We start from the raw sequence: 70,687 nt of genomic DNA on the forward strand, positions 1-70,687 counted from the left end.
GAATAGAATAGAATAGAATAGAATAGAATAGAATAGGAGAGGGAGGAGGAGGGATGGAGGCCCGGGGGAGGATGCTGGGGAGAGGAAGATGAGGAGGAAGATGATGATACCGGGGGGAGGAGGATGAGTGAAGGATGCTGAGGATGAAGATGCAGAGCGCACCGAGGCTGCGGAGGGCGGGCTGTGCGCGGGGTCGCTGAGACGCGCAGGGTCGCGGGGCGGTGCGGGATCCAGGGGCGGTGCGGGGGGAGGAGTGTCGCTGCGCGGGGCGGTGCGGGGCGGTGCGGGGGGAGTGTCGCTGCGCGGGGCGGTGCGGGGGGAGTGTCGCTGCGCGGGGCGGTGCCGCCCTGCCCGGGGCCGCTGCCGGCGGCTCCGCGTGGGAGGCGGCGGCGCCGGGCGGAGGCTCCGCGGCCGCGGCGCGGCGGGGCCGGGCGGGCTGCGCGGGGGATGCGGAGCTGAGCGGGGCTGTGCGGACTGCGGGGTGTGAGGGGCTGCGCGGGGTGTTGGTGACTGCGCGGCTTTTGCCGGCCGCGCGGGTGCTGGGGACCGCGCGGGTTTTGCCGGCTGTGAGGTTGTCGGTGTCGGTGGCTGCGCGGGTTTTGCCGGCTGTGAGGTTGTCGGTGGCTGCGCGGGTTTTGCCGGCTGTGAGGTTGTCGGTGGCTGCGCGGGTTTTGCCGGCTGTGAGGTTGTCGGTGTCGGTGGCTGCGCGGGTTTTGCCGGCTGTGAGGTTGTCGGTGGCTGCGCGGGTTTTGCCGGCTGTCGGGGTGTCGGTGGCTGCGCGGGTTTTGCCGGCTGTCGGGGGCTGCGCGGCGCTGCGCGGGGCTGCGCGGAGCATGTCGGCGCTGCGGCGCAAGCTGGGCGATGAGTACCAGGTGGTGAGCACCTCGGCCAGCGGCGGAGGCCTCCCGCCCCCGCGCAGCGCCCCGCGCGGGAAGCGCCAGCGCTTCGTGGACAAGAACGGGCGCTGCAACGTGCAGCACGGCAACCTGGGCGGCGAGACCAGCCGCTACCTGTCCGACCTCTTCACCACGCTGGTGGACCTCAAGTGGCGCTGGAACCTGTTCATCTTCATCCTCACCTACACCGTGGCCTGGCTCTTCATGGCCTCCATGTGGTGGGTGATCGCCTACATGCGCGGGGACCTCAACAAGGCGCACGACGACAGCTACACCCCGTGCGTGGCCAACGTGTACAACTTCCCCTCCGCCTTCCTCTTCTTCATCGAGACCGAGGCCACCATCGGCTACGGCTACCGCTACATCACCGACAAGTGCCCCGAGGGCATCATCCTCTTCCTCTTCCAGTCCATCCTGGGCTCCATCGTGGACGCCTTCCTCATCGGCTGCATGTTCATCAAGATGTCCCAGCCCAAGAAGCGGGCGGAGACGCTGATGTTCAGCGAGCACGCCGCCATCTCCATGCGCGACGGGAAGCTCACGCTCATGTTCCGCGTGGGCAACCTCCGCAACAGCCACATGGTGTCCGCCCAGATCCGCTGCAAGCTGCTCAAGGTGCGTGCTCCGGGGGGAACACGGGGAAGTTCCCTCAAGGAAAGGCGCCCAGGGCAGTGGGGGAGTCCCCATCCCGCGTGGAGGTGGCACTTGGGGATGTGGGAGTCTTGGCAGTGCTGGGAATGGTTGGACTTGATGGCCTTGGGGGCTTTTCCAACCTCAGTAATTCCATGGGGGCCCTGGCAGTTCAGGGATAGTTGGACTGGATGGCCTTGGGGGGCTTTTCCAACCTCAGTAATTCTGTGAGGGTCTTGGCAGTGCTGGGGATGATTGGACTCCGTGGTCTTCAGGGGCTTTTCCAACCTCAGTAATTCCATGGGGATCCCAGCAGTGCTGGGAGTGGTTGGACTCGATGGCCTTGGGGGGCTTTTCTAACCTCAATAATTCCATGGGGGTCCCAGTAGTGTTGGGCATGGTTGGATTCCATGGTCCTGGTGGGCTTTTCCAACCTCAGTAATTCTGTGAGGGCCTTGGCAGTGCTGGGAATGGTTGGATTCCATGATCCTAGGTGGCTTTTCCAACCTCAGTAATTCCATGGAGAACTTGGCAGTTTGGGTATGGTTGTATTTCATGATCTTGAGGGGCTTTTCCAACCTCAGTAATTCCATGAGGGCCCTGGCAGTGCCCAGCCAACCCAGGGAATGGTTGGGATGGTTGGACTCCATGGCCTTAGGGGGCTTTTCCAACCTAAATTCTGGGGTTCTGTGGCAGAACCGTGTCCCAACTGCCGCTCCCCTGGGGACATCCCACCCCCTCTCCGTGTCCCTTGGATGTCCCTTGCTCCTGCCCGTGGCTGTCCCCTCGTCCCTGGGGCTCGGAGCAGTCCATGGAAGGTGGCCCTGCCCGTGGCCGGGGTCGGACTGGATGATCCCAGATCGTGTTTTGGGTCCTGCTGCCGTCCCAGCATCCCTGCCCTGCTTTCCTGGTGCAGGGAACGTCTCCAGGAGCCTCGGGCTGCGGGCTCAGCCATCAGCAGCGCATTCCCAGCCTCCTTGGAGATAATTCCTGCATTCAGCGCAGGATTGGGATGGATATTTATAGATTCCTATAAAATGCTCCATTTCCCTGACAAGGAAATCAAATCCTTTGTAGCTCCGAGCCTTCCTTCCGTGAGCCGGGAAGGAGAAAGCTCCGGGCATAATCCAGAGCTTTTTGGGCAGGCTGAACTTTGTAGATGTGAGCTCCGAGGAAAGTGGAGTGCTGGGGTTAGAGCTGGAGCATCCCCGGCCCTGGAGCATCCCCATCCCTGGAGCATCCCCATCCCTGGAGCATCCCTGCCCTGGAGCATCCCTGCCCCTGGAGCATCCCTGCCCTGGAGCATCCCCATCCCTGGAGCATCCCCGTCCCTGGAGCATCCCTGCCCTGGAGCATCCCTGCCCCTGGAGCATCCCTGCCCTGGAGCATCCCTGCCCTGGAGCATCCCCGTCCCTGGAGCATCCCTGCCCCTGGAGCATCCCCGGCCCTGGAGCATCCCCATCCCTGGAGCATCCCCGTCCCTGGAGCATCCCTGCCCCTGGAGCATCCCCGGCCCTGGAGCATCCCCATCCCTGGAGCATCCCCGTCCCTGGAGCATCCCTGCCCCTGGAGCATCCCCGGCCCTGGAGCATCCCCATCCCTGGAGCATCCCCATCCCTGGAGCATCCCTGCCCCTGGAGGGCTGGGGAGAGCCGGCCCTGGTCCGAGGCTCGCCCGCGGATCCTGAAGGGCTCGGGAATGGGGATGGGGAATGTGGAATCGGGGATGGGGCTGGAGCAGGTGGGAGGAAGGAGCCGGCTCGGGGGGCTTTTGATGCACACAGAGCGTCCCACAGGGACCCCCCGGGAATGGGGATACCCGCAGGGGGGTGTGGGCAGGGAATGGGGTGTCCTGTCCTTGGGATGGGTGTCCTGAAGGGAATGGGGTGTCCTGTCCTTGGGGGGAATGCCCTGCAGGGAATGGGGTGTCCTGTCCTTGGGATGGGTGTCCTGCAGGGAATGGGGTGTCCTGTCCTTAGGATGGGTGTCCTGAAGGGAATGGGGTGTCCTGTCCTTGGGATGGGTGTCCTGCAGGGAATGGGGGTGTCCTGTCCTTGGGATTGGAGTGCCCTTGGGATGAGTGTCCTGTCCTTGGGATGGGGTGTTGTGCAGGAAATGGGGGTGCTGTTTCCATTGGAAGGGTGTCCTGCAGGGATTGGTGGTGTCCTGGTGGGATCTGGGATGTCCTGTAGGGAATAGGGGTGTCCTGTCCTTGGGATGGGTGTGCTGGTGGGATTGGGGGTGTCCTGCAGAGAATGGGGCTGCTGATTCCATTGGAAGGGTGTCCTGCAGGGATTTAGGATATCCTGTAGGGATTGGGGGTGTCCTGCAGGGATTTAGGATAACCTGGCAGGATTGGGGGTGTCCTGCAGGGATTTAGGATATCCTGCAGGGATTGGGGGTGTCCTGCAGGGATTTAGGATATCCTGCAGGGATTGGGGGTGTCCTGCAGGGATTTAGGATAACCTGGCAGGAATGGGGCTGACCTGTCCTTGGGATGGGTGTATTGGAGGGTTGGGGGTGTCCTGTAGGGCCTGGGGGTGCCTGTCCCTCGGGATGTGGGTGCTGGGCAGGGCAGGGTCCCCATTCCCAGGACAGTTCCCTTGGGAATCTCCCCAGTTTTCCTCCCTGTTCCCCCACAGCCCCAGGGACGGAGCTCAGCCCATGGGAGGCTCCTGAGGTTGTCCTGTTCTCCCAAATTCCCCGTTTCCCGTGGGATTTCAGGATCAGGACTGGCCCGGTATTGGGGTCCCCTAAACCTTGAGGGAGTCTGTGCCTTAAAGAGGGAAAGAATTCCTAAAAATTTCCCAAAATAAACCTTTAATACCTTTAAAATGATGGAATATAATTTATAAATATTATAAATATTATTTATGAGGATAAATATACAAAATAGCATTAAAATGTAATACCATAGATTTATGTAATATGCAATTATAAATATTTATATTTACCAATATATAATTTATGCAGTTTGTTTTAAAGTATTTAATAATGTGAAAATATATATTTGCATTCTGTATCAATATATTTAAATAATTTCATATATTTCAAGCTATAAAAGATCAAAAATGAGTAATTTCCAGTGCAGCATTTGAAAATTGCTCTTTTTTTTTGGCTCTGGAAGTCCCAGAGGAGGAATTGTAAAAGATGGAGCTTCAAACTTAGTGTGGCTCCAAAAGAATTGCCAGGATCTGAATTATGGGAAAAGAAAGGTTTGTGCTTGGAAGGAAAGCAGTGCCAGGCCAGGCCTTCTGGGGAAAAAAAAGGGAAGGGGGAAAAAAAAAAGTGGAAAAAAGGGTAATTAGAAGGAAAAAATGAGGGAAGAGCAAAATAAAAGGGAAAAGTAAAATGAAAAAAGCAGGGCAAAGGAAAATAAGAGGAAAAACAAAATTTAAAAGGGGAAAAAGGAAAATAAAAGGAAAAATCAAAGAAAAAAGAAAACCAAAGGAAAGGGAAAATAAAAAGGGAAAAGGGTAAAAAAAAGACAAAACAAAGGAATAAAAGAAAAAGAGAAGAAGAGGAGAAAGGGAAAATGAAAGAAGGAACAAAGATAAAAGGAAGGAGGGAAAATAAAAGGGAGCCCCATTCCTGGGGGGATTGCAGAGCCTGGGATGGAGCCCCATTCCTGGGGGGATTGCAGAACCTGGGATGTGGCACTTGAGGACCCGAGTGCTGGGAATGGTTGGGAACCGATCTCAGAGGGCTTTTCCAACCCAAACTTTCTGGGATTCCACGATTTCCTTCCCCCCCGCCGAAGCTGCCCCCGTTTCCCTGGGCTGGCCGTGTCCCCAGACTCCCGATCGCCCCTGCTGAAATCCCCCAGTCCCGGGATGGTCAGGGAGGGCTCTCGGTGCCGTCCCTCGGGCAGGGATCTGCCGGCCCGGGCTGCTCCAGGCCCTCCCAGGCACCAGGAGCTGCAGTGTCCCCTCCTTGTGCCCCGCAGTCCCGGCAGACCCCGGAGGGAGAGTTCCTGCCCCTGGACCAGCTGGAGCTGGACGTGGGCTTCAGCACGGGGGCCGACCAGCTCTTCCTGGTGTCCCCGCTGACCATCTGCCACGTCATCGACTCCAAGAGCCCCTTCTACGACCTGTCCCAGCGCAGCATGCACACGGAGCAGTTCGAGATCGTCGTCATCCTCGAGGGCATCGTGGAGACCACGGGTGAGTGGGAACGGCCTGGTGGAGCTCCCTGCTGGACCCGCACAGCTCGGGGTTCCGCTGGCTCTGGGCAAGGCTGGGGAGCTGGGGGGCAGCTGGGGCTGGGGTTTGCTGCACAGGGGTTCTGGGACTCTCCAAGTCCCGAGACTTAGGGGTTTGGGCCTCTCCAAGGAGATGGATTTTGGTGCTCTATCCAAGGAGATGGATTTTGGTGCTCTCCAGGGGATGGATTTTGGTGCTCTATCCAAGGAGATGGATTTTGGTGCTCTCCAGGAGATGGATTTTGGTGCTCTATCCAAGGAGATGGATTTTGGTGCTCTCCAGGGGATGGATTTTGGTGCTCTCCAGGGGATGGATTTTGGTGCTCTATCCAAGGAGATGGATTTTGGTGCTCTATCCAAGGAGATGGATTTTGGTGCTCCCCAGGGGATGGATTTTTGTACTCTCTCCAGGGGATAGGTTTTGGTGCTGGGCTCTCTCCGGGGGATGGATTTTGGCACTGCTGCTCTCTTCAGGGGGATGAATTTTGGTGCTTTCTCCAAGGGGATGGATTTTTGTGCTCTCCAGGGGATGGATTTGGAGTCTCTCTCAAGAGGGATGGATTTTGGCACTGGGGTTCTCTCTAAGGAGATGAATTTTGGGGCTCTCTCCAGGGCATGGGTTAGGGTTAGGTTGGCACTGGGGCTCTCTCCAGGGCATGAATTTTGGTGCTGCTGCTCTCTCCAGGGGATGGATTTTGGGTCTCTCTCTAAGGGGATGGATTTTGGGTCTCCCTGGGTGATGAATTTTGGCACTTGTGCTCTGTCCAGGGGGATAGATTTTGGTTCTCTCTCCAGAGGGATGGATTTTTGTGCTGTCCAAGGAGATGGATTTTGGCACTGGGGCTCTCTTCAGGAGGATGGATTTTTGTGCTCTCTAGGGGGATGGATTTTGGCACTGGGGCTCTCTCCAGAGGATGGATTTCAGGGCTCTCTCCAGGGGATGGATTTTGGTGCTCTATCCAAGGGTGTGGATTTTGGCACTGCTGCTCTCTCCAGGGGATGGATTTTGGGGCTCTTTCCAGGGGATGGATTTCGGGGCTCTCTCCAGGAGATGGATTTCGGGGCTCTCTCCAGGGGATGGATTTTGGGACTCTCTCAAAGGAGATGGATTTTGGTGTTCCCGGGATATGGTGTTGGGAATGTGGAGCTCCTGGCTGGGATGTGGAGCTCCTGCATTTTCCAGTTGCTGCCAGGCACAGGGAGTGTTCAGGGTACCTTTGATGCATTTTGGGGCCATGTTGTGGGGTCCCAATATTCCTCCTGATTCCCCAGGCAGGAGAGCACAGCCCAGAGAAAGGAAGGTGAACCCTCTGTGTGCTTCCCTAAAAACTCCTTGATATTCCTCTAAAAACTCCCTGATATTTCCATAAAACCCCACAGATACTTCCCTAAAAACCCCTGATCTTTACCTGCAAGCCCCTTGATAGTTCCTTAAAATCTCCTTGGTATTCCGCTAAAAGTTAAAATCTCCTTGATATTCCTCTAAAAACTCCTTGGTATTGTCATAAAGATTCCCTGATACTTCCCTAAAAAACTCCTGATATTTCTCTAAAAAATTCCTGATATTTCTGTAAAACCCCCCTGATACTTCCCTAAAACCTCCCTGATATTTCCCCTGAACCTCCCTGATATTTCCCTAAAAATTTCCTGATACTTCCTTAAAAACCTTCTGGTGTTCCCCTAAAAACTCCTTGATATTCCCTAAAAAACCCCTTTTCATAAAGGCTTCCTGATATTTCCCCAGAACTCCTGGGGAAGTTCCCCCAGAACTTCCCTAAAAGCTCCCTGATATTTCCCTATAAACTCCCTGACATTTCCCTAAATCCCCCTGGCACTTCCTTGATATTTCCCTGTAAACTCCCTGATATTTCCCTAAATATTTTGTGGTATTTCCATTAAAAATTCCCTGGAAAACTTGCAGGCCTGACCTTGCAGGTTTCTTGTTTTTATTCCTCAAAAAATTAATTCCAAACAAAATGAGGGAAGAAAAGCTCTTTTGTAAATAACTCTTGGAATTTAAAACCCTGGCTTTGTTTTGGGAAATATTATTAACCTGGAAATTATACAGGGAATGGGCAAAAAAAAAAAAAAAAGGAAAAAAGGGAATTTCTGGGTCTTTAAAGCCTAACTGGGATAAGGTTCCAAATGTTGTGACCTACTTTTGGGAGCTGAGCTGAAAATTGGGCAAAACAGAGCAAAATGTGCTGGATCTGGATAACACAGGAAGGAATGAAAGGGCTGGGAAAATCTCCCAGTGGGAGCAAAGGGAGGAGGAGGAGAGGGCAGGGCTGGGTTTGAGGGAAGGGAGAGCTCATCCAGGGATGCTGAGGATTTTAGGGAAGAGGGGACACCTCTGTGGGTTTAAGCCCTGCAGGAATTCCAGATTCTCCTCTCAGTTCAGGCTTTTCCCAGCAAATGCTGCATTTCCCCTCCCATCCAAAGCTCTGGAAAAGCAGAGGTTTTCCCGTGGGAACGTGCAGTGATCCACCAGCAAACACTGGCAACATCCCTGGATATAAATGGCATTAAATATTGGGAATAATGGGATCCTATGGAAAAATGGGATTCATTCAGGGGGTTTGGAGGGGTTGAGTGTGGTACTGGGAATGTGACCCTGGAGTTGGGATGAAGGCCTGGAAGGCCTTCCTGACCCTTCCTGGCATTCCTGATCCTTCCTGAATTCCCTGGGAGCTCCTGATCCGTCCTGAATTCCTCCCTGCTTTAGGGAAGGGTCTCCTCTGGGAGGTTTTAGGAGGGGTCCCGGCCCAGGATTGTGGAGGCGATGCCTTGGGATGGTTTTTGACTAAAAGAGGGAATATTTAGATGGATGTTGGGAAAGAATTCCTGGCTGGGAGGGTGGGGAGGGCTGGGTTGGAATTCCCAGAGCAGCTGTGCGATCCAGGGAAAAGGAAAAGGAAAGGGAAAGAAAAAGGGGAAAGGGAAAGGAAAAAAGAGAAGGGGAAGGAGAAGGGAAGGGAAAGGAAAGGAAAGGAAAGGAAAGGAAAGGAAAGGAAAGGAAAGGAAAGGAAAGGAAAGGAAAGGAAAGGAAAGGAAAGGAAAGGAAAGGAAAGGAAAGGAAAGGAAAGGAAAGGAAAGGAAAGGAAAAGGAAAAGGAAAGGAAAAGGAAAGGAAAAGGAAAGGAAAAGGAAAGGAAAAGGAAAAGGAAAAGGAAGGGACTCACTGGGATCACCCATGGGAAAGGCAGAAGGGACCCTTGGATCCCTGGCAGTGCCCAGGGCCAGGCTGGAGCAGTCTGGGACAGTGGAAAGTGTTGGGGATGGGATGGGATTTAAGGTCTTTCCAACCCAAACCATTCCGTGGTTCCATGAGCTAAAATTCCTGCCTGGAAAGTGCTCTGAGTCCCTCCCAGTCCCCAGGAGTGGAGCAGCCCCACTCTGGCACTGGATTGTTCCCAGTTTTTGGGGCCTTTCCCAGTGGAGATGCTCCAATGGAGCTGGTGACGATTCCTGAGGGTCAATGCTGATCATTCTGGCTTATTCTGGATATCTCTTCCCCCCCTTATATTTTGGATATTTGGATACCTCTTCCCCTCCCCCATTATTAGGATAACCTGGAATTGGAAGAACATTCCAAGGGTTTATTTCCCAAACCTTTTGTCCTCCTTTCCCGTTGTTGGGATGGAGAAGTGGAAGCTCCTTTGCCAGCAGAGCTTCCTGGTGCTGTTCCTGTGCAGAATTTGACTTTCATCCTGGATTTGACTTTCATCCTGCTGGGATTTGCCTCTGGGTTTGTTTGGGATTATGTAACCCTTTATAATTTTGTGTTATCCTGCAATTTATTGATAAGCTGCTAGAATTCCTGAAAAAAAATCAGTCATTAATAGGAATCTGAAGCAAACAAAACCCTGCAGGAATGGTTTGTGCATCCGTTTTCCAAACTCATTAGATTTATTTTGGAAGCCTCTTCCCGTGATTTGCTGATTAAAGAACTCCAGAGCCTGCCAGGCTTTTTAATTAAAGAAATAGGGATGGCATCAAAGGCCTTTTCCTCTGGTTTTGCTTTTAAAAACATGAAAAAACTGGAATTCAGGAAGGGATCTCTGAGATCCATGGAGTGAGCTCAGAATCCAGAAGCTTGAGGGAACAAAGAGCTGGGACAGATCTGAAAATTACCAGGATTCTAATAATTCCAGTTAAAATGGGATTTTTTTGGACATTGTTCTGAGGGCCAGTGAGAAACCTCAATACAAATTCAGCAGCTTTAAAGGTGGAACATAAAATATGGGAATTGTGGAATGGTTTGGGTTGGAAGGGACCTTTAAAGGTCAAATTATTTGTGGGGGTTTTTTAATCTTTCCATTCAGATTTTGGATTTTTTTATGTGTTGAATGGGAGGGCAACAGGAAAAGAGGACTCAGCAGTTCACATATTGGCAGTAGCTTTGAAATTGCATTTATTTTATTTTAAACATTTTTAAGCAGAGCCTGAGCATGGTAAAATATTCCTTTAAAACTCTCAGAGCCGAACATCCCGCAGATCCTTTCCCAGTGCTGCCGTTATAGGAAATCTGTCAGTGGAAAATCCAATATTCTTTGGTCGTGTGGACAAACACGTTTGGCCCTGGCAGAGCTGGGATTTCCTGGCATTGGCACCTTCAGCTCCAGCTTCCTTTCCCGGGCTGGGAAAGGGGGAAAAAGGGATTTTTGAAGCTGAGGAAAAGCTGAAATGTGCTGGGAAATGCAGGGAAGTGTCTGGTGGGAGAGGAGAGTTTGGAACAACAAATCCCTGATGTCAGTATAGGACATGAAATAACACACCATGGACATGCTGCTCTTTTTAAGGTAAAAGGGACTTTTAAATTACTGACTCTGACCTTTATAGATTTCCAAAAGTGGCAGTGGATTGGAGGGTGACAGTGCCACCTCTCCAGTGACGCTGGACAAACCAACAGTCCATCACATTTCTCCTCCTCCATAAAAGAATGCAAAACAATAAGTTATCTACATAAAGTGTGTGAGAAAGTTCCTTATAAAAATATAAACACCAGAAGGCTTAGAAAATCCTAAAAAATAAAAACACACCCTGGAGGTGTCCTGGGACAGAGGGAGGTGTCCCTGCCATGGCAGGGCTGGGATTTAGGGTCTGTCCCAAGCCAGAGCAGCCTGGGATTCTGGGATCCATCCCTTACATAACTTTTATCTTGGATAACGCTCCCTCCTCCTGCCCGAGGCACCATTCCCCAGATCCCCATTCCCTGCATCAGGCCTTCCTGCCCCCTCCTCTTCTCCCTGAGATCTCTTTGGAGGCCCAGGAGAGAAAACTGGGAGTGATTTTGACCATGAGAGAGAACTGGGAGTGATTTTCACCTGGAGCTGGGCAGGAACTTCCCTTTTTTTTCCCCTTTTTTTTCCCCTTTTTTCCCTTTTTCCCCCCTTTTTTCCCCCTTTCCCCCCCTTTTCCCTTTTTTCCCTTTTTTCCCTTTTTTCCCGTTTTCCCCTTTTTTCCCGTTTTTCCCTTTTTTCCCTTTTTTCCCTTTTTCCCCTTTTCCCCTTTTCCCCTTACCTTTCCCCTTCCCCTTTTTCCTTTCCCTTTCCTTTTGCCTTTTTCCCTTTTGCCATTTTCCCTTTTGCCTTTTTTCCTTTTCCCCCTTTCCCCTTCCCTTCTCTTTCTCCCTTCCCTTTTTTCCCTTGCCTTTTTTTATCCCTTTCTTCCCCTCTCCCTTTTCCCCTCTCCCTTTTTCCCTCTCCCATAGCTGATCCCAGCGAGCAGGCACTGAGCTGAAATCGCTGAGATCTCTGCCAAAATTCCCTGCTCACGCCTGATCAGGCTGGATTCCTTCTGCTTGAGCAGATCCCTGTGCTGAGCTGCTGCTCCCACAGCCTCTGGAGCAGCAGGCTCCCCGTGGAGCCCCATTTTCCAGGCATTGCTGGGGCAGGCTGAGCTGCAATGAGGATTTTGAGCCCCATTTTCCAGGCATTGCTGGGGCAGGCTGAGCTGCAATGAGGATTTTGAGCCCCATTTTCCAGGGATTGCTGGGGCAGGCTGAGCTGCAATGATGATTTTGAGCCCCATTTTCCAGGCATTGCTGGGGCAGGCTGAGCTGCAATGATGATTTTGAGCCCCATTTTCCAGGCATTGCTGGGGCAGGCTGAGCTGCAATGATGATTTTGAGCCCCATTTTCCAGGCATTGCTGGGGCAGGCTGAGCTGCAATGATGATTTTGAGCCCCATTTTCCAGGCATTGCTGGGGCAGGCTGAGCTGCAATGATGATTTTGAGCCCCATTTTCCAGGCATTGCTGGGGCAGGCTGAGCTGCAATGAGGATTTTGAGCCCCATTTTCCAGGCATTGCTGGGGCAGGCTGAGCTGCAATGATGATTTTGAGCCCCATTTTCCAGGCATTGCTGGGGCAGGCTGAGCTGCAATGATGATTTTGAGCCCCATTTTCCAGGCATTGCTGGGGCAGGCTGAGCTGCAATGATGATTTTGAGCCCCATTTTCCAGGCATTGCTGGGGCAGGCTGAGCTGCAATGATGATTTTGAGCCCCATTTTCCAGGCATTGCTGGGGCAGGCTGAGCTGCAATGAGGATTTTGAGCCCCATTTTCCAGGCATTGCTGGGGCAGGCTGAGCTGCAATGAGGATTTTGAGCCCCATTTTTCCAGGGATTGCTGGGGCAGGCTGAGCTGCAATGAGGATTTTGAGCCCCATTTTTCCAGGCATTGCTGGGGCAGGCTGAGCTGCAATGAGGATTTTGAGCCCCATTTTCCAGGCATTGCTGGGGCAGGCTGAGCTGCAATGATGATTTTGAGCCCCATTTTCCAGGCATTGCTGGGGCAGGCTGAGCTGCAGTGATGATTTGGGAGCACCAAAACCCCATCTCTGCTGTGGCTCTGCACCTGCTGCCAGGGGGTAGAGCAGGGAAAGGGGAATATTCCAGCTCCTGCTGCACCTGGAGGGGAAACTGGGAGTGGTGGGGTGGGAAAGGGGAAGGCAGAGGGCTGGAATTTGTCCTGGAGTGCTGGGATGTGGGGATGCTGCTGGCTAAATACAGCCCCAGACTGCTCCTCCTGGAGAAACTGATGGGCAGATAAAACCCTCGCTGCTGGAGTGGTGCTGATTCACAGGATCCTGGAATGGTTTGGGATGGAAGGGCTCAAATCCCATCCTATTCCATGGGCAGGGACATCTCCCAGTGTCCCAGGCTGCTCCAGCCTGGCCTTGCGCACTGCCAGGGATCCAGGGGCAGCCACAGCTGCTCTGGGAATGCCAGCCCAGGCAGGAATTCCTTCCCCATATCCCACCTAAACCAACCTCAATCCTTCCATTTGAAGCCATTCCCTCGTGTCCCTGTCCTTGAATCCCTCACTGCATTGCAATCCGAGCCATTTTTTCTCTGTAGCAGCTCCTGCCCACTCCTTATTTCCCTCCTGGATGCTCTGGCAGCCCAGCTTTCCCTGGATATTTGCCCTCAGTGAGTTATGGGTGCTGCTGCCAGAGGTTTTTGTCAGCAGCCCCCGGATCCCTCCTCAGTGTTTGTTTATTTATTTATTGTCTCAATAACCTGCAGCAGGTCCGTGCCTCAGGCAGGTGTGCTGCTCCAGGAATGCCCAGCTGCCTTTTCCATGGATACCTGTTCCTTGGCCTGGATACTCTGCTGTTTGTTATTCTTTATTTCCAGCTCTGCACAACGGGGAGATGTTAAATATTGAATATCCCAGCAGCTTCCTCACAGGCTCGCTCTCCTGAGGGATCCTGGCTTGGGAATGGCCTTAGGCTGCCCCAGGGGAGGTTTGGCTTGGATATTTGGGAACATTTATCATGGATAGGGCTGTCTAGGCCTGGCAGAGTCCCCATCTCTGAGGGGGTTTCACAGCCCTGTGGATGTGGCACTGGGGACACTGGGCAGTGCTGGGGATGGTTGCACTCGATGCTCTGAGAGGCTTTTCCAGCCTAAACCCCTCTGGAATTCCACAATTCCAGCTGAACTGGCCTTCCCAGAGCAGAGGTTGCAATCCCTGAGCAGCCAGGCTCAATGTCTCCTTTTGGAAAGGCACAAACCCCTGAGCTCTCCTGGAATTCCAGGTTTGGAACCCCTGGAATTCTCTGGGACATGGGATGTGCTGTGGGGTGAGGGACACAGGAAAATCCCTGCAGGGATGGGGGCTCCACCTGAGCACCTTTTCCTGCAGGAATTGCCCCAAAATCCCCCCTGAGCTGCCCTGGGCCAGCCTGAGGCCGTTCCCTCTGCTCCTGTCCCTGTTCCCTGCGAGCAGAGCCCGTTGTTTTCCCAGTCTGACCCTTTGCAGCCAGGTTTGTCCCAGCTGGGCACTCCCAGTTTACGTGTGACACAAAGCAGTTGTAGTTCAGGCCTTGCTTTGTGGCTGCTGTTGGTTCTTGGGGTGATTTGGAGGTGAGGTTGAAGAGGAAGGCGCTGGTTTAGCTCCTGGTGTGTTACACAGTCCAGGCTGCACCGAGGCTGCTGTGAGCTCAGTGATGATAAAAGTGCTTGGCAGGAGAAGGGGGAGAGGCCTGGCGTGGGTAAAATGCTGGGACATTCCAGGAGAGTCATCAAAAACGTCAGGAGGGATTGGGAATTCATGGAGGGGAAAGCTGTGCTTGGGCTGGGGAGAGCCTGGAGCCCTGGGGGCTGCTCCTGCCTCCCTTCCCTGTGCTCGGGCTGGGTTTGGGGGGTTTTGGGGGTTTTTTTAGGGGGGTTTTGTGGGGTTTGGGGAGCAGGGGCAGGAGGAGGGAGTGAGGGGCTGCAGCTCTGCCCACTCCTGGCTGATCCTTCCTGGGGATGGAGACAGAGCCTGCCTGTCACAGACATGTTTTATGGAAAATCCTTTCCTTAAGATTTTTCTCCTGAGAAGCTGAGAGGCCTCAGGAACAAAATGCAAACAATGGTTGTCTGCTGCTGTGGAATGCAACAGGTAGATCTTTGATTAGCTTATGTTGGTTGTTTCTAATTAATGGCCAATCACAGTCAGCTGGCTTGGACTGTCTGTCTGAGACACAAACCTTTGTTATCATTCTTTCTTTTTCTATTCTTAGCCAGCCTTCTGATGAAATCTTTCCTTCTATTCTTTTAGCATAGTTTTAATATAATATATATCATAAAATAATCAATCAGCCTTGTGAAACATGGAGTCAGATCCTCATCCCTTCCCTCATCCTGGGACCCCTGTGAGCACCTTCACAGCTGCCCCTTTTCATTGAGCACTGAGCTGCCCTTGGGGACAGCCAGGGGAGATCATCATGTGCTGTGCCCTGAGTGAATCTGGGAGCCCAAACCAAGCCCATTAGTGACCTCGGTGACAGGGCTCCCAAGGTTTGGAGCTGTCTGTGCCATTCCAGCACCAGGAGAGGCTCTGGGGATGCTGGGAACAAACAGCTCCCTCCTCTAATTGCAATTATTTATTGCAGGCTCCTTGTTTTCCAGCCTTAGTGACTCTCTGCAGCTCCTGAGCAAATCCCAGAGCTCTCAGCAGAGCAGGCTCAGTGCTGGCAGTGCTGGGGATGAACCCCAAATCTGGATTTCACACCCAGTCTGGGGTGGGGCTCCAGGAGCAGGGCACTGGGTCAGGGTGTCCAGGTGCCTCTGGAGTCTGGGACCTGCAGGAAAGGGGGAGTTCTGCCCCTCTGCCCCTGGGCTCAGGTGAGACCTCACCTGCAGAGCTGCCCCAGCCCTGGGCTCCCACATCACAGGGACCTGGAGCTGCTGGAGAGAGCCCAGAGGAGCCAGGAGCTGCTGCAGGGCTGGAGCCAGGCTGGGAGAGCTGGGAATGTTCCCTGGAGAAGGGAAGGCTCCAGGCAGAGCTCAGAGCCCCTGGCAGGGCCTGAAGGGGCTCCAGGAGAGCTGAGAGGGACTGGGGACAAGGGATGGAGGGACAGGAGCCAGGGAATGGCTCCCAGTGCCAGAGGGCAGGCATGGATGGGACACTGGGAACTGGGAATTCCTGCCTGGGAAGGTGAGCAGGCCCTGGCACAGGGTGCCCAGGGAAGATGTGGCTGCCCCTGCATTCAGCACTGGCAGGATAAAAAAAAAAAACAACAAACAAACAATGGGTCAGCCCTCACCTGTGTGGGTGCAGCCTGGGCTGGAATCCCCCTGTGCTTTCCCAGCTCCTGGATCTGCCCTGAGCCTCTGCCCTGCCCCTCCTGCTGGAATTCCTGCTGCTGTTATGCATTTATTCCATTTATTGCCTACAAGGATTCGTTCTGCTCAGGCTTTGTCAGGAGGGATAATGATTCAAGGAGCCGCTGCTGACAAGGACAAGAGGGAATGGCTTTTAACGGAAGGACTGGGGGGGATTTAGCTGGGATATTGGGAAGGGATTCCTGCCTGGGAGGGAGGGGAGGCCCTGGCACACATTCCCAGAGCTGCTGGGGCTGCCCCTGGATGTGTCCTAGGCTGGGTTGGAGCAGCCTGGGACAGTGGGAGGTGTCCAGGGGTGGATGGGATGGGATTTAGGGTACATTCCAAGACCATGCCACGTTCTGGGATTGGTGGCAGTGATGACTCAGGGATGCTGAGAGGTCCCACAGCTGCTCTGGGGTGAGTCAGGCACCGCAGCCCCCTCAGGAATCACCTCCTGCTCCAGTGGGACAGGTCTGGCTAGATAAAATGATAATCCCGAGGTGCAGAGATGAATGGAGCCTGAGCCAGGAGCAGCAGTTTTCCTGCTGAGCTTTGCTCTGCTCGTTCAGATATTGATCTGTGGCTGCAGGCCCTCCCCCAGGACACAGCTCCGGGATAAATAACCCGGGACAGGCAGCACTGATTGTGATTTAGGAGGTCTCTCCACCCTCCTGCTCTCTGTGCCCCGGGTTTGGCTCCACAGGGGCTGGAACTGGGCACGTGTGGGGCTGGCTGTGGCTTCTGGGATGTTTTTGGGATCAGTGTAACCGGGAATAAAAATGTTTAGATTGGTAGAAATATAACGTTTAAATTGAAAATATGTTGTGAGGGCAAGGGCAGTAAAGATCAGGGAATAATGGAACGGGTTGGGCTGGAAGGGACATTAAACCCCACCCAGTGCCACCCCTGCCATGGCAGGGACACCTCCCACTGTCCCAGGCTGCTCCAGCCTGGCCTTGGGCACTGCCAGGGATCCAGGGGCAGCCCCAGCTGCTCTGGCAATCCCAGCCCAGCATCCCTGTGAGTGATCCATCCCTATTCCCTTTTTATCCCACAGCATTACTCTTCCCATATTTTTCCCGTGGTGCTGAGCCCATTCCCAGTGTCCCTCTGGAGCCTCTCCTGCTCCTCCTCGTGCTGCAGACACTTCAAATTCCCGGGGCAGGGAGCTGGGGGTGGGATTTCCCCAGTGGAACATTGCTGACTCTGTGTTCAGAGCTCTGTGTGATGGAGGAGCAGGGGTTTACATTTAATATTGCCCACGATTTCCCTGCCTCTGGCTGCTGCTCAGCAGCCAGACCCAGGCAGGGCTGGGAAAATAGGAAAAATTCATGGGAAACTTGGAAAAATTCATGGAGTGCTTTGTGCCAAGGACCTCTTCCAGGAAAAAAAAAAAAAAAAAAAAAAAAAAAAAAAAAAAAAAAAGGAGATTTCCCCTTTTATTTTCTTTTTTTTTTTTAGCTGGAAGAGGTTATGAGTTTAAAAGCTGCATGCCTGGAGTTGTGGCCTGGTCCATGATGCCTGTGGAAGCATCCCAGGTTTGCACTGTAGGTGGGATATTGGGAAGGGGTTCCTGGCTCTGAGGATGCTGAAGCCCTGGCATAGAATTCCCAGGGAAGCTGTGGCTGCCCCTGGATCCCTGGCAGTGCCCAGGGCCGGGCTGGAGCAGCCTGGCATGGTGGGAGGTGTCCCTGCCGTGGCAGGGGTGCAATGGGATGGGATTGGGGATCCCTTCGCACCCAGCCCACGCTGGGGTTGGTGTCCGTGTGTCTGTCCCCCCACAGGAAGGTGTCTGCAGGGGCAGTGTTTGGGGAATGCCATTCCCTGGCTGCCGGGGCTCGGAGGCAGCAGCCGAGCTCACCTGGTAATTAATTCATCAGCAGAACCTCCTGGAATTAGAGCCGTGCTCCGAGAGAGGCTCCTAATTGGGAGTTAATGGCTCATTAGAGCTGAGCAGATCAGCCTGAGCACCCCGGCAACACAAACAAAGCAATTAATGATGTTCAGGGAGTGGCTCCCCCTTTCCAGCGCTGCTGCTGCCCTGCGAGCAGAGAGGTGCGGCTGGGCCGGGTGTGCTGTGGGTCCGGGGGGCTCTGGGGGTGCTGCTGCCGAGGGAATTCCCTCTGGAATGCCCTTTGGGCTGTGGGAGGGCTGGGATGCTGCGGTGGGGTGGCTGTGGCTTCCTGCTTTGGGGCTTGTTCATCCCAAGCTGGGCACCTGGGAAGGATGGGGTTGGAAAATGATGGGGAAACGAGCAGCAGGGGCTGCTACCCAGAGAGCTTTAAGAATGTAAATCACAGAATTTCAGGCTGGGTTGGGTGGGAAGGGACCTTAGAGCCCATCCCAGCGCATCCCCGACCCTTCCCACTATCCCAGGGTGCTCCAAGTGCTGTCCAGCCTGGCCTTGGACACTTCCAGAGAGGAAAAGGGGCTCCGGGAGAGCTGGAAATGACAGGACACAGGGAATGGCTCAGAGGGCAGGGATGGATGGGACACTGTGAATTGGGAATTCCTGGCTGGGAGGTGGGGATGCCCTGGCACAGGTGATTCCATGGATGCCCCTGGATCCCTGGCAGTGCCCAGTGCCAGCTGGAGCAGCCTGGGACAGTGGGAGGTGTCCCTGCCACGGCAGGGCTGCAATGGGATGGGATTTAAGGTCCCTTCCCACCCAAACCAGGCTGGGACCCTGTGAAGGAGTGGCAGCACCTCTGCAGCCCACCAGCATTTTTCCTGGAAGCAAAGCAGTGCCCTGAGATCTGGGATGGGAAAAGGGAAAGAGCCCAAGCCAGAACTGCCAGTGTCATAAACACCAAACGCTTCTGAAACCTGCAGGAAATAAAAGGCGTCGTTTTCCCTAAAATGGCAAAAACGCTCCAGACTTGGAGGCCTTAAAGCCAGCCTGGGGAGAGCTAAATCAGCATGATGGGCATGGCAGGCAAGGCTGGGATGTAAAATTAGAAACCCCCGGCAGGCATGTGGGTATTTGTGCAGCTCGGGCTGGGATGTGGCAGATTGATCCTCCTGGGAATAACGAGCCTGCTTCATGGCATCACATCCCTAATTAACCCCCCTGATTGTGGGCTGGGGTCGGGATCACATTGATCCTCCTGGGAATAACGAGATTGATCCTCCTGGGAATAACGAGCCTGCTGGATGGCATCACATCCCTGGGATGGGGCCCTAATTAATGCAGGATGGGTTTGGGATCAGATTGATCCTCCTGGGAATAATGAGCTGCTGGATGGCATCACATCCCCGGGATGGGGGCCCTAATTAACCCCCTGACTGCAGGGTGGGGTCGGGATTGTCTCCCTCCCTCCCTCCCTCCTGCAGGAAATGATCTCCCTGTGCCACCCTCGGATCTGAACCGCAAGGAAGAAGCAGCATCCACCCGCTCTGAGCCTCCTCTGCCTCTGCTGCAGCAGGTGTGGGGCCTGTGGGGTTTTGGGGATCCTTGTCCCAGGTGTTCTGGGATGTGGGCTCTCCTCGGGAGAGGTGTGAGGGTGCTGAGGAGGGAGGAGCAGCTGGGAGATGCTGAGCACCTGGGTCACCTGGAGGGGCAGGAGAATGTGTCGCCAAGGGGGAGAATCCAGCATGGAATTGCTGAGGGTGTGGAGGTGCTGTTGGGGAATTCTTTCCTAGGGGAAAAGGATTTCCAGGTTTTCCAATTTGGATAGGTCCCAGTGAGATCTCTGCTCACTGCAGGGGAAGGGGGAACTGCCCCATCCCTGGGAATGCTCCAGGCCAGGCTGGAGCAACCTGGGATAGAGGGAGGGATGGGATGGGATGGGATTTACTGTCCTCCCACCCTGGGAGTCTGTCATCCCGTGGTATTTGCATATATTTGTATATCTATGGCCCAGCAAGGAGCATGTGGATTCCTGAAGAGCCTCTTGCAGCCCCAAATCCCAGCTGGCAGGGCTGACAGCGCTGATCCTCCCTTTCCAGGGAGTCTGTGTGCTCCTGGTGCCAGGCAGGGAGTGTTTGCCAGCCCCTCGTGCCAGCTGTGTGCCACAATCCGTGTTTAGCTCACAGATGTGGTGTTCCAGCTGTGCATGGCTCTGAGGTGCAGGACAGGAGCTGTTCCAGCTGTGCAGAGCTCTGAGGCGCAGGACAGGAGCTGTTCCAGCTGTGCATGGCTCTGAGGCGCAGGACAGGAGCTGTTCCAGCTGTGCAGAGGTGCAGGACAGGAGCTGTTCCAGCTGTGCAGAGCTCTGAGGCGCAGGACAGGAGCTGTTCCAGCTGTGCAGAGGTGCAGGACAGGAGCTGTTCCAGCTGTGCAGAGCTCTGAGGCGCAGGACAGGAGCTGTTCCAGCTGTGCAGAGGTGCAGGACAGGAGCTGTTCCAGCTGTGCTGAGGTGCAGGACAGGAGCTGTTCCAGCTGTGCAGAGCTCTGAGGTGCAGGACAGGAGCTGCTCCAGCCTGGGAGGTGCTGGGGATGGTAACTGGGATGTTCCCAGTGCCAGACAGATGGATGCAGGTGAGGAACTGGGAGAGCTGCTCAGACACAGCCCCAGCAGCTGTCTGGGCACAGAAGGATCCTCAGAACAGGAATTTGGGGTTGGCAGGGCTGCTGATCCCCTTTGGGGATCATCCCCTGCATCCAGCCCTGGGAGCGTGGGAGTGCAGCCTGTGTTCTCCAGGAGTTTTAAATATTGGGGGATATTGATTTATAAATATTGGGTTTAAATATGAGGGGATGCTGAGCGACGTTTGCATGGAATTGAGGAGTGTCAGAGCTGGAAGGGACCCACAGCATCATGGAGCAGCTCCTGGCCCTGCACAGACACCCCAAAATCACACCTGGGCATCCCTGGAGTGCTGTCCAAACCCTCTGGGGGAAGAGCCTTGCCCTAAATCCATCCCAGCCCCTCTGGCACAGCTCCGGCTGTTTTCCCTCTCCCATGACGCATTTGGAAGGGTCTCCCCTTGCATTCCTTGGCCAAGCTGAGGCTGCAGGAGAGGAGCAGGAATCACGGAGCAGCTGTGTTGGAAGCAGTTCTGGGCATGAATTGATGGCCTCAAAATGCTCAGTGTTTTAAGAGACTCAACAAATCAATCCCTGTGTTAAACCAGCAGCACTAAATCCTAAGAGGTTATTCCCAAACACAGCTCCATGCTGCCTCCTGTAAACCATGGAATCCCAGACTGGTTTGGGTGGGAAGGGGCCCTAAACTCGCCCTGCGGGGGCACCTTCCCCTGTTCCAGGGTGCTCCAAGCCCCATCAACCCTGGACACTTCCAGGGATGGGGATTCCACACCTTTTCTGGACAATCAGAGGCTCATGATCCCTCTCTGTACCAGCTCTGATGTGGATACAGGTTATTTTCAGCTCAGAAAGCGGCTGCTGACTTTGTGTTCTATTTCAATCAGTCTCCTTTTTCCATGGGGTGGCTGCAGGCAGGGATGCTGGCATGGAGCAGGTGTCCCTCTGGGGATCATCCCCAGATCCTGGAGCCCAGGAATGCTCTGCCTGTGTGGCCCCGTGTCCACCCCAGTAAATTGTGCCTTTCCACAGGAGAGCTGGATTTTCCATGCAGGAAGGTGTCTCTGGATCCCTCGGGGTGTTTTTGGGGCTGCAGAGGGAAGCTCTATTTTGGTGCTGAGCCCATATGGCTGGGTGGGTGTTTGGAGGAGTGGCTGTGAGAGGGGAGGGAGGGCTGGGCTCAGCCTCACAATGCAAATGTTCTCGTCTGGAGAGCAGAAATTATTGTAAATATCTTTTTTTTTTTCCCTTTTCTCACTGATCCCCAGACTTGCCTCAGGTGTTGCTCTGACCTCCCAGTCTCTGGGATTTAACAAAACATTCCTTTCTCCCAGTGGCTCTTCCCCACCATTCCCAACATGGAGCTACAAATGAATCCCCTCATTTCCAGCTGCACCCAAATTCCATGAAAAGCAGAACCAGTTTTTTTGGTTTTTTTAGGAAAATCCCTGTGAGACCATGGAGTCCAACCATTCCCAGTCTGCCCAGACCACCACTGCCCCATGTCCCCACATCCACAGGGCTTTGGAATTCCTCCAGGGATGGACAGCCCTTTCCATGAAGGAGTTTTTTCCTGGCCCAGCTTCCCAGAGCAGCTGTGACTGTCCCTGGATCCCTGGAATTGTCCCAGGCCAGGTTGGATGGGGCTTGGAGCTGCCTGGGACAGTGGAAGCTGTTCCTTGCCCATGGCAGGGGTGGAATGGGATGATCCTTAATTTCTGTTCCAACCCAAACCGGTCTGGAATTCTCTGTTCAGCATAAGGAATGTTTCCATGCTGTCAGGAAAAATCTGGGAATACTTGGGGCTGGTGGGAGCTCTGGAGAACACGCATTGCATTTTTCCAGGGCATGGATGGGCAATTCCAGCTTTTATCCATGTCCCCAGCTGGGAATATCCACGGGAATGTTCCCCATGCCTGGGACTATCCCCACCCAAGAACAGGGGATCCATTCCCATCCCTCTCCCATCCCTCTCCCTGCCCTTGCTCCCAGCAGGAGCTGCGTGGGGCAGGCAGGGAAGTGCTGCCCTGCTGGCGCTGCTGAGTCAATCCCAGGCGGGTGGGAGGCAGTGATGCAGGCCTGGGAGGGTGGCAGATGGCTCTGGGCACGGAGCCTGCTCCGAGGCAGGAGCTGCAGGGGCTGGGCTGGGCTGGGCCCTGACGCATCCCGGCCGCGGGGAGCGGGAGCGCAGCCTGGGGTTGGGATTAAAAACAAAATATAATCAGGAGAGGCTAAAAATAGCAGGGCAGATTTCTCAGCCAGGATTAATTATTGCGTGGAATGTGTGTTATTGCGGGGAATGTCTGATCCAGATAACCGCTCCTGCCTCTGCTTTTCCAAAGGGATGGACAGCCCTGTTCCAGGCCTAGAAGGGCAGCCCTGGAGGCTGCCAAATCTTCATTTCCCCCTCTTTTATTAGTACCAAAAAAGGAGGTTCCCGACCTGCCAGCAGCATGTTGCATCCCTGGATGTGGGAGCAGCAGCAGGACGTGCTTTGCTTCCATGGGATTTTGGAAACCTGCTGTCATTTGGGCTAGGGATGGTGCTGGCAAACACCAGGATGAGCTGCTGAGGGTGCCAGGGAAATCTGGGGGTGTGAGAACTAAAAAGTGCCCCTGGAAGAGGCCTGGCTGATAAGGAGCATACCTTTGGCGTCATGGCTCTGTTTAAATGTCAGGAATGCTCCATGAGGACAGTGGGAATAACGCAGGAGGTATTTATGGAATGGAGATAAACAGTGTGGCTGAACTCAGGAGCAGGGCAGGAGCCTGGATTGCTCCCCAGGGTGAGGAGAAATAAAGTGTTTGGGTTAAATCATGTCTGACTGACAGGAGTGTGGTCTGGAGCCACGGGAGCATGGGGTGGTGGAATGGTTTGGGTTGGAAGGGATGTTCAGGATCATCTTGGCTCCCTTTTGCATACAGACTTCCTGTGTTAAATCTGTGTGTGCTGGAATTCCCAGGGATTCAAATTCCCAGAGCAGCCAGGGCTGCCCCTGGATCCCTGGAAGTGCCCAAGGCCAGGCTGGACAGGGCTTGGGATAATGGAAGGTGTCCCTGCCCATGGGTTGCAATTAATTGTCTTTAATCATCTTCCCACCCAGATAATCCTGGGATTCCGTGGTATTTTCATGGATTCATAAAGGATTTTTGTGGTTGGTACCTTTAGGACACATTTTGTGCCTTCCATTTCAGAAAATGCTGTATTTTTTTCTTTTTAACCAAAGTGGGTTTTTATGAAAAAATTGGCTCAGCATCCTTTCAGGGAGGATGCTGAGCAATTCCCAGTGTCCCATCCAAACCTGCCCTCTGGCACTGGGAGCCATTCCCTGGCTCCTGTCCCTCCATCCCTTGTCCCCAGTCCCTCTGCAGCTCTCCTGGAGCCCCTTCAGGCCCTGCCAGGGGCTCTGAGCTCTGCCTGGAGCCTTCCCTTCTCCAGGGGAACATTCCCAACTCCCTGGCCACGACTGCCAGAACATTCTGGAGCACTCCAAGCAATCATCACTGTAATCAGGGACCAGCCTTGTGCCAGTGCTGGGGAAAAGTGAGTGCCAGAAATAGCTGCTGCTGCTGTTCCCAGGGAGCTGGAGGTGCTGGGGCTGCAGCCCCACGCTGTCTGTGCTGCTCAGGAGCCCTCCCAACGGGCTGTGCACTTCCCAGTCTGCCAGCTGAACTGCCATGGAGAATTCAGGGGGACAGGGAGAGCCTGGGAGCTGAAACCCCCCTGGTTTTGGGGGCTGAGCCCCGTTGGTGTCCCCATTTTCTGGCTGATTGCAGATCTCAGCCATCTGTTGTGTTGTGAGAGGGTCCCCAGGATGAGGTGAGAGATGAGAATTTGACTCCATGTTCTCAGAAGGCTGATTTACTATTCTATTCTATTCTATTCTATTCTATTCTATTCTATTCTATTCTATTCTATTCTATTCTATTCTATTCTATTCTATTCTATTCTATTCTATTCTATTCTATTCTATTCTATTGAAATGCTATACTAAAACTATAGTAAAGAAAGAGAAAGGGCACATCAGAAAGCTAGAAAGGAATGAAAAATAAAAACTCGTGACTAACCAGGGTCCTGACACAGCTGGACTGGGACTGGTCATTAATTAAGAACAATTCACATGGAACCAATCAAAGATCCACCTGTTGGTAAGCAACCTCCAGACCATGTTCCAAAGCAATCAGGTAATTCTTGTTTATGTTTCTTCATTTCTTTTCTGAGGCTTCTCAGGAGAAAAATCCTGGGCAAGGAAGATTTTTCAGAAAATATTATGGTAACAATCTGTCACCGTTGCAGATGTGAACATCAGGATATCCTGTTTATCAGTTATCCCATTTATCAGTTTTCCTTAGCTAAATGGGATGAACCAGCTGCTGTCCCTGTGTTTGGGGTGAAGCTGTGGCTGCCCCTGCATCCCTGGGATCATCCCAGGCCAGGCTGGATGAGGCTTGGAGCAGCCTGGGATGGTGTCCCTGCCATGGGAGGGGTGGGATGAATCCTGATTTCTGATCCTTGATTTCCCCTCTGACCCAGACCATCCCAAGATTCCATCATTCCCCTGCCCTCCTGGGAGAGGAGAGGTTGCTGTGGGAATCCTTTTCCCTGCAGCAGCAAATCCTCCCTCAGTCCTGCAAGAGCAAAGGGCAAGTGTTGTATGTCTCTATATCAACTCCCAATCAGGCTTTACTCTTCCCTTCATGGGCCTTAAATTGCAGTTCTGAATTAGCTCAGTTATCAGAAATTCATCAGACTTTGCTGTGTGAATAATTTTTCACTGGTATTTTGGAGGTTTTACAGGTGAGCTGCAGGTTTAAGGCAGATCATCCCCCCAGAGTGCACATGGAGGAGCCCCTGGCTCAGCTCTGGGGGTTTTAACCTGCAGGGCAGCAGCTCTTCCCAAGGAAAAAGGTAAAAATCTGACAAAAAGAAGAATATTTGTGCCTTTTGGCCAGGAATTCCTGCTGGGGGTGCCTTTTCCTCCCAGTGCTAGGACATAGAGATGCCCTTTTTGTGGCCGTTGGTACCCGTGCTGTGAATCGCTGTAATTCCCAATTTAATTCCCCCTTTCCACTGATAAGGATGAACTTTTCCCCATTGGGAAGGACACCCGTGTGTCCCTGTGTCCAGCTAACTGCATTCCAATGGCTGAAGGTGACATTTCTGGCGTTCCTTTGGAGAGAGAAAGAGCCAGGGAACCTCTGGGTGCCAGAACTGCTTCTGAGGCCTCTCCCAGGCCAGGGGGAAGCTGTTAAAAGCTGATTAAGATCTGTGATTTCCCAGGCAGCGGCCAAGCTCGGGGATCAAATGGGATAAATAACAGGGCTGGGATTCTTTTCAAGGCAATTTATGATGAGCTCTAGAAAACAGCCAGCTCCATCTGGGCCCTTTGGAAATTTGGAAGTAATTGGAGGATTATTAGAGGGTGGAATTAGTCAAAGCATTTATTTACGGCTTTTTTTTTTTGGCCTCCATCTGCCCCCTCATTAATCTGGGAAAGCAGCAATGAGCTGGGCTGACAGCGAGTCACAGAGTCGTGGAATGGCTTGGATTGGAAGGGAAATTAAGGAGGATCCTTAATTGGATGGTTGGGACACCTTCCACCATCCCAGGCTGCTCCAAGTGGCCTTGGACACTTTTAGGGATGGGGCAGCCACAGCTCCTCTGGGTTCCCCACATGCACAAAAAGCACTCCCTAGTTTTGAAGACATGGAGAAGGGATTTATTGGATATTTTGGGGTGTTTCTGCTGGAACTGTTGTACCTGCTCAGGTGGGATTTGTGTGCAGGCAGAGCTTTGCTGGTTCCCAGAGCCCTCAGTGAGGGGGGCTGAGCTGGGAGCAGGGAACAAAATGCTCCAAAGGCTTTTCCTTTGACAAACACTGCTTAATTCCATAATAAATAATTCCACTGCAGGCAACTCCCAAGCTGGAGCTGGGAATTTATCCTGCAAATGGATATTAATCCTGGGGAGAACTTGGGGAGATGGGAGCAGGCCTGTTGTTGGGGTGCAGGCCTCAGAGCAGTGCAGGCCGTGGGTTCTGCTGAGGGGAAACTCCTGAGGGGAAAAAGCTCAAAAAATGAAAACCTTTCCATGCCAACAGCAGGAATGGAACACTGGGAACCAGGAGGGAGGGACATCCATGAGGAAAATTCATGGAAAATAATCTTGGAGTGGTTATCGGAAGGGCTGGCAGAGGTGGGGAGCGCACAACTGATCCTGCTCTGTCTGTGGGAAAATGTGGAAATGTTCATGGATTTGGGGTTGGATGGAGCCCCTCTGCTCTGGGAGAGCTGTGAGTGTTCCCTGGAGAAGGGAAAGCTCCAGGCAGAGCTCAGAGCCCCTGGCAGGGCCTGAAGGGCTCCAGGAGAGCTGAGAGGGACTGGGGACAAGGGATGGAGGGACAGGAGCCAGGGAATGGCTCCCAGTGCCAGAGGGCAGGGATGGATGGGACACTGGGAATTGGGAATTCCTGGCTGGGCTGGGATTGCCAGAGCAGCTGGGGCTGCCCCTGGATCCCTGGCAGTGTCCAAGGCCAGGCTGGATGGGGCTTGGAGCACCCTGGGACGGTGGAGGTGTCTCTGCCATGGCAGGGATGGGATGGTTTTGTTTTTAAAATCCCTTCCCAGCCAAAGCATTGTGGGGTTCTGTTGTTGCTGGAATACAAGTGTGGAACAGCAGAACAACAGTGAGAGCTCAGAGCTGGGGCTGAGGCGTTGCTGAGAAAACAGAACACAAAGGAAAAGCTGGAAAATGCAGCAGGGCTGGAAGAAAAGCTGGGAATTGATTTCTCGTCCTGGCCGTGGTAGCGCCTCTCAGCACTGTCTGCTGGCTGACACGTATTCCCAAGGACATTGGGAATATTGGCTGCTGCTCTTCACCCTGAGAGGCTCTTAAATAATTTGTGCCCTTGGGTTTGTTGGGAAGGAGATAAATGGATCTGAAAGACAAATTATATTCCTGTAGATATTTTCCCCTCCAGTGAGCTGATGTGGGAATGAGACAGAATCTGTGGCTGATTTTCCTGAGATTCTGCTGATCATTTTTCCATGGTAATAGTGGGTACAGAATTCCTCCTTGGAAAGCCTGCTGGGAGAGGCAGGACCATGGGGCAGGAGGTGGAAATAGCCCCTGGGACATTGCCATGGGATTGCCTGGGATGGGAATGGGGATGCACATGGGACAGGACATGGGAATGCTGGTGCAGATGAGGATGGGGATTTGGATTGGAATTTGAATGGGAATTTGGGTGGGAATGGCAATGGCAATGGAATGCAGGTGGATCTGGGTCTGGAGATGTGGGTGCAGAAGGGGTGGGAATGTGGATGTGGATGCTGATGCTGACACAGAAGGGGATGGGGATGCAGATGTTGATAGGGGTGTGGATGCAGATTGAGATGGGAATTTGAATGGGAATTTGGATGGGAATGTGAGTGTGGATGGATCTGTGTCTGGAGATGTGGATACAGAAGGGGATGAGGATGGGGATGGGATGGGAATGCTGGCAGGGATGGGAATGTAGATGTGGATATGGAAATAGGTGTGAATGGGAACTGGGATGGGGATGGGGATGCAGATGGGTCTGGAGATGCAGAAAGGGATGTGGATTCAGATGTGGATTTGGATACAGATGTGGATAGTGATTCAGATGTGGATGGGGATACAGATGTGGATTTGGATACAGATGTGGATAGTGATTCAGATGTGGATGGGGATACAGATGTGGATTTGGATACAGATGAGGATAGTGATACAGATGTGGAATCCCACATTCAGTCCCCGAGGAGGTCCCAGTCAGGGCTGAGGCTCAGGAGGGGAAGTTCTGGGATGTGCTGATGAAGCTGCTGCTGAGCAGCTGCAGAGCAAGGGGCACAGCTGGAAGAGGAACTCACTCAAATTGCCATTTCTCTCAGAATTGCAGATTTTTCCTAAGCCCTTTAGGAACAGGATTGCTTCCACTCCACTTCATAGACAGGAGCACCTGGGCTCTGGGTTAAAATTCACTGGGAAGTACAAAATGTGTCCTGGGTGAGGCTGTGGGGTGGCTCTGGCTGTGCTCCTGCAGATGTGAGGCCTCCATGGCAGTGGGAGCAGCATCCAGTGCTAAAACCCCTGGATTCACATTTTCCTCCCAAGAGATAAAGTGGGGAACAGTTTTGTCTTGTGATCAGCAGCAAGACCAGCACTGATTCCATCAGCAGCAGCATGAGGTGGGATAAACTGGAATTTTCCTGGCTGTGTGTCACATTCCATCCCACTCCCCCCCGCTGCAGCCCCACTGTTGTTTTTCCTGTGCCTTCCCAAGTTCCCTTCCTTTTCTCCTGGCTCCTGGTGAGCCAGGCAGGGGATGTGTTTGCAGAGGTGGATGGAGCTTCCTGAAATCCAAATGTCACATTTCCACTTGGCTGTGTGAGGAGCAAATGGCAACGTAAATCTATTTGCAGATTTCTACGGAGAGTGGTTAAAAATAATAATAATGATGATGATGAAAAAAAGCTGGATTTCTTCTGGAAGCCTCCAGCAATCCATGAGCATCATCTCCCTCTGATTCCCTGGGGTCACCAGGGTGGCCAGGTCTGATGCTTGAGGGGACTTTTCTCCGTGGTGGGAGGAAGAGGAAGGGCAGTATGTTTTGTGCCTCTTAGTCATGGATTTTATTCCCTGTTAATCTTTTGGAGCTGGATCCCAGCCTGGCAGCGATGGGTGTGGGAGCAGATTGCTGGTGAGGCCTTTGGGGAGGAATAAATGTATTTTGTAGGACTTGCTGATGTGTTGGAGTGTGCTGATGAGGGGCTGGTTTTGTGTGCATTCATGGATATCAGGAAAATGTGGAATGACTTAGGAATACTTTAGAATCTGACAAGTCTCATTTGCCCTTACAGCTCCTGATGCTTCAGTCCCAGGGTTCTCAGGTAGCCCTGATGTCCCTTTAGCAGCAGCACCTTCAGAAAGGGTCTGTAAACGTAGGTGGGAATTCTTCAGTTCTGCCCCTTCCGCTGGTGTTGGCTCTTTCCCCCTTGGGAATGGCAATTTAACAGCTGTAGAATGCTAAAATCATGGAATCCTTAGGGTTGGAAAAGACCTTTAAGGCCATCAAGTCCAACCATCAGGCCACTGACCCACCTCCTGAGGTGCCACATCCACAGGGCTTTGAAATCCCTCCAGGGATAGGGACTCCACCATTGCCTTGGACAACCCTTTCCATGAAGGAATTTTCCCTAATATCCAACTAAATCTCTCCTGGTGCATCATTTCCTCCAAACAAGGGCAGGCTAGTCCTTTTTTTTAATACATTTAAACACACAAAATCCATTTAATGGAATTGCTGAAGGATTTCTGTGCATCCCCAATTTCCTGGGACTGCTGGAAGCTTTTCCTCCTTTCTCCTTGCAGGGATGACGTGCCAAGCCAGGACATCCTACACGGAGGACGAGGTGCTCTGGGGCCACCGCTTCTTCCCGGTGATCTCCTTGGAGGAGGGGTTCTTCAAGGTGGATTATTCCCAGTTCCACGCCACCTTCGAGGTGCCCACCCCGCCCTACAGCGTGAAGGAGCAGGAGGAGATGCTCCTCATGTCCTCGCCCCTGATCCCGCCCGCCGTCAGCAACAGCAAGGAGAGGAACAACTCCGTGGAGTGCCTGGATGGGCTCGACGAGGTGGGCACAAAGCTGCCCTCAAAACTGCAGAAAATCACCGGGAGGGACGACTTCCCAAAAAAACTGCTCAGGATGAGCTCCACCACCTCGGAGAAGGCCTACAGCATGGGCGACCTGCCCATGAAACTCCAGCGCATCAGCTCGGTGCCCGGCAACTCCGAGGAGAAACTGGGCTCTAAGACCACGAAGATGATGTCGGATCCCATGAGCCAGTCGGTGGCAGAGCTGCCCCCCAAGCTGCAGAAGCTCTCGGGGGGCGGCGGCAGGATGGAGGGGAACCTCCCGCCCAAACTGCGCAAAATGAATTCCGACCGCTTCACATAACACGGCTGGGACTGCCAGGAGGGCAGCGGGGGCTGCCGGGGGCTCGGGGCCGCCCAGGGGCCGGGGTGGGCTCGGGGGAGCCGGGGGAGCCGGGGTGGGCTCGGTGCTCCAGGAGCTGGGGGCGTCCCGCGGGGTTCCGAGCGAGGGCCGCGGCCTCGGCGCGTCCGGTCCCAGCGCATGCAATAACCGTGTGCAATCTCTGCATCTCGTCCGTGGCATGACCTCTCCTGTATTTATACTCTGTACCCCCAAAAACACCCAGAGGGGCCTCCCTGCCCCTGCATTCCCCAGGGAATAGGGACAACACGGAGTGGGGAACGTGCAGGGGAAGCTGAACTGCAGTTGAAAGCGTTTGGGGTTTGTTTTTTCCCTGCCGTGGGTCGTGGTTTGCTCACCCAATCTGTTTGCTGCATGTGGGTTTTTTCCTCCAAGGAGGGGTTTTAGTTCACCTTTCACATCAAATCTGCTCGCCTTAAATCCACTGCTGGTTTCTAGTTTGCTTTCAAGTTTGGTTTTTTTTTCGTGTGTGTGTGGGGCATTGTTCCTTGTGTCAAAGCCACCAGGAAAAATACCAGGAGGGAAAAATAAAAATCTGTATTTCATCAGGTTTTGTTTAGAAAAGAAACTTGTGTTCTTAAGCCTGGGGCAAAGTGATAAATAAATGACTCGAGTTCACACTTTAGGTACAGTTAGTAACATTTTTATAAAAATCTTTGTGATTTATATATGGATGAAAATCAGCAGGATGTGTTTGATTTCTCTGGTTGCTGAAACAACCAACCATGAAAAAAGCTGAATGTACCCGTGGTGCCAAGCAGGCTCTTCTGTTGGAAGAACTGCACCCCAAAAGCAGAGCCCCAATTCCCCCAGTCCCTCTGGGCCTGGATTTCCCTGCCAGGCAGGGCAGGGTGCTCCCAAGCCTCGTTCCTCGCTGCTTTTTGAAAGCACTGTTTGACCTTGTTCTGAGCTGCAGATCACTCTGGGGGCTCCAGAGTGACCCAGGCCTGGGATGAATGTTGACATGCTGGGGTTGATTCCTCTGTGCCCGTGTTTGGGTTTCCTTTGCCCACCTGGATCAAGGCAGGGTGAGCTCTGTGATGAGCTCTGGAGCACCTCCAGGAGCACCTGGAGGACCTCCAGGAGCACCTCCACCTCCAGGTGGAGCACCTCCCCAAAATCCAGAGGGTTGAGGTGCCCGTGGACCCCTGGGCTGTGTTTGGGGCCATCCTTCCAAGAGGCTGCTTGTGGGAGGTTTGGGATAGAAGGAGGGATGGGTGGGAAAGGCACCCCACCAGGAACAGGGCTCCAAGTGCCATCCCGTGGGTGAAACCCTTGGGATCACATCCAGGTGCTCCCAGGTGTGGGCAGAGGAACATCCCTGGATGGGCACCTCTGGCTCTCCCTGCAGCCATGCCAGCATTGCTGGGTAATTAATGACAGAGCTGATGGGTTTTGAGGAAAAAACTGGGATTTTGTAGATGCTGGCATGGAACGAGGACTTGGTAGTGGAGCACTGCTGGAGCTGGCTCAGCCACCAGTGTCCCTGGAAGTGTCAATGTGTGACTGCCACTGTATTCCTGAGCATGCTGCACGATTCCCAGAGTTCCTTCCCATGGTTTATGCTGATCTTACTCTCATTCTTTTCTTATTCTATTCTAATTCTATTGGTTTTCCTTATTCTAGTTTGTTTCTTAACTTATTCATATTCGTGTTCGTATTCGTATTCATATTCTTCCTCTTATTCTTCTTCTATTCTATTCTATTCTATTCTATTCTATTCTATTCTATTCTATTCTATTCTATTCTATTCTATTCTATTCTATTCGTTTATTTTTGTTTTCAATTCTGATTCTTAGTCTTCCTTTTATTCATCATTCTATTCTATTCTATTCTATTCTATTCTATTCTATTCTATTCTATTCTATTCTATTCTATTCTATTCTATTTATTTTTGTTTTCAATTCTGGTTCTTAGTCTTCCTTTTATTCATCATTCTATTCTATTCTATTCTATTCTATTCTATTCTATTCTATTCTATTCTATTCTATTCTATTCTATTCTATTCTATTCTATTCATTTTTGTTTTCTATTCCATTCTAATTCTTATTCTAACTTTTATTCTTCCTTCTATTCTATTCTATTCTATTCTATTCTATTCTATTCTATTCTATTCTATTCTATTCTATTCTATTCTATTCTATTCTATTTATTTTTGTTTTCAATTCTGGTTCTTAGTCTTCCTTTTATTCATCATTCTATTCTATTCTATTCTATTCTATTCTATTCTATTCTATTCTATTCTATTCTATTCTATTCTATTCTATTCTATTCTATTCTATTCTATTCTATTCTATTTTTCTTTATTCTAATATTATTTTTAACCCATTACTATTCCATCCTTTATCCTGTTCTTACTCTATTCTTTATTCCTATTCCATTCTAATTCTGTCCTATTTTATTCTATTTTCTATCTTACTTTATTTTATTCTAATCTCTTACTCTATTCTATTTCCTATTCCTATTCTTGATGTATTTTTATTCGTATTCTCTTCTTAATATATTCTATTTCCTATTATTATTCTTGAGGTAGTCTTGTTCTAGTCTATATTAACTCTAATTCTATTTTGATTTTAATGTCTAATTCTATTCTATTCTATTCTATTCTATTCTATTCTATTCTATTCTATTCTATTCTGTTCTGTTCTGTTCTATTCTATTCTATTCTATTCTGTTCTATTCTATTCTATTCTGATTTTATCTTTTCCATATCCTATCCCATCCTATCCCATTTTATTCCATTGTATTTCCTGACTCTGGCACAGCAGCCCAGGTGAAATTTGGGGTTCCCCGGGGGTTTCTCCACAAATAGAAAACATTGCAGGGAGAAGAGCTGGAGGTGGGAAAAACCCTCCAAAAACCCCCTGCAAGCAGGGCAAAAACTGGAAAAGGAGCCTTGCTTAATGAAATAAAAACGTCAAGTTGGGATCAACTGGGAAAATTCTGATTTTTAAATGAAAATGTGCCAAAAAAAGCGAATGTTAAGGGAATTATTGCAGTGGCATAACCCACTCTGGGTGCTGAGGTTGTTGGATTTTCAATCCATCCTTGCTGCATGCAGAATTCCCGAGGTTTGTGGCCAGGATTGAGGTACAAGCACAGTCACCTGTCCGTATTTATTTATTTTAGAGATTCCCTTGTGTTCATATTTCATTTTTACGGTGTGCTCACTTTATTTTAATTTATTTATGAACATCTGAATCCAGCCCTTGCTTCTGCTCCGCAAAAAGAACTGTAATTAACAATGATTGATTGATTGATTGATTGATTGCACAGCCGGTCTGTGTTCTCTCCTGCTGAATTCCCGCTTGGATTCTCCTGGAAATTGTAAATATTTCAATTAAATTAAAGAAATAAAAGAAATAAAAGTGTTTTTGGGCATGCAGTGTCTCCCTGGATAAATGTTCAAGTCTGGTTTGAGTTGTACAGTAAAACCAAGTCTTGGATGAAGGCTGCAAGGCTCGGCTTTCTCTCCAGCTTTGTTAACCTGGCCCAAACTGGGGCGGTTTTAAGGCATTTGTCACTTGTCCCCCCTCACTTTTGTCACTTTAATAAAATTATCAATAATAAACTCCTCAATTTCCTCCTCTCACCTTTGGGGCGGGGTAAAAATCAAAGTCTCTTTGCTCTAAAAAGCAGCAAAAAATAAAAATTGGGTTGAGTTGCATTTCGAGGTCTTTAAATTCCTTTGGGAAAGGCCTTTCCCTGTCCATGGAAAAGTGGGAATTTTCCTTGGGAGCTTCCACATCCAGCCCCAGGAGTCACCCAGAGCTGGCAGATCCCTGCCAGAAATTCCTCTGGGCTTTTCAGGGAAATTCAGGGTCAAAGTTGGGGTTTGAGGGGAAATTTTAGTGTGGGCGGGCACCAGCACTTGGGGAGCAAAATAACAATAACAATTATTATTATTATTATATAGATATACATCTGTATAAACACTAATATAAATATAAAATTTTAGTAATAAATAAATAAGATAGCATATAATATAATTATATATAGTAGTAATAATAATAATACAATAATATAAAAATTAAGAACAACAAAACAACAATAATGATGATAATATATAATTAGGTATATTAGTAAATATAATAAATATATAATAAAACATATACAAATATTAAAGAAATAAATATACAAATATAAAGAAGAGATATAAAATAATATAAAATAATATAAAATAATATAAAATAAACATATATTATTTAACAAATATATAATAAAACATATTAGGAAATAATTATTAATATATCATATATAATATAACATATATTCAACATTAAATATTAAATTATATATTTATTATATTAGTAAATTATTATTATTAAAATATATTAGTAAATATATAATGAAATAAAATAATACATATGTAATAAAATAGCAATAAGAAAATATATTCAAGAATATATAAAGTAAAATATATTACAATATATTAGAAACCGATATCCAACTGTGACGGACAAAACTCTCTAACAGTTTAGAGTTAGAAAGTGGATGTTTATTGTGGGATAGCTCCCAAATACACACTGTGATTTACAGGTGATCACAGAGTCCTTTTATCTACACAAGTATTGAATACCCAAAATAGAAATACATATTCATAACTTTGGTACATCCCGTTCCCAATGTGGATATTGATCTAGTACCAATATCCAAAAACTCTGTAACAGTTTAGAGTTAGAAAGTGAATGTTTATTGTGAGATCATTCCCAAATACACACCCCCATTTACAGGTGATTACAGAGTCCATTTATCTATACAAGTACTGAATTCTCAAAATACAAATACATGTTCATAACTTTGGTACATCCCATTCCCCGCTTCCCATGGTAATTAGTTCAAAAGCCATTAAGCATGCATAGTTTGTTCCTTGAAATGGGTCGGTGGTCCCTTTCATGGGGAGGGGTCCTAAAATGAGGAAGTCAATGAAGTCTTCCTCGTTCTGACCTTTCTGCCTTTTCAGTGCAAATATGACAAATGAACCCTTGGTAGAACTCCCATTCCCTGTCTTCAGTTGGTTTCAGAACAGAGGCCCACAGTTGTCTTATGTTCCTAAAAGCTATTTACCAGTTCCTATATTCTTCATTAGAAACCCAGCTAACCAAACATTGTGCTGACAAGCAATCATTTATTAGTTAACTACAAACTCTTAACTTCATCAAGGCCTACCCATTAATTTTAATTAACTCCAATAAAGCTTATCTCTAACTGAAATCTTAGCTCCTCCAAAATCTCGAGCTTCCTTGAAGTTTATGTCTCATCCTTCCCTCCCCAATGGACAATAAAATCCTCCTGCTCCATCCCAGAGCTCAGCTGCATCACCCACCAGGAATGCTGGGGTGAGCTGCAGATGGAAACGCCTTTCCCCACCTTTCCCCACCTTTCCCCACCTTTCCCCACCTTTCCCCTCGGTGCTCTCACAGGAGCTGTTCCAAAGCCACTGCTGAAATCTGCTCGGCATCCATGGCCCCTGCGTGGATCTCTGTTTCCATGGCGATGGAGCACAGGAGCTGCTCGGGTCCCCCTCATCCACACTGAAAATCCAACACCCAATTCCCCACGTGTGAACAACACGACGTGGACTCGCTGCTCTTCCTAAGGTAAAGAGGGAAATTTATATTTTGACTCTAACATTTATAGATTTCCAAAAGTGGCGGTGGATTGGAGGGTGACAGTGCCACCTCTCCAGTGACACTGGACAAACCAACAGTCCATTAAATTTCTCTTCCTCCATAAAAGAATGCAGAACAATAAGTTATTTACATAAAGCGTGTGAAAAAGTTTGTTACAAGAATGGAAACATCAGAAGGCTCAGAAAATCTTAAAAAATCAAGATGACACAGATCACCTGTGGTGATCCATGGAGGAAACCATGTGATGTACCCATGAAAAATCCCTCTGGCAGCACCTCATGAGGAATTCCAGCCTTTGCCAGCACAGAGAACAATTCCCAGTCCTGGTGGCAGGAATTCCTGTGAGGAAAAATGAAAAAAGGAAATCCAAGGTGTTTTCCAATGTTAGTCCTGTGGAACCAGAATTATTCCATTGACAGGGACAGATGAGGAGCTGGAAAATCCAGAGGTGCCCTACACAGCCAGGAAAGGAGGCTGGGAGGCAGGAGGCTCCAGAGCTGGAATATTATTTGGGAGGGAATTTAATTTTAAAAAGGATGTATTTCCAAAATATCCCGCTTTCGTCCTTAGCTCCAGAATCCCCCAGTTCTGGTTTGGCTCCCACATCTATGGGAGAGCCCAGTGGGAGCTCTGCACCCACCAGGAGGGCTCTGGAGTCAGGAGATGGTGAAATGGGAATATTATCAAACCCTTCCACTGGAAACACTGCTGGGAGCTGAAGTCATTCCCAGCACCCAAAATCCTGCAATAGAAATTTTTCCACAATAAAATCTGAATTATCATCCTCTTACCCTGCCACGATTCCCATCCCAGCTGACAGGGCCTCATCACCCCTCTCCTAGAACTTTACCATCCCAAACTCCTGTTTGGATGCCTCTTTTCCCATGGGGATTTTGGGATCAGTCATTCCAGGGGCTGGGAATCGTGAGGGATGAGGGGATCCCACCCCAGGGCTGCCCACGGTCCCTCCCAGCTCCGTTTGCTTTTAAAGTCCTCAAACAGCAGCGCCTGATCCCCCTGGGTCTGGGAGGGCCACAGCTGAGGACAAACTGCTCCATCCCAGGAATTCTGAGATGTTCCTGCTCCCACGGGATATTCTGGATGGGACCTGCCCCGTCCTGAAGATTCCAGAGCATCATTCCAAATAAAACAGACCGCAAGGAATGACTTCAGGTTGTCATTCCTCCCCAGAGTGATCTTTAGCTGAACATCTGAAATATTTAGGCCGCTTTACCTGAGACATTCTTACCAAATCCTGAAAATCTGATGGAAAATCCTGTTTCCAGCAGGAGACAATGCTTCAGAAACGTGTTTTGGCTCTCTTTTTTTTTTTAATTAGTCATTTCCAGCAGCACAAACCTCCTGGGTTTTATTCCCCTTCCCCACTCCATTCAGGAGTGGCTGTGTTTCTGCACAACACTTCCCACACAGCCCTGCTCCTGGCAGAGCTGGGATGCTGCATTGCATTCCAGGCTTTTTCCAGGATATTTTGGAAGTGGAGGCTGCACGAGCACGGAGGAGAATTTCCAGCACTTGCTAAATCACGCACTAAAAAAAGATGAATCCGGCCCAAAGTCACCCTTTGGAATGAGATCCTTGGAATTTCAACCAGAGGAATGGACATTCACATGGAATCTGCTCCCAGAGGAGGAAGAAATGAGGGGACAGTCCTGGGTTACCCTGGGAGCTCCAATTCCCCATGGAATTGTGATCCAATTCCCATTGGAATGCAGCCCTTGCTGGGAATGGGGCAGGAATTCTGGCACGGATGGTTCTCCAGACAACCCATGGGATCATAAACCTTAAATAATGACAAATATATTAAAAATTCAAGATTTCACCAAAGAAGCCTTTGGGTTTTGCCTTCAGAGAGGGGAAAACTCCAACAGCAGGGAGGTCAATATGCGTGGGGCTGATGCTCCTAAATAAATAAATTTGTGCTTATTTTCCACCCAGCTCTGGTTACTTGACCCATTTTTGGGTCAAAAGCAATTTGAACATTCCCATTCTTCCACGTGTATTAAACATCAACTCAGTCTATAGAACCCATAATATTTTTCCTCCTTTCCCCTCCCTCTTAGAGCAAAACAACCCCCAATTTGCACATTTGAGCCCTTCCCAAGTGCTCCTTCCCCATCCCTCATTTTCTCCCCCTCCCGCCGTTAATTTTCCGAGCGTTTGTGCAACGGAGCCCCGGAGAAGCGGCTGCAGCAGAGCCCGGGTCCCGTTTCTATAGAGACGGAGCTGCTGCATCCCGGAGAGCCTCGGGAAAGCGGGGACAGGAGCAGGACAGGGCAGCGCCACCGAAAGGTCCTGCGGGCCCCACGGCTCCATTGTTCCGTGATTAAACCCGCTGGGTAACTGCGACCCAATGCGATCTGGGGCTTGGAGCCGCTCTAATGAGGGAATGAGGGTTTGGAAAGGGGATTTGCTGCTGGACTCCCACTTCTCCCAGCACCGTGTCCCAGCTTCCCCCTCCTCCTGCTTCCCTGGCCCCTGGCCCAGGTTTTCTGTCCTGCTGTTCCCTCTGTCCCACAGGGCAGGTGTAGCCATTTTTTGAAAAATAATTTCTTTAGGATTGTTCCTCCTGAGAAGCTGAAAGGCCTCAGGAACAAAATGTAAACAATGATTATCTGCTGCTGTGGGATGCAACAGGTGCATCTGGGATTGGTCTCATGTGGTTGTTTCTAATTAATGGCCAATCACAGTCAGCTGGCTCGGACAGAGAGCCGAGCCACAAACCTTTGTTATCATTCTTTCTTTTTCTATTCTTAGCCAGCCTTCTGATGAAATCCTTCCTTCTATTCTTTCAGTATAGTTTTAATATAATATATATAACAAAATAATCAATCAGCCTTCTGAAACATGGAGTCAGATCCTCGTCTCTCCCCTCATCCTCAGACCCCTGGGAACGCTGTCACAAGAGGGGATTGCTGGGTTTGGGCTCAGCAGGATCCCAAATCCAGGCTGGCTCGTGCATCCCAAACCATTTTTTCCTTCCACAGTTTCATGGACACACCAGGACAAAGGAATTCCCAGGGATGGTTCAGCAGCACAGCCTAAGGAAAGGGAATATGGGATGCAGCTGGAACAGGAGACTCCCCTGGGACTCACTGGAATTAGAACCTGGGGATGGAGAGCAGAACTGGCTGTGACCGCCACCGAAATGCATTTACCCCAAAAATCCTAAAATACCACCAAAACACCTGTGTGTGGAATCCCAGACTGGTTTGGGTTGAAAAGGGCTTTAAACTTCAATCCTTTCCAACCCAGCACCTCCCACTGTCCCAGGCTGCTCCAGCCTGGCCTTGGGCACTGCCAGGGATCCAGGGGCAGTCCCAGCTGCTCTGGCAATCCCAGCCCAGCCAGGAATTCCCAGTTCCCAGTGTCCCACCCATCCCTGCCCTCTGGCACTGGGAGCCATTCCCTGGCTCCTGTCCCTCCATCCCTTGTCCCCAGTCCCTCTCAGCTTTCCTGGAGCCCTTCAGGCCCTGCCAGGGGCTCTGAGCTCTGCCTGGAACCTTCCCTGCTCCAGGGAACATTCCCAGCTCTCCCAGGCCATTCCACAGCAATCCCAAGGCAAGCTGCAGCAGACACTCCAAGCCCGGGATGGGGCCGCAGCTTTTCCACCCAAAATTCCTGCAATTCTCTCCCGGGGCATGCGGGAGGAAAGTTCTGGAGCTGCAGGGTTATTCCCAGCCCTGCCGTTCTAGGGAAAAGGAGCGGAGCCGTTCCCGGGCCCGGAGCTCCCGTCCGGTTGCCATGGAAACAACCTTGCCTGGAAAGGGCATCCCTGCATCCCGGAGCGGCTGCGGCTCCCGGAGCACTGCAGAGGCTTGGAGAGCCCTGCTCCCACCCCCAGCCCGGCCCAGCAGCATTCCCAACCCCTGCCCCGAAAACCTCCCTCTACATCCCCTGCTGGCACCCATCGCTGGCACCCCTCGTGCCTCTGTCCCTTCCCAGGATGCCAGATCCCTCCCAGGGCAGGGCTGGCAGCGCCTCTGTCCCTTCCCATGTTCCCAAACCCCCCAAATCCCTCCAGAGCAGGGCCGGCAGCGCCTCTGTCCCTTCCCATGTTCCCAAACCCCTCCAGAGCAGGGCTGGCAGCGCCTCTGTCCCTTCCCATGTTCCCAAACCCCTCCAGAGCAGGGCTGGCAGCGCCTCTGTCCCTTCCCAGGATCCCAAACCCCCCAAATCCCTCCAGAGCAGGGCCGGCAGCGCCTCTGTCCCTTCCCATGTTCCCAAACCCCCCAAATCCCTCCAGAGCAGGGCTGGCAGTGCCTCTGTCCCTTCCCATGTTCCCAAACCCCCCAAATCCCTCCAGAGCAGGGCTGGCAGCGCCTCTGTCCCTTCCCATGTTCCCAAACCCCCCAAATCCCTCCAGAGCAGGGCTGGCAGCGCCTCTGTCCCTTCCCATGTTCCCAAACCCCCCAAATCCCTCCAGAGCAGGGCTGGCAGCGCCTCTGTCCCTTCCCATGTTCCCAAACCCCTCCAGAGCAGGGCTGGCAGTGCCTCTGTCCCTTCCCAGGATCCCAAACCCCCCAAATCCCTCCAGAACAGGGCCGGCAGCGCCTCTGTCCCTTCCCAGGATCCCAGATCCCTCCCAGGGCAGAGCTGGCAGTGCCTCTGTCCCTTCCCATGTTCCCAAATCCCTCCAGAGCAGGGCTGGCAGTGCCTCTGTCCCTTCCCAGGATGCCAGATCCCTCCCAGGGCAGGGCTGGCAGCGCCTCTGTCCCTTCCCATGTTCCCAAATCCCTCCAGAGCAGGGCTGGCAGTGCCTCTGTCCCTTCCCAGGATCCCAAACCCCTCCAGGGCAGGGCTGGCAGCGCCTCTGTCCCTTCCCAGGATCCCAGATCCCTCCAGAGCAGGGCTGGCAGTGCCTCTGTCCCTTCCCATGTTCCCAAACCCCCCAAATCCCTCCAGAGCAGGGCTGGCAGCGCCTCTGTCCCTTCCCATGTTCCCAAATCCCTCCAGAGCAGAGCTGGCAGTGCCTCTGTCCCTTCCCATGTTCCCAAATCCCTCCAGAGCTGGACTGGCAGTGCCTCTGTCCCTTCCCATGTTCCCAAATCCCTCCAGGGCAGGGCTGGCAGTGCCTCTGTCCCTTCCCATGTTCCCAAATCCCTCCAGAGCAGGGCTGGCAGCGCCTCTGTCCCTTCCCATGTTCCCAAACCCCCCAAATCCCTCCAGAGCAGGGCTGGCAGTGCCTCTGTCCCTTCCCAGGATCCCAAATCCCTCCCAGCCCCGGGAAGCCAGGCTCCATCTGGCACAGGTGGGAATGTTTAATTAAGGAGCTGTTTTTAGCCCATCCTCACACCTTGGAGCAGGTGGGCAGGGATGGGCACCTGCCCCAGGACCCTGCAGGACAGGCTGGATTCCATGGATACCTGCTGGAAAAGGGCAGGAAATGGCTGCACTCAGCATTCCCAGGCTCCTCGTGGTTCACACGTAAATTCCACCAGCAGCAAAGTGGGAATTTGCTGGGATGGGCAGGAAATGTTCCCAAAATCCAATCTCCAATGCCCCAAAATCCACCCTGAGCTGCCCTGGGCCAGCCCGAGGCCGTTCCCTCTCCTCCTGTCCCTGTTCCCTGGAGCAGATCCCAAATCCCCCTGGCTGTGCCCTCCCGGCAGGGAATTCCAGATTTTTGGAGGACACAACCTCCTTTTTATCCCAATTTCCCTCTCTTTCCCCATTTCTGAGGTACTTGAGAGGTTCAGACTTCCCAGAACACGTGATACCAGAGATTCCCCTGTAATGTACAACCCTCCCTTTTAATTTTTAGTTCTTATGGAATTTAGGGGTTTTCCCCCATTGTTCTTTTCATCTTTCAATGTCTAATTTCATTTATCAGCCAACCTACAGTTTATTTGTAAAAGCAAATATCTTATTCCATTCATCAATCAGTGGAATCCTTCGCATTGTTTCTTTTCTCTCCCAGTGCTGGTTTTACCCACCAGCAGCCCCACAGCTGGTTTGGAAAGACAAATCCCCCATTCCTCTCAATATTACCTCACGCCATTTCTCACTGGGTGTTTATGCAGAGACGTATAAAAATGTCACCCTAAAGCGCTCTCTGTTTCTGAGGCCGGTGTATTTTTAAACCAAGGTTTTAAAGGGAATGACATTAAATAAGGTGGGAAGGGCTGTCAGAGACAGCAGGCAAAGCTCCAGCCCTGCTCTGCTCCCATTGCTCAGCCCTGGATGGATCCATTTGTTCTGCTCTGCCCTTTCCAGGCTTTGGGGAGGAACAGGGAGCTGCCCTTGGAACTGGGATTCACTGGAATCCCCTGCCTGGATCACAGGACATTCCCTGAGAACCTCACTGGTAACAGGAATGGTGGATTTGTATTTCCAAACCAGCTGTGGGGCTGCTGGTAGGTAAAAGCAGCACTGGGAGAGAAAAGAAACAATGGGAAGGATTCCACTGATTGACAAAGGGAAAAAGAGATTTGCTTTTACAAATAAACTTTAGGTTTGCTGAGAAATTAAATTGGACATTGAAAGATTAAAGAAACAATGGGGAAAAACCTCTAAATTAAAGAATTAAAAATTAAAAGGGAGGGTTGTACATTAGAGAGAAATATTTGCCAACAGGTGTATTGGGGAGTCTGAACTTCTCAAATACTTCACCGAATGGGAAAAGAGAGAAGGGAAATGCAGCTGGGAAATTGGGATAAAAAGGAGGCTGTGTCCTCCAAAAATTGGAGAGACCCCAGGGGATGCCCCATGGGCTCTCCCTTCATTGGAATAAAGCTCCAGGGCTCCTCTGTCTCCTTTTTGGACACAAACCTCTGGTGTTTGTGGATTCATTTTGCCAGCACTGGGGACATCTGGAAGTCATTACTGGAAGAGCCCCGGGTGCCACCACTGCTGCTCTCCAGAGAGCCCCTGATTTGTCCAGGAAAGTTCCTCCTGCCCAGGGCCATCCCTCAAACTCCAGGATCATTAGGGCAAGGTGTTAAAAAACAAACCAGAAAGCAGAAAAACACTCAGCAGTCCTGAAATGAAAGTGCCTTCATTAAGCAAAGAAAGTGATTATTATTAGAAGCTTGTTTCTTATTTATAAGCAGCAGCAAATGTCAATAAGGGGAAAGTCAGCAGTTGCCTAATGAAACCCAGAGCAGCTGGGTCAAAGCACAGAGTGCAAGGGAAAACAAAACTCCAGCAGCTCCTGAACAGCAGGGATTTCAGATTGGGCTTGGAACGAGGAGGAGGCAAAGCTGCAGAGCTCAGAAGGGTGAGATGGCCACCCCAGGAAGGGCTGGGAGAGCCAGGCTGGAGCCACTGCTGAGCTCACACCCAGCAGCCCCGACACCACCAAATCCCAGAATCCCTGAGGCTGGAAAAGCCCTCCAGGATCACCAAACCCATCCTGTGCCCCCTCCAAGACCATCAAACCCATCCTGTGTCCCCTCCAGAATCACCAAATCCATCTTGTGCCCCCTCCAGGACGATCAAATCCAACCTGTGAACCCTCCAGGATTACCAGACCCATCCTGTGCCTCATCCAGGACCATCAAACCCATCCTGTGTCCCCTCCAGGGTGATCCAACCCATCCTGTGCCCTCTCCAGACTCATCAAACCCATCCTGTGCCCCCTCCAGGGTCTCCAAATCCGTCCAGCACCCACTCCAGGATATCAAACCCATCCTGTGCCCCCTCCCCAGCCCAGAGCACTGAGTGACCCCATTCCCAGACTCCACTCTCAGTTTTTTCCTGGTTTTCTGTTTCCAGTTGTCAAAACTACTAGGGAAATGTGTTTTTAGGAATTACCAAATCTAAAGATTATTTTTCCCCCCAAACCAGAAATACCTGGATCAACTGAGGGAGCCGGGCCGGGGCTGCAGAATCCCTGAGGGAGCCGGGCAGGGGCTGCAGAATCCCTGAGGGACCCTGAGGGGCTGCAGAATCCCTGAGGGAGCCGGGCCGGGGCTGCAGAATCCCTGAGGGACCCTGAGGGGCTGCAGAATCCCTGAGGGAGCCGGGCCGGGGCTGCAGAATCCCTGAGGGAGCCGGGCAGGGGCTGCAGAATCCCTGAGGGAGCCGGGCAGGGGCTGCAGAATCCCTGAGGGAGCCGGGCAGGGGCTGCAGAATCCCTGAGGGAGCTGGGCCGGGGCTGCAGAATCCCTGAGGGAGCCGGGCAGGGGCTGCAGAATCCCTGAGGGAGCCGGGCAGGGGCTGCAGAATCCCTGAGGGAGCTGGGCCGGGGCTCAGGCTGGGGCAGAGGCTCAGCCCAGCACTGAGGTCACCCCCAGAGTGTCCCCAGAGCCTCCAGGGCAGGAGCAGGGATGGGCAGAGGCCTCTGCCCTCAGAGCTGATTTCTACCAAGGCAGATTTTCCCTGTTTTTGCAGGGCTGGCAATTATCTGCTTGACCACGAAATTACAGGCTGTTAGGAATCATTTTATTCATCTCATAATTACAAGATTAAGCAAAGCTCTCTATCTAGCAAGAGTTCACCTCGCACATGGGGTGGGCTGGAGCTCATTAGCTGGAACTGGCTGGTGTTAATTTAAAGGATAATAGCCCTGTGCACCCTGAAAAAAACCCCAATTTCCTCTCCAGCACCCATTACCTGAATTTTTCCATGGCAAAGTGGCTCTGCCTGGGGTAAATACCAGCTCAGGGTTTGAACTGAGCTCTGTGCAGCCCCTGCAGGCTGTTGGGAGCCTCAAAACACAAACCCTACAGGGGGAAAGGACAGAAACCCTACATAGGGAAGGGCAGAGAAACCCTAAATGGGGAAGGAAACAGAAACCCTACATGGGGAAGGGCACACACAAACTCTAAAGGGGGAAGGCACAGTGTGGAACGCTGTGGATTCCCATGGCGATGGAGGAGGAGGGCTGTGCTCTGTGTTTTCCAAGCCTGCAGAGTGTCCAGAGCACTCCTGTCCCCGCTGGCACAGCCCTGCAGCCCCATCAGCCCCTCTCCCTCCCATTCCTTCCAGATGAGCCCAAGGTGAGCAGGATGGGGCTCAGCAGGGCAGGGAACACCTGGGGACATCAGCAGAGCCTCAGGAGCTCTGGGAGGCTGCCCTGGAGCATCCCTGCAGGCCAGGATGGGATTGTGATGGGCAGGAGGACCCAAACCCAGTCCCAGAGCCAGCACCCAGCTGGGGATGCAGCTGCAGCAGCTCTGAGCATCCCACGGGATCAGAATTGTTTGGGTTCTCAGCCCAGCCTGCTCACTGTAGCTCCCACTTGCACCTGGGACTGGCAGCAGATATTCCAGAGAATCTGTTTTGGCTTGGAATGGTTCCATGTACTACAAAATAATGAGGTTGGGCACTTTTTAGGGGCTGTGCATGTGCAGAGTTGTGACGGTGGTCACAGGGGTCTGAGGATGAGGGAAGAGATGGAGATCTGACCCCATGTTTCAGAAGGCTGATTGATTATTTTATGATATATATTACATTAAAACTATACTAAAAGAATAGAAGAAATTATTTCTTCAGAAGGCTGGCTAAGAATAGAAAAGGAATGATAACAAAGGCTTGTAACTGACCCAGACAGTCTGGACAGCTGGGCTGTGACTGACCATTAATTAGAAACAACCACACGACACCAATCACAGATGCACCTGTTGCATCCCACAGCAGCAGATAACCATTGTTTACATTTTGTTCCTGAGGCCTCCCAGCTTCTCAGAAGAAAGAAAATCCTAAAGAAAGGATTTTCCATAAAAGATGTCTGTGACACAGAGTGAGCCATTTGCCACCACAGGTTGGGGGATTAACAGGGACAGGCACATTTATCTGTCCCAGAGGCTGGGAATACTCAAGGGTTTGGTTGATCCCCCCTTTGCCTGGCTGTCCCTGTCTCTCCAGAGGTGCCGAAGCCCTGTCCCCAGGCAGGGCGGCTGCTCCAGCAGCCTGCCAGGAGCACATTGCATCCCGAGGGGTGGGAAGGGACAGAGCTGAGCTCAGGTTGCCCAAACCCTCCCAGGCAGCCCTGCCCGGCTCGCCCCAGGCTGCGGGGCCGGCAGGGACAGCCCGGGGCATGGGGACGGCCCCCAGGAGCTGCGGCTGCACTGGGATCACCCTGAGCCACCACAGCCCAGCTCCAGCCGCACCCCGGGCACACAAAGCCCTGCCCAAAACACCAGTGACACATACCTGCACCCCGCAGGGACCCCACAGATATCCACACATCCCACAGGGACCCCACAGATACCCCACACATCACACAGGCACCCCACACATCCCTGGACCCTACAGGGACCCACACATCCCTGCATCCCATGGGTACCCCACACATCCCTGCATCCCACAAATACCCCACACACCCACCTGCATCCCACAAGGACCCCACAGATACCCCACACATCCCACAGGAACCCCACAGATCCCTGCACCCACACCCACCTGCATCCCAGGCCAGCAGCAGGGACAATTCCCAGAGGGAGTTGGGACCATCTCAAACTTCCCTTCCATGGCAGCTCCAGCTGGGCCTCCTGATGAGGAGCAGGGTGCCCCTAATTAGCACTCCAGCTAATTAGCACATAAGCTGTAACCCTTTCCTGGCCTCACAGGAGGAGCTTGGGTATTGGGGTACACAGAACAGAGAGTGCTTTGGGACCATAAGAGATTTGATAAACAAAGTGCCTTGGCAGGAGCAAACAGGACTTGGAGGATTAAATCAAGATTCAGAGAAGATTCAATCAGATGGAATTACCTGAAAAAGAAAATTGCATCAAACTTTGCAAGCAAGAGATGCTGTAAAATGCATAAGTTTGTTTATGGCATTTTTAACCCAATCATTACTGGCCTTCCTAGAATGCTGCATAAGCATTTGTATCCCACAATAAATTGGGATTCTTTGACGATTTCAGTGAGTTCTGGTCTCTCTCTCTCTCCATCACCAACACTTGGGGTGGTGCCCTCACTGCAGCCCTGCACTCTCTTCCCCCAAGCACATTTTGCAATATCCCAAATGATTTCCCTGTCCCTGCTCTCCTTGTGTCCCCAGAGCAGCTGGATGTGCCACCCCAGGGAAGGGTGCCAGAAGCCTGGCACACACACTGCCCACATCACACAGCCCACCCAGGGGATGGGAACAGGTCAGAATGGGGCTGGGAGGAGGGAGATGGAAGGAGATGGGAGGAGATGAAAGGAGACGGAAGGAGGAACAAGGTGGAAGGAGATGGGAGGAGGAAGGAGATGGAAAGTGGAAGGAGATGGAAGAAGGTGGAAGGAGGAAGGAGGTGGAAGGAGATGCTCAGTGTTTGCTGGCTGATGGTGGGCAGGGCCTGGCCCCTCCCTGGTGATGTCCCTGGTGCCAGGCACTGTCCCCACCCTGCAGGGCCTCCTGAGCCACACATGTGGCATTTGGGGCCATGGAGAGCAGGGATTCATGGAGAGCTGGGCACATCTCTGCATCAGAGTGTTCTGGAACATTCCAGCCCCGCTGGATCCATCACTGCTGGGAGCCAGGGCATGGCTGGGGCTGGGGACAGCCTGAAGGATGCCATCCCTGCCTTGTTCTCTGCACTCCTGCTGTGGGGAGCTGAGTTATGAATGGCACCTGGGAGCTCAGCCAGGGGAGGGGTGTCACAGACATCCTTTATGGAAAATCCTTTCTTTAGGATTTTTTCTCCTGAGAACCTGAGAGGCCTCAGGAACAAAATGCAAGCAATGGTTGTCTGCTGCTGTGGGATGCAACAGGTGCATCTGGGATTGGGCTCATGGGGTTGTTTGTAATTAATGGCCAATCACAGTCAGCTGGCTCGGACAGAGAGCTGAGCCACAAACCTTTGTTATCATTCTTTCTGATACTATTCTTAGCCAGCCTTCTGAAGAAATCCTTTCCTCTATTATTTTAGTATAGTTTTAATGTAATATATATCATAAAATAATCAATCGGCCTTCTGAAACATGGAGTCAGATCCTCATCTCTCCCCTCACCCTGGCACCCCTGTGACCACCTCCACAGAGGGCTGTGCAGTGTTCCTGACATCCTTTTCCTGTGGGCCACAGCTCCATTCTGCTCCATGAACCATCCCTGGGTGACTCAGCTGTTCAGGCTCTGCTGCAGCCCCTGTGTGTGCACACACCAATTAAACAGCCCTCTGAGCACTCCTCTGGAGCTGACAAGTTATTAATGAAACACTTTCCTGTCTCCAAGTGTTCCCTCCAGGGAGAACAGGCTGGGGTAGGGCTGGCAGGGGAAAATTGGAGCCCTGAGAAGAGCTAAACCACCAACTTGTGAAAGATCTAAACACCATCAGGTATTTATAACCCTGTCCCTCATTACCTATGGATGAGCATAAAAGGTTTTTACCTCCAGAGAGGAGCTTTGCATATGGATGAAGCACGGAGAGAGGAGCCAAGCCCTGTTCCCTCAGGAGAGCAGCACTGCGAGTGCCTTTCCATGTTAGGGCTGCTGTGACGTGTGCCCTCATCCATAATGCACAGTATTCCCACCCTAAATATAGCCCTGCTCCTCGGGAGCTGCCATGGGACTGGGATCCAGGGGTGCCAGGGTGGGGATCCTGGACCTGCAGCCCCCTGGGCTGGGATGGGGGTCCTGGGGCCATTGGGATATGGAGCTGCAGCCCCCTGGGCTGGGATGGGGGTCCTGGGGCCATTGGGATGTGGAGCTGCAGCTCCCTGGGCTGGGATGGGGGTCCTGGGGCCATTGGGATGTGGAGCTGCAGCCCCCTGGGCTGGGATGGGGGTCCTGGGGCCATTGGGATGTGGAGCTGCAGCCCCCTGGGCTGGGATGGGGGTCCTGGGGCCATTGGGATGTGGAGCTGCAGCCCCTCTGGAGCAGCCTTGTGTGGGGTGGAGATCCCAGAGCTGCAGGGGCTGGGACACCAAGGGTCTCACTGGACACTGAGGGTCCCACTGGACCCCCTTCAATGGAGGCACAGGGTGGGAAGGAGCTCAGGGACAACCTGGAGGTCCCATCCCATCCCATCCCATCCCATCCCATCCCATCCCATCCCATCCCATCCCATCCCATCCCATCCCATCCCATCCCATCCCATCCCATCCCATCTGCTGCATTCCCACCCCTGCCACACCAGGGAGGCAGAAATGTGGGGTTTAAGGACCCTTTTTGCCCTCTATCTATGGATTGGGTTGGAAGGGGCATTAAACCCATCTCCTTCCATTCCCTCCATGGGCAGGGAAGGGAACCTTCCAGCCATGCTTGAAGGCACCTTTAATTAATTGGGCTTTTTGTGCCCCTTGAATTGGGCTTTCTGTGCCCCTTAAATTGGGCTTTTTATGCCTCTTAAATTGGGCTTTCTGTGCCCCAAAATGGGAGCCAGGACCCAGAGCAAAGCGTGCCTGCTGAACGCTGCCATCCCAGGGAATTGTTCCCTCCTGGAGCACCCTGGGCTCTGCCCTGGCTGAAGCCCAAGGCCCTGGCACAGCTTCCAGGTGCTCTTTGCCAGGAGCAGCAGCCGTGCTGGGCCCCATTTCCCTCTCCAGCAGCTTCCCCAAGGAGTGCCAGCCCAGGGGCTGGAGATTCACCAGCCTGGGGGAGCCTCCAGCTCTGAGCCCTGCACAGGAGGGACACAGAGCCTAAGGAAATGCTGCATTTTCATCTCTGCCATGGAAGGGTTTGCTCTCCCTCTCTGCACTGGGAAGAGATTATTTAATTATTTCAATATTTAAGTATTTAAATGAAATTAAATTAATTATCCAATTAATTAAATTTGATTATTAATTCTTTAATATGTTAAAATCTTCCTGCTTTGAAACACCTCTTGGGGTTGTTTTGGGAGAAGATCCCAATCTCATTTCACCCTGCCAGCTCCTTGTTGCTGTTTATCACCAGCCCTGGCATTAAGCAGGTGATGGATGAGCACACTCTGCTTTTCCCTGGGAATATGTGCAGGGAATGCTTGGATAATTACCTGGGAGAAGAGAAGAGCCTCCTGAGCTGGGCTTTAAATGAGCTGAGGGGCTGGAATAGTTCTCTCTTTAATAAACTCCTGACAGGTCCCATATTTCACCTCTCTGTTAGCCGTGGCCCTCTCCAAGGCTTGTCAGGAACCCCTGATTCCAAGGGCTGAGGAAGAGGAGCATCCTGGGTGGAGCTGTGGCCTTGTGACACTCTGTGATTCCATTTCCCCCCCAAAATCTGGGAATTGCAGAGCCCAGCTTCCCCAGGAGCTGTGGGAGGTGATCCCTCCCAACCTGACCAAGGATCCATCCCAGCAGGAAAATGATTCCCCAGTTTCCAAGCCCAGGGAACACTGGTTTTCCCAGGGAATGGATCCCCAGTGCACTGGGATTTCCTTCACTCTGTTTTCTCCAGCCTCACCTTTTTCTCTCCTCCTCATCCTCTCCCAGGGGAAGGAAATGCTGATGGTTCGCTCCTCCTCCTCTTAAAAGGTTTCCTGAGGTTCCCAGATATTTGGGAGACAACATGACTGAAAATGGAGGCGAGATTGTTCCAGGTGTTGTTCTCAGTCCCACCAAAATCTTAAATAAGCAGAGGAAAATTTATCCATACGCATTCCATAGAATCCTAAAACCTCAGGATGGTTTGGGTTGAAAAGGACCTTAAATCCCATCCAGTTCCACTCTGCCATGGCAGGGACACCTTCCAGTGTCCCAGGCTGCTCCAAGCCCTGTCCAGCCTGGCATGGGACACTGCCAGGGACCGGGAATCCTCCCCAAGCTCTTTCAAGTCCTATCAAAAGTGATTTTCCATAATTTAAATATTAAAGGGATTTTCCATAATTAAAATTATTAAAGGGATTTTCCCATAATTTAATATTAATGTGATTTTCCATAATTTAAATATTAAAGGAATTTCCCATAATTTAAATATTAAAGGAGTTTGTCATAATGTAAATATTAATGTGATTTTCCATAATTTAAATATTAAAGGGATTTCCCATAATTTAAATATTAAAGAGGTTTCTCATAATGTAAATATTAATGTGTCCTCTTCAGCCTCATGGTGGCTCCACCAGTAGAACACCAGCAGGTCTGGCCCTGGCTCCCTTTGCAGAGCAGCAGGGTGATGGACAACACAGCAAACACATTTTCTTTGGCTGGGAGAATCCCTGCATTCCATCAGTGTGATCTGTTTAAGGAGCAGGACCATCCCTGATGATCTCCTTACCTTGCTTGGGGTGTCACGAATGTCAGAGCCACAGAGCCAAGGCTAGACCTGAACCATCCCTGGCCTGTGCTAAACCCAGCTCAGCCATTACAGCAATCAGAGCCTCATTTTTCTAGGGAAAAACCAGCTCCAGGTTTTCCTGCTTCCCCTTAACCAAAACAGCCTGGAATGGGGCCAGGCAGAGGGACCCGGTGCCAGCAGTGACAGAGTGGGGCTGTGCCTCCCAATCTGGAGAGCACCAATTAGCGCTCCAAACACGCTAATGAGGCAATCCACGGGGGAAAAGCAATAATCAATCAAATCCCAATCACAGAGAGATTGCTCTGCTGCATAACAGCAACGTTTCATATCCAGGTGGAAAAACTGAGGGCGAAAACTGAGGGGAAAACATATCCAGGTGGAAAAACTGAGCTAGTTGGAGCCAGGCTGGGAGAGCTGGGAATGTTCCCCTGGAGAAGGGAAGGATCCAGGGAAATCTCAGAGCCCTTCCAGGCCCAAAGGGGCTCCAGGAGAGCCTGAGAAGGACTGGGGACAAGGGATGGAGGGACAGGACCCAGGGGATGACAAAGGCAGGAGGAGCAGGATCCAAGCCCGGGATGTTCCTGGGATTTGCTCCCACCCTCTGCTCTACCCCATCCCCAGGTTTGGAATTTCTCCTCCCTGAGAAGAAGCAGTTTTCCTGTAGTGAGGAATATCGATGGATCTCATCTGACTGTGCCCAAAATAACCTCTCCAATGTGCTGAGTGTGGATTTTCTGTCAGTAGCTATCACACAGAGCAGGGACAAGCAAATTAAACCTTTAATGGTTTCATTGTGTTCATTGGAAATGGTGAATAGTCTCAGAAAAATAGTTACATCTATTCTCTAATTGAAGATGGTGCCAAGTTTCATATGTTAAGTGGACTATTAGATTGTACAAACAAGTTTGTTTGTTGTATTTTTTTAACGTCTAAGTATTCGAACTTGCAGCCTTTTAAAAGGCACGTGTATGTACATGACTAAATGCATAATATGCAATTATAATTTAGTGAGGGAGCAGGGATTTCACTGAGCCCCACTTTGGGTACAGGGAACTCAAAGCTCACCCCAATCCCATGGGCAGGGCCAAATCCCAGGATCCCAACTGGCTCCAAACCCCCAACCCAGGGTGGAACCCACAGGGCAGGCACAGGCACAGCCTGGGGCCAGGAGTGCTCCAGAAACCCCTTTGAGCCCCGGGTGAAATCCACATTTCCCCATGGCTGGGAGCGTGGGGGAGCTCTCAGTTAGGATTCCCCTCAAAGCCAGGCTCCAGGCTGCAGCTTTCACTGGCAAAGCCGAGCTTTGGGTGCTGCATCCATTGGAATGAGGCCTCACAGGCCCAGGGAAGAAGGGGGAGATCCGTTTTTTATGGGGTGGAGGCAGTTGGATGGCTGAGTTTACATCCAGCTGCTCTCCTTTACCACAGGGATTGTGTTCAGGGAAGGCCCAGGGATGCACAGGCCCTGAGGCCTCACAGGCCCAGGGAAGAAGGGGGAGATCCCATTTTTATGGAGTGGAGGCAGTGCAGGTGTTTGATGGCTGGGTTTATTACATCCATCTGCTCTCCTTTTCCACAGGGATTGTTTTCAGGCAAGGCCAGGGATGCACAGGCCCAGCCATTGTCTCCTCAAACCAGAATCCTGCAGTGGTTGGGGTGGAAGGGACCTAAAATCCCATCCCGTGGGCAAGACAGCTCCTAAAGTGTCCCAGGCTGCTCCAAGCCATGGCCTTGGACACTGCCAGGCAGGGATGGGACAGAAAATCTGGAATTTTTCTGTGTAATAAACACTCCCAAGAGGTAACAGCCCTTCCAGAACCACTGAATCCCTCAGGTGGCTGGAGAAAACCAGGGTAAAACACAAACCTGACAGAACTCACCCCTTGAAAGGCTCTGCCACCATTCCTGGGGATTTCCTGCAGGGAAGGGGAGACAACTCAGGATAAAACACAAACCTGACAGATCCCCTCTCTAAAAGGCTCTGCCACCATTCCTGGGGTTTTTTCCAGGAGAAAACCAGGGTAAATCACAAACCTGACAGAACCCAATCTCTGAAAGGCTCTGCCACCATTCCTGGGGATTTTCCTCCAGGGAAGGGGAGAAAACCAGGGTAAAACACAAACCTGACAGAACCCCCTCTCTGAAAGGCTCTGCCACCATTCCTGGGTTTTTTCCCAGAGAAAACCAGGGTAAAACACAAACCTGACAGAACACAACTCTCTGAAAGGCTCTGCCATCATTCATGGGGTTTTTCCTGCCGGGAAGGGGGACAAAAATGTGTTTTTGTTCTCCCTGGCTGTCCCACGTGCTGGAGGAGCAGCTGACCGTAAGCCATGGAGGCAGCTATTTCTGGGCTGTAATTAAACATTGGCAGAGGGGGAGGCACAAAAGCAGCACCATCTGCCACCCTCGTGGCACGGAAATAGAGCTGGAGCTGCCGCCCCTTTTGTCCTTCCCACAGCATTTTGTCCTTCCCACGGGATTTTGTCCTTCCCCAGCATCCAAAGGGTTTCTGGAGCACTCCTGTGTTACTGCTATATTTTTTGGAAAAATCTCTTTGTTAAGATTTCTTCTTTTGGGAAGCTGAGAAACTTCAGAAAATGAAAATTATATTATCTCATGTATTTCTCTTGTGTTTTACTGCTTTAAAATGTGGTTTAGAGGTTGTTTATTCAATAAGTAATTTTTAAAATTTGTTTTATGTGAATTGTTTTCACTTATTGGCCAATAATGGCCCAGCTGTGTCAGTGTTTAAAAAAAAAGTCAGGAGTTTTTCATTAGTATCTTTCTAACCTTCTGTCTGTATCCTTTCTGTATTCTTTAGTATGGTTTAGTTTAGTATTCTTAAATATAATAGAAATAATATTTTTAAAATATTTAAAATAATTATTAAAATAATATTTTATAAATATTTATTATTTAATTAATTAAATTTATAATTATTTAAATATATAAATAATTTAGTTATAAATGTATAAATAATTAAATTTATAATAATTTAAATAATTAACTAATTACATAATATATTATTAATTATTAATAAATGAATAATATGTAATGAATAAAATATATGTAGATATAATAATAAATATTAAATAATATTTAAATTTTTAAAATAATTTAAAATATTAAAATAAAATTTTAAATTTAATATAATAATATATTATTGTTTATATATAATATAAATAATATTTATTATTGTATAGTTAGACATATTATAAATATATAAATAATTGATATAATTATATAATTATATATATATATTACTTATATATAAGAATTCAAATAATATATAATTATATATATATAATTTAAATAATTATGTATTAATATTTATTTAAATAATTAAATTAGCCTTCTAGGAACGTAAGGTCAAATTCACCATTTCCTTCCTAGCACGAGGCACGTCACAAATACCACACTCCTGGCCCCAGCCCGTGCCTGTGCCTGCCCTAGGGGGTTGCACCCTGGGTTGGGGGATCTGGAGTCATGTGGGGTCCTGGGATTTGGCCCTGCCCACGGGATTGGGGTGAGCTGTGAGTTCCCTGTACCCAAAGTGGGGCTCAGTGAAATCCCTGCTCCAGTTGCTGACAGAAAATCCACGCTCAGCACATTGGAGAGGTTATTTTGGGCACAGTCAGATGAGATCCATCGATACTCCTCACTACAGGAAAGCTATATTTGGCCAACTCCAACCCTGCAGAACAGACTCAAATCCCAGCATTTTGGGGTATTTTGGGGGGTTTGAGGTTCTGGCTCTGCTCCCCTCCCATCCCAGGCAGAGGGAGGGCTGTGAGTCCTTGTTCCAGGTGGAACAGGACTGAGCAGCCCCGTCCCCGGGCTGTCCCAGCTCCCACAGCCCTGCTGGGTGCCTCTGGCATTATCCTTTCCATTTCCCCATCATGGATTGCTCTGAATTCCAGCAGGATGGAGCAGTGCCCTGAGACAAGGCAGCTGGGATGGGAGTGTGCCAGGAACTGGGCACTGCTCTCCAAGATTCCTGTTCTTCTGGTGAAAATAAAATAAAACCCCATTAAAGTGGTTTCCAGCAAAGGATCCACATTAAAGTGTCCTCTGGGGCCAGAGCAGCTTCCAAGGGGAAACTCCTGATTTTGGGACAAAGGGGCTGGAGAGGGGAGGGCCCTGTGCCACCTCCAGCACCTGCAGAGTGCCCAGGGAAGGGTTTGCATTGCCCAGGGAAGGGTCTGGATTCAGGGAAGGGGCTGGATTGGTCAGGGAAGGGGTCTGGATTGCCCAGGGAACAGTTTGGATTCAGGAAAAGGTCTGGATTGCCCAGGGATGGGTCTGGGAGCTGGAGCAGCTTTCCATGGATGCTAGGCTTGAGGGCAGAGGAGGCAGAGCCTCCACTCCCCATAAATTCCTTTGGAGAGTCACTGGAAGCTCCTGCAGGAGCTGGGAAAGCAGAGCTGGGGTTGAGGCTCATCAGCCAATGGATGAGATCCCTCCCATGGATATCCCCACAGCAGGACACAGATGCCCATGGAAGAAATGTCCCCAAATCCATGTCCCCAATCTATGAAATGCCCTGCTGGAGCCCCTGCCAGGCCCTGGGGGTGTTCCTGGCTGCCCTGGCACCTCTGCTGTGCCTGTCCCTGGCACCCATCCGCTGCCACCCCGGAGCTGGGACTGCTGGCCATGGATAAGGATCCAGAAATAGCCCAGCCCGAAGCATGTGATGGGCACAAATCATTGCAGAGCTGCTCTTGAGCATCTCAGATAAGGGAGCTGCCAGGAAACATGGGGCACACAGAGCCTGCTGCAATTCCTTCCAATAATGGAGGGAAAATCAACATTTAATGTGGGGTAAGGCCGATGCCCGACTGCCAAGGCATGCCTTAGGTGCTTCCAGGGGCAGATTTGTCCTGGGGGATGTTTTTGCCACCCTGGGCTGTCAGCAGGACCTCTGGAAATGGGGTGACATTCCCTGGGTTTGTTTTCCTGCTCTGGAGGAGCACAGCTACTTTCAAATTTCAAGGAAAACCTGAAAAGATTTTGTAGAACTGAATGGCAGCCATAGAAGAAAGGAGTTACCTGGGGTTAGATGTGATTTCCACCCTTCAGACAGGTCCTGGTGAGGCCAGAGGGCCTTGGTGGGGCCAAATCCACGTGGAGTCAACAGGAACTGGGTGGTTTGCAGAGAACAAGAGCTGTTCTTGCTTTTTAGAAAGTCTGGAATCACAGATTGGTTTTGTTTGAGTGACCTTCAAAATCACCCCAATCCCCCCCTGCCATGGCAGGGACACCTTCCCCATCCCAGGGTGCTCCAGCCTGGCCCTGGGCACTGCCAGGGACCCAGGGGCAGCGACAGCTGCTCTGGCAATCCCAGCCCAGGCAGGAATTCCCAGTTCCCAGTGTCCCATCCATCCCTGCCCTCTGGCACTGGGAGCCATTCCCTGGCTCCTGTCCCTCCATCCCTTGTCCCCAGTCCCTCTCAGCTCTCCTGGAGCCCCTTCAGGCCCTGCCAGGGGCTCTGAGCTCGGCCTGGAGAGGCCCTGCAGAGCAAAAATCCCATTTTTAGGACACCTAAGGGGAGGAATGTGCCATTTTAAAGATTTTTCAGCAGAACAAACGTGACTTTCAGCTACAACCACTAAAACTATTTATTGTGCCAAGAGTTCCCCACCAGGACCAGGCTCCCGAGGGGCTGGCACAGAATTCCCAGCTCTGGTTCCCCCTGGAGCTCAGGGTACCAGGAGCGTCCCAGCCCCACAGCCAGGCTGCACAGACCCTCTGGAAGGGCTGGAGAAATCCCAGCCCCTGCACACCAAGGGCTGCTGGGGTTTGTTCTGTGGCTGCTGGAACTGAGGACATCCAGCACTGTGTGCCAGGTTCCTCCAGGCAGGAATTCCATAATCACTGTCACCATGCACTCATGGCACTGAGGGGACACCAAGGGGACAGTGTCCCTGTGAAGGCAGAGTGGATTGTTCCGGGAATTACTTATAGAAATATAAACAGAAATATAATAATACAACATAAATACAGATATTAATATATAATATATAATATATAATATATAATATATAATATATAATATATAATATATAATATATAATATAGTATGTAATATATAAAATATTTTTATATATTACATTATGTTATATATTATATAATATAAAATAATATATAATAATATATAAATTAATATAAATATGCATCATATATATTCATATTTATACTTCTGTAAATATGCAGTTGTATTTATAATAATATCTGTTATTATATTAATTTTTAATTATCAATATAATCATTAATGCTATTAATGATGGATAATATTAACGTTATAACAACATATTTATATTTATATTTATATTTATATTTATATTTATATTTATATTTATATTTATATTTATATTTATATTTATCCTGGAAGGAAAAACCCCACAAACAATTCAATTTATGCTATCAGGCAACCCAAGAGGCTTCCAAGGGCTGACAGAACAAACCCAAGCACCAGATATAAAAAATGATAAATAATGATAAGAGTGATAAATAACGATAAAAGTGGTGAATAGTGAGCCTGGGCATGCCGAGGGCTCATTGCTGGGCTTAGAGCTCCCCTCAGTGGGATGCAGGGAGGAGACAGCCCCGAGTCACCGTCCAGCCTGGCCTACACCTCCGGGGATGGCACAGCTTCCTCCAGGGCGTATTCCATGAAAATTCCTGTTGGGAACCTCCTCGGAATTCATCCCGAGCCGCCCGCACGGATTCCTGCTGGGAGACACAAGATTCAGGGGGGAAAAGGTCTAACAGCCAATATTGCAAAGGAGATCTCTCAGGCCGGCAGCAGCAGCGCCAGGAGCTGGGCTGGAACCCTGGGAACGGAGCCTGGAATCCTGGAGCAGCTCAGAGCCACACAAAACAGCACTCGAGAAAATCTGGGAAAAGCCTGATCAGGGGATCTGAGTGCTCTGAGTGCAGTTCTCCAGCTCTGGGGGGATGTCACCCTGATTTTTTAAGTTTTTCTGAGCCTTCTGATGTTTGCATTCTTGTAATAAACTTTGTCACACACTTTCTGTAAATAACTTATTGTTTTGCATTCTTTTATGAAATAAAAAAAAATTATAAACGGTTGGTTTGTCCAGTGTCATTGGAGAGGTGGCACTGTCACCCTCCAACCCACTGGTGCTTTTAGAAATATGTAAATGTTCAAGTCAAAAACTAAACTTCCCTTTTTACTTTAGGTTGGTTTTTCCAGTGTCATTGGAGAGGTGGCACTTTCACCCTCCAACCCACTGTCAGTTTTAGAAATCTGTAAATGTTGAAGTCAAAAATTAAACTTCCCTTTTTACCTTAGAAACAGCAGCATGTTCACATCATGTTATTTCATGTCCTATAGTGAGAGGTGGATGTTGGCCTCCAGCTATGTCCAGGGGCTTCAGGTGGATATGAGGAAAAGAGTTTTCATGGGAAAGGCTGGAAAGCCCTGGAAGGCAGTGGGGGAGCCCCCATCCCTGGGAATATTCAAGGAATGTGTGGATGTGGCACCTGGGGGATGGTGCCACGGTGGTGAATGCTGTGGGTGGTGGCTGCACTTGAAGACCTCAAAGGTCTTCTCCAACCTGAGCAATTTCCTGATTTTATAATGCAGCATTTTCCAAGGAAGCCTCAAACGAGGAACCTATCCCAGCTGTACTTGTGTTTCCTCCTCTCTTCTGAGCAGATCCAGCCCTTCCTGGGCAGGAATATCCCCAGGCAGGAGCTTTTCCATAAACCAGGTGCAAGCAAGGAGCAGAACCAAGGCCAGGGCTGCCAGCAGGGCCCAGTCTGTGTGTCCTGGTGCCCTGTCCCAGCCACATTCCCATCAGGGACATTCCTGGGCAAAGCCAGCAGGACAGAGCCAAAGCCAGAGCTGGACAAAGCCAAAGCCAATCCTGAGCAGGACAAACCAATGCTAGAGCTGGACATAGCCAATCCTGGGCTGGACAAAGCCAATGCCAGAGCTGGACAAAGCCAAAGCCAGTGCCAGAGCTGGACAAAGGTAATCCAGAGCTGGACAAAGCCAATCCTGAGCTGGACAAAGCCAAAGCCAGTGCCAGAGCTGGACAAAGCCAATCCTGAGCTGGACAAAGCCAAAGCCAGGGCCAGAGCTGGACAAAGCAAATCCTGGGCTGGACAAAGCCAAAGCCAGGGCCAGAGCTGGACAAAGGTAATCCAGAGCTGGACAAAGCCAATCCTGAGCTGGACAAAGCCAAAGCCAGTGCCAGAGCTGGACAAAGGTAATCCAGAGCTGGACAAAGCCAATCCTGAGCTGGACAAAGCCAAAGCCAGGGCCAGAGCTGGACAAAGCCAATCCTGGGCTGGACAAAGCCAAAGCCAGGGCCAGAGCTGGACAAAGGTAATCCAGAGCTGGACAAAGCCAGTGCCAGAGCTTTGCCACATTTTTGGCCAAGGCAGGCAATTCCCAGGCTGGGGTGCTGGGTGGGCTCAGCCCCCAGGGCCTCTCTGTGCTGTTCCCCTGCCCTGCATACATCACTGCTGGTTCTTGGTTATTAATTACACAAAAACACCCGAACCCATGGAGAGGAAGGTGAAGAAGAAGGAGAAGAAGAAGGAGAAGAAGAAGGAGAAGAGCAAGGAGCAGCCTCCACCCCAAACCCTCCATCTTCCTCTATATCTATTACTGTATTCTAAACCCTTGAACTCTGAGTCTCCCCCCTGTGCTATCACACACTTCTATCCAAACCCCACACCCACAATCCCAGTTCCATCATTCCATTCTGGAAGCTTCTCCACAGCCTCAGGTCAGTGCAGTGTTCTCCTGGGGGTCAGTGCCTGCCAGCACAGAAAGCCTGAAATTCTCAGCAACCAGAACTCCAACACATCACCTTCCATGGATCAGGAACTCTTTGTGGCAGGTGGCTCCTGCAGGTCTCACCCCAGGTTTGTGTTACCCTGGGCAGGGCTCGTCCCAGGTGTTTGTTATCCTGGCAATCCCTGGGCACACATTCCTCATGATTTCCACCTGGGTCACCCCAGCCCCCATTCCAGAGGCGATGCTGAGTTTCCTCACCTGCTTGTCCCAGCACTCACCTGAGCTCTGGACCTCTGTTAACGCAGCTGCAGCTCAGGGCTTGCCTTCAAATTCCAGCAGGGAGCTCAGCATCCCCAGCCGTGCAGTCCCAGGCAGTCTTGGTGACAACTTCTTGGACACCCATTTAATTCTGTTTCTTCTAAACAAGCAGAAGATGTCTAAGAGTGAGCAGGGCAGGAAGAGGAGGAGAGAGGAGTTAATTCAGGGCAGTAATGAGGAATATCTGAGGAATAATCACAAATGTGGGGATGTCCCTGCCCCATGTGCTGGAGTGGGATCACTTTAGTGTCCCTCACAGGTCACTCCATGGCTGCTTTCCCAGGGGTCTCTCCCTCCTGTGCCCCTGCCTGGGGTCTCCAAGGGTTCTTACTGGGATTAAACAAATCCAAGGGTTTGTTTCCTTTCCCTGGGGACAGGAAATTGCTGCCCAGGGGAGAGGAGAGGGCAGGGCTGGATGGGAGATTGGGAATTGGGAATTCCTGGCTGGGCTGGAATTGCCAGAGCAGCTGTGGCTGCCCCTGGATCCCTGGAAATGTCCCAGACCAGGTGGGATATTGGGGCTGGGAGCAGCCTGGGACAGTGGGAGGTGTCCCTGCCGTGGCAGGGCTGGATTGGGATGGGATTTAAAATCCTTCCAACCCAAAACAATCTCAGAACCCATGACTTTCTCCTATAATTGATTTTTTTCTCTAAGGAAAACCCAACAAGCAGCTTAGGAAGAATCCCTGAGTGGCTGGACACAGCCATTCCCCCCTTTAAAACCATTCCCTGTTATCACATCCCCATCAAAACTCCCCAGCAAGCTGCTGAATGAGGCCAAAAACTTTTCCAGACAATGCCTGGGAGATGATCAAATTAGAGCAGGAGAAAATATTTTCTCTGGCGAACAAATATTGAAATTTGTTTGAAATACACCATTTCCACAACGATGCCATTTGAGTTAATTACTTTACTGTAAATGTACCTCTTAAATAATTGCTAAACCTCAAGAAATGCTTTCAATAATTGACGGAGTTTTCCGAGGGAAAAATGGTGTTATTAAATCCAAATTAAATGCACATTTGAGACACTTCAGTAGAGTGCTGCCAGAGCAGAGCTTTTCATGCTGTATGAGGAATAACTTTGGGAATTAATGGCAGGAAACCTTCACTCTGCAGCCACCCATGAGCATCTCCTTCCCCATTTTTCCCAATTCCCACACAAATTTCAGCGTTTTGGGGAGGTTTGGGAGCAGTCCCAAGGGTGGGGATGACCTCAGGGGGGTCAAGCCAAGCCCTGGGCTGGTTTTTAGGGGTGTTTCCGCCCAGAACTGGGTGGAAATTTGGGAGAGCTCAGTTTCCCTCCAGGAGCAGCCTGGGTGGGCTCCACTCCCAGAGGCTGTAGGAGCCCCCAGCCCCAGGGCCAGCTCTGTGTCCCCAGGGAGAAGTTTATCAATGGCTGGGGGCACTGTACAAATCACAAACGGGACGGGGCTGCTGGCAGCGTGCTTTGAGCTGTTTGATTTTCTGCATCAGCCTCATTTCATGGTGATGACAATGGGAAGATGCCACCAGCTCACATCCCAGGCAGCAGACACAGAACTCAATGTCACAACTCACTTTATGAGTTTTTTGACCAATCACACAAAGCAAAAGCACACTGACAGTAGTTCCATCCAACCACTACAAGCACAAGTACCTTTGGTTGAACCTTGCTTATTTTGAATGTAATACCTGCCTGTAAGCCTTAAAACACAATGCACAGAGCTCCATCACTAAGTTTTAACCTTCCTAATATCTTGCTAGATAAACTTTTCTGTAGCTTAGAGAGCCGTTCAGACAAGTGTTAATAACAGACCATTGTTATATTTGTGCTTTTCTACTTTTTAAAATAATTTTTCTGCTGACCAATCTCATGGCTGCTGCTCAGCTCCAGTCCCAGCTCTGCTGTCTCTGAGGCCCGCACTTCGCAGCTTTCCGAAGCCCCTCTGAGTTTGTGGATTCCCACAAAGCTCAGCCGTAACAGAGCTCACCTGGAGCAGACCAGCCATTCCCACAGCCCAGGTTTCCCCTGCCCTGCTGGGCAGGTGATTTCGGGGAGTCTCCCCCTGCAGGGCGAGGGGTTCGCTCCAAGGAGCCCCAGCCCCAGCAGGGAATCCCCAGCCCCACCCAGCACCCTCCAGATCACCCCAGCTCGATCCCTGCGCCTTGGCGAAGACGGAATGTTCAATTCCAGGCGCAGCCCGGCCAGCAGCACTAGAGGGAAGCATTTCCCCACATTGCCGGCGCTCGCTGGAACCGGCGAACCCCGGCAGCAGCAGAAAGGTGCCCGTGCTATCAAACTCCGCTAATCAACGGCAATTAACGAGCGAGCTGCAATCAGCTGCCCCCGACAAAGGCACCGAGCGGATAACGAGCGGATATTTGGCTGGAATTCCGTGTACGGAGGGTGGCAGCCCCTGCCGCGCTCATTCCAAGGGGGACAAGGAGTGCCGAGCTGGGCCGGGTCAGGCTGTCCTTCAGCCCCCCAGAAATTCGGGGCTTTGTTATCCCCATTGATCCGCTGGGGATCCGCTCCAGCCGCTAATTACGGGCGTTAATTACATCGCTAGAGAGAGCCAACGCTTGACACTTCTGATGGGCAGGAAAAGGGCTTTGAGCGCCTCTTCCTGCAGGCGGGAGGAAAATCCTTCCGAAATTCCTTAGCAAAGGGCCAGCGGCTCGGTCCTGCCCAGCACAGCCTGGTGCGCCAGAGAACGGGGATGGAGCTGGAAAAGGGCTAAAGGAAGGAGATCCCGATTAATTCGAGGTGTTTGTGGACACAGGGGAGCGGGTGATGAGCTCTGCTGGGAGGGGGATGGAGGTGGAGGCGCGTTGGGGTGGCGTGGCTGTATCCCATATTCCATATCCTGCATTCCACATCCCATATCCTGCATCCCATATCCCGTATCCTATATCCTGCATCCCATATCCCACGTGCCATGTCCCATATCCCACACCCTGTATCCCGCATTCCACATCCTATGTCCCATATCCTGCATCCCATATCCCACATGCCATGTCCCATATCCCACATCTCCCATATCCTATATCCTGCATCCCATACCCCACATCTCATACCCCACATCCCTCAATCCATATCCTATATCACTCATCCCACATCCCGTATCCCACATCTCCTATCCCACATCCCATATACCATATCCCATATCTCACATCCCACATCTCCTATCCCGCATCCCATATCCCACATGCCATGTTCCATATCCCGTGTTCCATATCCCACATCCCATATCCCGCATCCCAGGCCGTTCCCGGAGCCGCTGGTAGATGGAGCTGCAGCCCCAGGAATGCGGGCTCGGGCTCAGCCCCGCTCCCTCCAGCCCGAGCGTCCCTCAGGATCGCTTTTATGGGAATTCATGGAGCCAGGAAGAGATATCCCTGTAAGGATATCTTAAGGGCCGATATCCCGGGATGGGGGCCGCATCCCCTGGGAAGTGCCCGCCCCAGTCCCACAGCAGCCTCCCCAGCACACCCTGACCCCGAGATCCCAGTGCTGGGCATCACTCCCATCCCAAAGGAAGGAATTGCAGATCCAGCTCTCTCAGCACTGGCCACACGGAATTCATGGATCCCAGCGATCAGTGAATTCACAAATCCCCAGGAATCAATAAATTCACGGATCCCCAGGGATCAGTGAATTCACAAATCCCCAGGAATCAATAAATTCATGGATCCCCAGGAATCAATAAATTCATGGATCCCCAGGGATCAGTGAATTCACAAATCCCCAGGAATCAATAAATTCATGGATCCCGGCAACCAGTGAATTCACAAACCCCCTAGGAATCAATAAATTAATGAATCCCCAGGAATCAGGGAATTCGCTGATCTGCAGGAATCAGCGAGTTCATGGATCCCAGCAATCAGGGAATTAATGGATCCCCAGCAATCAGGGAATTCACAAATGCCAGGAATCAGTGAGTTCACAGACCTGCAGGGATCAGTAAATTCACAGATCCACAGGGATGGATATCAGGGTATTGGGAAGGAATCCTTTCTGTGAGGGAGATGAGGCCCTGGCACAGATTGCCAGAGCAGCTGGGGCTGCCCTGGATCCCTGGCAGTGCCCAAGTCAGGCTGGCACACCCTGGCACAGTGGGAGGTGTCCCTACCATGGCAGGGTGGGGTGGGATGATCCTTCCTGTCCCTTCCACCCTAAACCATTCCAGGATTTGATCATCCTTCCCTCTCCGAGGAAGCAGCACCTCCGGACTTCTCCACGAATTAATAAAAAATAACAACACAACCCCTGATTCCTGGCTGTTCCCAGCTCCTCCAAGCTAAAATTCTCTGGAGCCCCCTAAACAGCCTGGGATGTATCCAGAGCACCAGGATTCATTCCTGCCAGGAACATCCCTTTGAACACAGTGCCCCAGTTGTGAACAGTTCCCAGTTTCCCCTGTCTGATCTCGGCAGCAGCACACGGGCAGCAGGAGCTCCGGGGAGCTCAGAACGGCTGCTCCTCACAGGGCTCCTCAGATTTTTAATTATTATTTTTTAAATGGGTCCTTTTTGCCAGCTGGGTGGGATAGAACCGCCCTGCAAGGACCTGCTGTTTTTTTGTTGCTCTTTCTGACAAAAGCCAGGCAGGTTTCCCAGGAAAACCCTCCGAGCTGCCCAGCTCTGCCCCCAAACCCTGGAGCATCCCTGGATTTGTGTCCCAGGCCCAAAATGTGCAGGGAGAGGGAAACAGCACCAAAAAACCCCAAATAAATTTCCCTGATTCCTCCATATGGAATAGTGATGGGGTGTTTAAACCCTTCCTGAGACCCATGATGTATTTCTGATGGAATATTTGCTTCAGATGCTACAGATTTAGGCAAAAAAAACCCCAAAAGCCAACCAACCAAACAAAAAAAAAAACAAAAAAACAAAAAAACAAAAAACCAAAAACACACCAACCAAAAAATCTCCCACTGAGAAACCAAAAGAAACCCAAAGTTGTTTCCCAGATTTTCAAGGCATTTGAGAACCACGACTTCTTTAAAAACTGAAAATTAAAAAATGACTGAAAGCTCGGAGTTTCCACTCTGCTCCCAAAATCCACCCCAGAGGAAGGACATGGTTGGCCCTGGAGGCCGGGATGTCAGATCCTGGCTCCCACCTGCACCCAGGCTCACTTTGGGAATATTCCCCTGGAATTTACTGCCCCAGGGATCGTGTGGATGCTCCTCCTTGGAGGCGCAGGAGCTTCTCCATCTCCCACGGGAGCTCATTGCTGGTTTCCAGCTCTGTGCAGCCTGGATGTTTTATCAGAAAGTTTCCAGCACTGAGTGGGAGGAAATAAATTTAAAAAAAGAAAAAATCAGATAATCTAAGCTAATTTTTAAAAATAATGAGAAATATAAACCTTGGATGCCCAGACCCGTGCATCTCTCGGGCTGCAGCCTGCCTTTCCTTACTCCTGCGGTAATTCCTTCCTTCCTGCCAGCCCCAAATGAAGGGGAGCAGCCACCCCAATGGCACCTGAGCCATCATTCCATCGTTATCCCTCCTCTGGAGCCTCCCAGCCCCGGGCAGCCCCGATCCCACCCATGCCCGGCCCTGGGGGCACGACCTTCCCATGGGAACCCCCCAAAAGCAGATTTTCAACAACTCCATGTGGGGGAGTTTTGTGCTCCAGCCCAGGAAGTGCAGACGGAACCAGATCCCAGTTTGGGGTTGGGGCTGGGATTTGGGGACAGGTCCCAATTTTGGGGCTGGGGCTAGGATTTGGGGACGTGGGGTCAAATCCCATTTCGGGGTCGGGGTTGGGATTTGGGGACAGGTCCCGATCTTGGGGTAGGGGTTGGGATTTGGGGACCCAGGGTTAGGTCCCGATTTTGGGGTCGGGTTTGGGATTTGTGGACCCGGGCCAGGTCCCGATTTTGGGGTCGGGGTTGAGCTCTGGGAACAGGTCCCGTTTTTGGGGTCAGGCTTTGGGGACCCGTGGCCAGGTCCCGGTTTTGGGGTCGGGGCCGGGCTTTGGGGACCCGGGGTTAAATCCCATTTTGAGGTCGGGTTCGGGATCTGGGTACCCGGGGACAGGTCCTGATTTCGGGGTCGGGTCGGGTTTTGGGGAGCCGGGGCCAGGTCCCGATTTTGGGGTCAGGTCTGGGGCTTGTGAACCCGTGGCCAGGTCCCGATTTTGGGGTCAGGTCTGGGACTTGTGAACCCGTGGCCAGGTGCCGGGTTCGGGGTCAGGTCTGGGGAGCGGCCAGCAGCACTAGGTGGCATTGTGAGACCGGCGGCCGCCCAGCCCCAAATTAGTGACAATTATCCCTCCTGCGCCGCTCTCCGCGGTGGAACCGGTCCCTCATGGCCTGCAGGATAAATTCCATAGGGTGCCCGCCTCAGTCAGGGCTGCTCCTTCCCAGGCTCTCCCTTCCCAGCTTTCACCTCAATCTGTCATCCAGATTTGACACTGCCTCGTTCCAACAGTGCTCAGGAATGACATGTATATAATGTGGAATATTGTGCACATTTACAGCCAGCGCTTTTGCCCCTTCAAACATTGCTCATTGCTGGCTTCTGGCAGCCGCCGTGCTGGAGAGAAAATAAAATTACCGGGGAAAAAAACCCCAAACCAAACAAACAAACCGAACCCGCCACAACAGAGGGTTCTGTTCTGATCGTCGGGAAGGAAAAGTTGGATTTGGGTGCTGGACAGAGCGGGGTTGGATTTTCGGGGCTTTGGGGCTCGGAATTGTTCGGCAGCTCGGGGCTAATTAAAGAGGAGCTGCACGGCGAGCTCCCCGAGCTGGCTGCTTTACGATTCTCTTCCATTAACACTCCGGATTATAAATCAAATTAACTGGCATTTCTATTAATAATAAAAAAAAAAAAAAAAAAGAAAAAAAGAAAAAAGGAATTCTTTCAGGAGAGCACCCAGCCCGGCGGGCTGAGCCCCTTTTCCCGGGAGGATGAATTCCATTCCAGCTTTGTTCCACCGCTGCCACCATCACCCTTTTCCTGCCCTCCCGGAACAATCAGGGCGATCATTCCCTTGGAGAAAACAAAACAAAAAGTCCCAATTACACAGGGATGCCTTCCCGGCTGGGCTCGGGGAGCCCCGCGCCGATCCCGCTGCTTCCAGCGGGAATTCGGCAGCAGCAGCACCAATCCCTCCTTTCCCAAAGCGAAAACACAAAAATATTCCTGAGCACACAGCGCTCCCAAAGCCTCTCGGCACCCCAGCCCTGCGGTTTCACAGGGAATTTAAATCAGGGCTCTGTCCCCTTCCCTCCGTCCCGGAGCCGCTCAGCCGCGTTCCCGGCTTTCCCCAGGCTGGGCATTCCTTTGGGATGGGTTTTATTTCCTGCCCGCATACCCCTTGGTGTGTTTCGGGCCGGAATTTGGGATTTGATCCCGCAGCACCGCCGCTTGCAGCCGGTAAATGGGACGGGGGACAACGCGGAGTTAAATCTTTGGAATAAACTTAGGAACGATGGAGCTGGAGCGGGGAGAGAGAAATTCCTGCCCGAGGCTGTTCCGTGAAGGAAAACCCGGGCTAGAGCCGAGCTCCTGGCACGGGGAGCAGACCCAGCCCGGATTCGGGAGGAATTATCGGAGGAAAAGCCCCCGGAGCTCGGATTTATTGTCACTGTCTGAGAGCAGAACGGCAAAATGAGATTGTCACTGGGCTAACAACTGCGCTGCCAGGAGAAATAAAGGTCCCTCTTCCAGGGATGCTTTTTTGTGATGGGAATGTCCCTGCAGAGCTGAGCACGGCGAGGGAGACTTCAAACGGAAATCTCTGCCTAAATTCCTTCTTTTAGTCATTAATTTGAACGCTCAGAGCAGGGTGGCAGGCCGGGAAGGGGCGGCAGAAGCTGCTCCAGCCCCGCACGACGCTGCCTCCGCGGGATCCCTGTGGGAATAACCAACCCGGGGATAACTAATCCCGGGAATGAATGACCAACCCCGGGAATGACCAACCCCGGAATAACCAACCCCGGAATAACCAACCCCGGAATGACCAACCCCGGGAATGACCAACCCCGGAATAACCAACCCCGGAATGACCAACCCCGGGGATAGCCAACCCCGGAATAACCAACCCCGGAATAACCAACCCCGGAATAACCAACCCCGGGGATGACCAACCCCGGAATGACCAACCCCGGGGATGACCAACCCCGGGAATGACCAACCCCGGGGATGACCAACCCCGGGAATGACCAACCCCGGGGATGACCAACCCCGGAATAACCAACCCCGGAATAACCAACCCCGGGGATAACCAACCCCGGAATAACCAACCCCGGGGATAACCAACCCCGGGAATAACCAACCCCGGGGATAGCCAACCCCGGGGATAACCAACCCCGGAATGACCAACCCCGGAATAACCAGCCCTGGAATAACCAACCCACCATCTCTCACTGCTCCCGGACCTGCATCCCCATCACAACCAGGATCCCCCACGAGCTCGGTGGTTTCGCTTTCTGTGTGAGAGGATCCACGAGGATTTAACCCTGGCTGGGCAAGAGAGCTGGGACAGAATTTTCCCTCTTTTCTCCTTTTTCCCCAGCATGGCTGGCGCTGTTCCTGCAGGGAAAGCTATCCAGTGCCTTTCAAACCACCCCATCCCAGCTCTTTAAACTCGGAAAATAAGAATTGGGTTGTTTATGGAAAATAAACAACCTCTCAGGGAGAGCTGTGCCAGGCCAGGGCAGCTCCTGAGGGATCCCCATCCCAATCCCGGCCACAACAGCCCCGAAAGGGCTCAGCAGCTGCTCCTGCTCCAGGGACCCTTCCCTGATTTTCCAAGGAATTGCCGTGGCTGGGACCCTGATTAGCCGGCCCGTGGCTCTCCCGGCTGGCCAGAGCTTCCCTGGGAGCCAGGCTGGATCCAGCACATCACCCTGGAAATCCTGGAAAAGGAGGGGGGAAAGGATCCTTCCTGCACGGGATTTATTGATGGGTTTTCCTGGTCACAAATGGATCAGCTGTGATCCCTGAGCTCCAGGAATGCTGCACATCCAAATTCTCCTTCTGCGCCAGGCAGGGGCACCTCAGCCATGCCCAGCTTTGCTCAGACCTTCCCAAATAATTTATTTTTAACTCCCACACTTGCTCTGGGCTGCAGGGAAGGAATGGCCGCGGCTGGATTGATCCCGGCTGAGCTGGGCAGGGAATTATTGTCACTGGAAACGTGGAAGGGCCTCTGGCAGCTGTTTGCTCTCTGCTAGAAACTTTGTTCTGCTTCAAAATAACAGGGGGGGCTCAGGGAGGGATGGAGGGAGGAAATGGGGGATTGGACACAGGAATCCTCACTTAGGAAAAGTGACAGATCCTCGAGAACTTCCCAAAATTGTCCTTTTAGTGTAAAAGCTTGAAATTCCTGAAGGCTCCTCCACAACAGGAGTACTTGAGCTGGAATCCTCCAAAAATAAACCCTGAGGAAGGCAGGGATGGATTCTCTGTGCAGCTTCCAATTCCTTATTCCAGGAACGTGGTAACTCCTAAAAATCCCAAATCCCATCTGGATCAGCCGGGAAATGATTCCTACAGATGCCAATTACACCCCACCACCCTTCACCAGTGCCATTTTTGGGAGCCCTTGGAGAGAGGACGTACAGGGGCACAGCAGGGAATCACCTACGGCAATAAGTACACCCGGAATATCCATGGGATATGCATGGGATATTTCTGGAATATCCATGGGATATCTCTGGGATATCCGTGGAATATCCATGGAATATCTCTGGGATATCCATGGAATATCCATGGAATATCTCTGGGATATCCATGGAATATCTCTGGGATATCCATGGAATATCCCTGGGATATCTCTGGGATATCCGTGGAATATCCATGGAATATCTCTGGGATATCCATGGAATATCCATGGAATATCTCTGGGATATCCATGGAATATCCCTGGAATATCTCTGGGATATCCGTGGAATATCCATGGAATATCTCTGGGATATCCATGGAATATCCGCGTCTTGCCACAGGCAGCGCACCCCCAGATCCAGGCACGAGTGGCGGGGACATGGGGATTTTTATTTTTTTCCAGGAATGAGGATCCAGGGAGGATGCAGGGAACAAACCCCCCTCGCCCGTGGCAGCCCCGGCGGAGCGCCCTGCCATCGCCATGGCAACGGCGAGCCAATTACGGCAATTAACATTCCCGCGGAGCTGGCCCTCATCAGCGGCAGCCGCTCCTCCAGCTCCTCATTTATCCCTCCGAGCGGGATCGGGAGCTGCGGCAGCACCGAGCCCGGGATGGCCCCAAAATGGCCTGGGATGGCCCCAAAATGGGAGCAGGAACGGTCCCAAAAGGGAACCGAGGATGAGCCCAAAAGGGCACAGACATTGTCACAAAAGGGCGCCCGGGGGATGGCCCCACCCTGACACAGACGTGGTCCCAAAAGGGCACAGGATTCCATCCCAAATTCCAGCCCTTCCAGACAGTGCAGGCAGTGCAGCTGCATCATTCACAAAATCACAGAATTAGAAATTATAACAATTATTTGCAGCTGGGTTTTTTCCTGGAATATTTTGGTTGGTATCAAGAC

At 51.3% G+C, this 70,687-nt stretch overlaps 1 protein-coding gene across 2 annotated transcripts; it reads left to right on the forward strand.

Moving 5' to 3' along the window:
• The first annotated feature begins 585 nt into the window (after positions 1-585).
• KCNJ3 (potassium inwardly rectifying channel subfamily J member 3) lies at positions 586-30,311 on the forward strand. Of its 2 annotated transcripts, XM_059476197.1 has the most exons (4): positions 586-1,511; positions 5,472-5,688; positions 19,159-19,250; positions 29,702-29,865. In XM_059476197.1, exons 1-4 carry the CDS (start codon positions 834-836, stop codon positions 29,705-29,707), a joined length of 993 nt encoding a protein of 330 aa, XP_059332180.1. In that variant the 5' UTR covers positions 586-833; the 3' UTR covers positions 29,708-29,865. The 2 variants fall into 2 exon arrangements, with proteins under 2 accessions (XP_059332180.1, XP_059332179.1); XM_059476196.1 differs by lacking the exon at positions 19,159-19,250 and having other exon boundaries at positions 588-1,511; positions 29,702-30,311.
• Positions 30,312-70,687: the final 40,376 nt, after the last annotated feature.

The sequence above is a fragment of the Ammospiza nelsoni genome, chromosome 7 (assembly GCF_027579445.1).
Source record: "Ammospiza nelsoni isolate bAmmNel1 chromosome 7, bAmmNel1.pri, whole genome shotgun sequence".
Classification (NCBI taxonomy): domain Eukaryota; kingdom Metazoa; phylum Chordata; class Aves; order Passeriformes; family Passerellidae; genus Ammospiza; species Ammospiza nelsoni.

Bases quoted from the DNA above. Each gene is read 5' to 3' on its own strand.
- KCNJ3 (XM_059476196.1), top strand. From the start codon at position 834: ATGTCGGCGCTGCGGCGCAAGCTGGGCGATGAGTACCAGGTGGTGAGC. The intron at 1,512-5,471 runs GTGCGTGCTCCG...TGTGCCCCGCAG, and splicing joins TCCGCTGCAAGCTGCTCAAG to TCCCGGCAGACCCCGGAGGG. The intron at 5,689-29,701 runs GTGAGTGGGAAC...TTCTCCTTGCAG, and splicing joins GGGCATCGTGGAGACCACGG to GGATGACGTGCCAAGCCAGG.